The sequence below is a fragment of the Jaculus jaculus genome, chromosome 4 (assembly GCF_020740685.1).
Source record: "Jaculus jaculus isolate mJacJac1 chromosome 4, mJacJac1.mat.Y.cur, whole genome shotgun sequence".
NCBI classification, from domain to species: Eukaryota; Metazoa; Chordata; class Mammalia; order Rodentia; family Dipodidae; genus Jaculus; species Jaculus jaculus.
The window spans coordinates 40,782,037-40,854,125 of record NC_059105.1 but is presented as its reverse complement, the minus strand read 5'-3'; the positions used below and the strand labels follow the sequence as shown (position 1 = coordinate 40,854,125).

At 40.4% G+C, this 72,089-nt stretch overlaps 1 pseudogene; it reads right to left on the bottom strand.

Moving 5' to 3' along the window:
* Nucleotides 1-29,706: 29,706 nt before the first annotated feature.
* On the bottom strand, nucleotides 29,707-29,936 carry LOC101594344 (annotated as a pseudogene).
* Nucleotides 29,937-72,089: the final 42,153 nt, after the last annotated feature.

The window sequence follows — 72,089 nt, the reverse complement described above, 5'->3', positions numbered from 1 at the left end:
GAAAACTCATAACTGGTACTGGGAAACAAGTCAGAGTCCCATGGCCAGGCAATTCAAAACCCCAGTGTGGTGGTTTGATTCAGGTATCCCCCATAAACTTAGTTGTTCTGAATGTTAGGTTCTCAGCTGATGGCAATCGGAAATTAAAGCCTCCTGGAAGGAGTGTATTGTTGGGGTGGGCTTGTGGGTGTTATAGCCAGTTGCCCCATGCCAGTGTTTGGCACACTCTCCTGTTGCTATGGTCCACCTTATGTTGGCCAGGGGGTGATGTCCACCCTCTGCTCATGTCGTCGTTTTCCCTGTGATCATTGAGCTTCCCCTTCAAGCCTGTAAGCTAAAATAAACCTCTTGTTTTCCCACAAGCTGCTCTTGATTGGGTGATTTCTATTAGCAATGGGGACCTGACTGCAACTCCCAATGAGATGCCCCCATTGCTCTCTGGCCAAATGGAGTGGTTATCTGCATAAACATGTCTCTCAAACTTCTATGCATATCCCCCTTAATCAAAGCTGCTTTCACTTTTGGTTGGATAATATGTTTTATTTTATAGAGAGTAGAGGATCCTGGCGAGATCCAAGACCCATCAATATGACCAGAAAAGATAGCCAACTGCTCTCCATGAGATGTGCCACCTCTACCACATTTAGCAGGGCCCAGGAGAAACAGTAGAGGAAGCAGCAAAAAGAGCTTTGCTCCCACTACTAGCTTGGCAACTATCCCCAGGGAAATAGCAACAAACACTGTGGTTAATTGAAACACATTGTAGCAGAAATAGAGGCTACAGAGAACTCAACACTAAAACAAACTGCCAATATATCTGCCAAGGCTCAGGGGTTGTTGCAGAAGATGGGGAGGGAACATTATAAGGGCCATAGGGTGGGTGGATCTATGCTGAGGCACAATCTGCCACCCAGACACTGACTGGGGCCCTAATTAGTCCACAGTGAACACCAATAACCTACTGAGGAGAACCTGCAGGGAAATGGGGACTAGAGGATACAAGACTAGTACCTAAAATAATAAATTAATTAAAAAACAAAGATCTATGTATGGTAATGCATGCCTTTATTTTCAGCATTTGGGAAGCAGAGGTAGGAGGATTGCTATGAATTTGATGACAGCCTGGAACTACATAGTAAATTCCAGGTCAGCTTGGGCTATAGTGAGATCCTACCTTGTAAAAACAAACAAACAAACAAAAAATAAACACTATGTATGTGTAAAGCTACAAATACTATGGCCTTGTCTAAATAAAATGAGTGACCATAAAATGAATGACCCTACATATTAAAATGTCAATCATAATTATTATAGTTAGAAGTCAGGGGATGGAGGGTTATAGTACATTACCTGTTTGAACTAAGTGTGAAAATTTTAAATTAGCTATTAGTGAGTTAAATGACCACATGTTCTTGGACTGCTTCTTGGAAAGCTCTGAGAACAAAAATTCAATTTGCCAATATAAGTACCTTTGGAATTCTTGGCCACTTTCTTCCTTGGTGTGTCTAGGATTAATGTTCATCTTATCACCACTTTCTTCTCTCAAACTTCCCTGACCTCATAAGATATTATTAAGTTAGAAGATTCTTTGTTCCTCCTAAACATTACTTGCAAAGCCAGAACCAAAGAGGGAAAACTATAAGGTCCAAACCAAACCAAACCAAACAATAAGCAAGCAGCAACCCAAAGCAAATAAACTTCCCTATCACCACCAGAGGCACAATAATAACAAAATTTAATGAAACAATGAGAAAGTGTAGCAATATATAACCAATTTTGTTAATAGATGAATATCTTTTAAAAGTCAATTCAAGCCAGGCGTGGTGGTGCATACCTTTAATCCCAGCACTCGGGAGGCAGAGGTAGGAGGATCACTGTAGGTTTGAGGCCACCCTTAGGAAACACAGTGAATTCCAGGTCAGCCTGGACTAGAGTGAGACCCTGCCTGAAACCCCACCCCCCCAAAAATAGTCAATTCAAAAAATCTATATTAAAGGTATATAAATAAGCAGTTGACTAAAAAATACTGTACGACCAAAAACATGAAAAATATTGAATTTTAGTAGGTATTTTAAAATGATAATTAAGACTATGTTAAACTTTAGACCAGGAAGAAATGAGAATTACAAAACTTAATGGGAATGTGATTGGATTTTCCTTGAAAGAAAACTGATAAAAAAGATTAAAAGGCTTTAAAATATGCTCAATTAGGGGTAAGGATTTAGTTCAGTATTACAGTGTTTGCTTAGCATGTAAGAATAGGGAGCTATAGAGTTCCATCTCAGGTAATGTATCTACACAAACACACACACACACACACACACACACACACACGAGAGAGAGAGAGAGAGAGAGAGAGAGAGAGAGAGAGAGAGAGAGGGAGAAAGAGAACACCATAAATAACTCTTAGCATGTCTGGTAACTGTACTTCTGCTAGTATTTATTCCGGGATAATAATAAAAAACCCTGTATTGATTTTTTCCCCTTTTTTCTAAATTTTTTTATCATGTAATATCTTGTGATCGTTTTATCCCATTACCTTCTCTTATCCCACCTCTAATCCTCTGCCACTGGAACCCTTCTTCTTATCAACTAGTCCTACTGTGATGTCTTTTTTGCCCTCCTCCTCCGTCCACAATGGGATGTTGATGGGCTCAATATTGTGCAGCTATTCTGGAGGTAATGATAGCCACCGTGAGCCCATGAATGCAGCAGCTATCTCACACGCAAAGCACAGCCTTTAATAGTCCTCTACACCTTCTAGTTCTGACTTCCCCCCTCCCTCTTCTACAATGTTCCCTGGGGGAGTGATAGAGATGCTGTGGTATGGCACCCTACACTCGTGTTTTGTTAAAACTGAGTTTGCAGCTTCAGGTCACGGGGAACAGATCTGAATTCCAGCCCAAAGGTGTGCAGAGAGGTGTGAGCTCTGGCAGGTCCCTGCTTGCTGCTTTTTGGTGTTTGCTGGTTGTTGGTGGTTTGCCTCTATGCTTGGACTTATGAATGGGAGCCAGAGTCTTCTGCCATTGGTGGAACTTCCCCTGGATCAGTAAGCATGAAATATATCCCTTCTCATAAAACTGTGTTTGGCTGGATGTTCATCCCAGCATTGTAGAACTGTCTACTACAGTACTCCACAGTCATTCACTCTCAGCACTTTGACAAAGTTTGAGTCTCCTCAGTAGTCACTGCCAACTGCAAAACAAAAGAAGCTTCAAGCTGGGCATGGTGGCATACATCTTTAATCCCAGCATTCTGGAGGCAGAGGTAGGAGGATCACTGAGAGTTTGAGGCCACCTGAGACTATATAGTTAATTCCAGGTCAGCCTGGACCAAAGTGAGACCCTACCTCGAAAATTAAAAAAAAGTTTCTCTAACAAAAGGTGAGAGAAACATGAATTTTACGCATAAACATAAATATTTAGAGGACAATTTGATAGGCACAGTATACCCATTTAGGGGCTGGAGAGATGGCTTAGTGGTTAAGCGCTTGCCTGTGAAGCCTAAGGATCCTGGTTCGAGGCTCGATTCCCCAAGACCCACACTAGCCAGATGCACAAGGGTACACACATGTCTGGAGTTCGTTTGCAGTGGCTGGAGGCCCTGGAGCGCCCATTCTCCTTCTCTCTCTCTATCTGCTTCTTTCTGCCTGTTGTTCTCAAATAATTAAATAAACAAAAAAAATTTAAAAATATATACCCATTTAACTAAATAGTAGTAGCTTCTCTCCTGGGGCCAATGACTTTCCCAGGCATAAGCTTTTGACTAGGTCTTTAGTATTGCTTGGAGAATAGTTGGTTACCTCCATAGCAGTCATGCCACTATTGTACCAGAGGGCACATCTTGCTTGGCTAATTGATAGTTGCAGCTCACAGGGAACATGACTGCTGGCTAAGACTGTCGATGACTTTTCTTCCCCAGGAGGTGCATGGCCCCCTCCAGCACTATGGCAGGCAACCAGCATGGAGGAAGCTTCTATGTCAGTTCCAGCTTGATCTCTCAGTCTTTCAAGAGTATTTTTTTTTAAATTTTTATTTATTTATTTATTTATTTATTTGAGAGCGACAGACACAGAGAGAAAGACAGATAGAGGGAGAGAGAGAGAATGGGCACGCCAGGGCTTCCAGCCTCTGCAAACGAACTCCAGACACGTGCGCCCCTTGTGCATCTGGCTAACGTGGGACCTGGGGAACCAAGCCTCGAACCAGGGTCCTTAGGCTTCACAGGCAAGTGCTTAACCGCTAAGCCATCTTTCCAGCCCCAAGAGTATTTTGGTTTTTAAAGACAGAAGTTTTGAAACACAAAAGCATGACATACTCATAAATCATACATGTAAAGCCTATTAATTTTTCATACAATGAACACACTCATGGAACCACATTCCAGACTGAGAGAAATAGAAAATTCTTAAATCCTAGAGTGCTTTGAGTCTCTACCAAGTTATGAGTGGGCCTCATAAAAGCCCACTACTGTTCTGATTTCCTATGCTATCAACTAGCTTTGTCTATTTCTAAACGTTAAGAAAAGGAATCATGCAATGTTTTTCTGTTCCTGCTCCTTGTATCCTTTAGTATGTTTGTGAGATTAGCTCATATTCTTGCCAGAGAAAACATATAAACATTTAAAAAATATATTCATTCATTCTTTTTTTTTTTTTGGTTTTAGAGGTAGGGTCTAACTCTAGCTCAAGCTGACCTGGAATTCATTATGTAGTCTCAGGGTGGCTTCAAACTCATAGCAATCCTCCTACCTTTCCTCCCAAGTGCTGGGATTAAGGGCATGCACCACCACTCCTGGCTTCATTCCATTTTTAAAAATTACTTTATTTATGAGAGGAGGGCTTCTTTTTTTTTTTTAATTTTTTATTTATTTATTTGAGAGCGACAGACACAGAGAGAAAGACAGATAGCGGAAGAGAGAGAGAATGGGCGCGCCAGGGCTTCCAGCCTCTGCAAACGAACTCCAGACGCGTGCGCCCCCTTGTGCATCTGGCTAACGTGGGACCTGGGGAACCGAGCCTCGACCCGGGGTCCTTAGGCTTCACAGGCAAGCACTTAACCGCTAAGCCATCTCTCCAGCCCGAGGAGAGCTTCTTGCTGTTGCAAACAAACTCCAGACACATTTGTTACTTTGTGTATTTGGCTATGTGTGGGTACTATGGTATCAAACTCAAGCATCAGGAGCCTTTAACCACTGGACCATCTCTCCAGCCCTCATTCCACTTTTGATAGTCTGTGACATTGATCTCTGCTTTCTGTTATCATGAATAAGCCTGCTAGGAATATTTTATCATGTCTTTTAGGGCAAATGAATGCTTTAAGCTGGAGAAGAGAAGACCACCCAGGAAAGGGATATTTCAGTCAGAACATTTATACCTTGGGAGATTTTAACGAGCTTTCAACATGATTGTAAATCCCCTCCACTGACAGTGTGCAAGCTGCAGCATCCTGACCAACACGTGAGAATTGCCAGCCTTTTAATTTTACCCACTTGGGTGGATGTATTATTCTCACACTGTTGTTACTGTTTTTATCAGTTTCTTCTTGTTTTCCTTTTAATTCCAGATTGGATTTCATAGGCTTAACACATTCATCACCAACGTTATAGTCCCAAACTTTAGTGTCATTGCCTCCCCACATGTTTATGTGTTTGAATACTTGTTCCCCGGCTGTTAGCACTGTTTGGGAAAGTTGCGGAAGTTTTAGGAGGTAGAGCCTTAGTGTGTCACTGGGAGCAGGACTTGAGGTTTTATAGCCAAGCCCCACTTTCTGTTTTCTTCCTGCTTCCTGCCTGACTGTGATGGGCTGGCTTCCTTCTTCAGCCATGTCCTCCCTCCCTAGCATGATGGACAATACCCCCCATGAGCCAAAATAAACCCTTCCCTTCCTCAAGTTTCTTATGACCAGGTAATTTGCTCACAACAACAAGAAAGTAACTGATACAGAAAATGTGCTTATGGTTCATCCTCCCAAATGCAGATCAACCCTTACATATTACATGTTATGGACCACCTCCTTTGTTTCTGTTGGAGTATAGATGTGTATCTGCAGATATCTAGGGTCCACCATACATGAGATTTATTTCTCTCACTCCATATCTGATATAGGTAACTGGAACTATTTTAACTGGGGTGCTGGAGTGCCTGAGAATAATCCTGGAACTCCCAAGCCCTGAGTTCATGTCTGTTAATTAACCAAAGAATTGGCAATACAGAGTAATGAGAATGATTTTTAACTCACCACATTTTACTCAACTATAACAGAGATGTGAGGGAGCAAAAGGGTCAAGGAAGGGAAGGTAAAGTGGAGAGAGGGGAAGTATACTATGTGGTCCAGGAGCCCAGGTAAATGAACATGGGCCTTGGATAAAAACATGTGAGAAGGGGTTCTAGAAAAATGCTTGCACTGCCAAAGAGCAAAAACAAAAAACAAAAACAAACAAAAAAGCAAATACAGTAGTTAAAAAGTGCCATCTCCCACCCTGGCAGGCTGAAAGAGATAATCTTACTAGTGAGAAGACTCAGACCATGGCATCGTGTACAACTCAAGGGCCAAAGAGGAGAAACAAACAAACAAACAAACTAACTAACTAACATAAAAACAAAACAGTTTTTCCGTGAGTCCAAGTTGAAGTTCTGCACTCAGGAAGTAATTGGCACACCTGCACCAGTTATACAGGCCAATCAGCCTGGGCTCAGAGAAGGAATCCACCCACACCTGGGCATGATACTTGATGGCAATATGATTGGGTGAGCTGAGTCCTGCCCAGTGACTCTTGCATGCTAGGCAGGTACTCTACCCACTGGGCACAGCCCCAGACTCAATATTACTTTTCAATAGACAAAGCTGTATTAGCCTATCAGTATATGTTAACAAAACACTTCTATTTGGACTTCCAGGTAAGATGGCAGCATAGAAGTCACACTAATCCAGCCTAGGGAGGGATTTGAGCAAAACCATAGCAAAATAACTCTTCGTCTGAAAAGTGAAAGTGTACAGAATTTTTTGTGTGTGTGTGTGCCACAGTGGAGAAGCAGGAGACATTAAGATCTATCAGAAAGGAGGAAATCGGCCAGAATCTCACTGAGAAGCTTGCAGACATGAGCCCCAGCACCTGGGCTGGTCTGTGACCAAACAAGACGATTTTCCAACCAAATCAGCATCCTGGAAAAGTCAAGAAATCTGAAGGGGAGACGGTTGGACACAGGCAGGACAAGCTGAGCAGTTCCAGTACAACCCCAGGCTTCCTGCACAGAACCGAGATGCTCTGGAGAAGGCATTCAGCTGTGGTGGCAGGGCATCCAGCACAGCTGATCAGAGCACCAGATTCATAGTACAACATGAAGGGATCAATGTGGATACTCAGCATTGGTGAGACTGGAAGCCACTCCAAAAGGTAATGAGGCCAACTGACAAAAAAGGAGGTACACAGGCCTGTACTGGAAGCGTTAATCTCACTTTCTATGTTAGGGCTGGTTATGGGTTACATATTCTTGGTTGGATTTACCATTCTAAATTAAGCTGTATTTGGCAGTTGCCTATTGTTGCCTTTAATGCTTTGAGACCCTTAGGGCCTTTGTCTTTTTCTTCTGTCGTTACTGGGGACAGGGTCTGATTCAGAGCCAGGCTGAACTGGAACTCATTTCAGAACAGAAATCTCAACCTCCCAGCTGAGAGGATTAAGGGTGTAGAGAAAGATATACCCTTAGGGTTTCTGGATATATAAGGTTATCTGTTTGTTTCAATTCTCACACTTATATACCCTGTGCTTGTTTTTATTGATTTTGTGTATTGCTCAGTTGAATTTTAGAAATTGCTAGTAAAATGCTCTACTCAGCCCACTAGCACCCTTGAATAGCAGGCAAACTCAACACCTAGGATTACTTCTGAGGATGGATTGTAGTACCAGAGCTATACTTGATACCTTAAACTTGTACTCTGAAGGTACATAAAGTCGGACTTCCAAATCTAAAAGCACTGCAGATTATTAGAAAACCCAAGAATCATATCAACTCAGGATGCAAAAATTGATACATTATAATACAAGTAACACAAAGAATCAAGACAATACAATCTCACCAAAAATTACAAATCCATCAGAAATGGCCCCCAATGAGACTGCCTTCGATGAAATATGGGACAAAGATTTAAAAAAAAAAAAATTTAATCTATACTCAAAGAAACCAAAGAAGAAGTCAAAGGAATCAAAGAAGAAAACAAAGGGAATAAAAAATAAAGCAAACTCCTGAAGGAATCTCAAGAGGACATAGGAAATCAGCTTAATGAAATGAGGTCATTACAAGACATGAGTAAGGAAATAGAAATACTGAAGAAAAACCAGACAGAAATTCTAGCTCTGAAAAGAACAGTCAATCAAATAGAAAACTGTGGAAAGTCTCACTAGTAGAATGGATGAAGGAGAGAACAAAATATTTAAACTAGAAGACTAGGTGGCAGATCTAATTCAGTCCAACAAAGAGAAAGACAAATGAATGGGAAGGTATGAATGGAAATGTCAGGATATCCGGGACACAATGAAAAGATCAAACATAAGAATTGAGGGTATAAGCCGGGCATGGTGGCGCACACCTTTAATCCCAGCACTCGGGAGGCAGAGGTAGGAGGATTGCCATGAGTTTAAGGCAACCATGAGATGACAGAGTTAATTCCAGGTCAGTCTGGACCAGAGTGAGACCCTACCTTGAAAAACCAATAAATAAATAAATAAAAATAAAAAGAATTGAGGGTATAGTAGAAGGAGAAGAATTTCAATCCAGAGACTTAGTAGGCATTTTCAACAAAATCATAGAAGAAAATTTCCCCCAAATTTAGAAAGAAATGCCAATATAGATACAAGAAGCTTTTATTTCTTTTTTTTTTGTTTGTTTTTTATTTTTACTTATTTATTTGACAGTGACAAGCAGAGAGAGACAGAGAGAATGAGCATACCAGGGCCTCCAGCCACTGCAAAGGAACTCCAGATGCATGCACCCCCTTGTGCATCTGGCTTATGTGGGCACTGGGGAATTGAGCCTTGAACTGGGGTCCTTAGGCTTCACAGGCAAGCACTTAACCACTAAGCCATGTCTCCATCCCAATACAAGAAGCTTTTGGAGCACCAAACAGAAAAAAACTGGAAATAACCTCTCCTTGCCATATTATAATTAAACTATTAAATATGCAAACCAAAGAAAATATATTGAAAGCAGTTAGAGAGAAAAAGCAAGTCACCTACAAAGGCAAGTCCATCAGGATCACAGCAGATTACTCAACACAAACTTTAAAAGCCAGATGGGCTTCAAGTATGTATTCCAAGTTCTGAAAGATAAAAAGTGTCACCCAAGATTACTTTATCTTGCAAAACTATCTATCCAAATTGATGGAGAAAGAAGGACATTCTACAACAAAAACAGGCTAAAGGAATTTATGACAACTAAACTAGCTCTACAGAAAATACTTGAAGGAATTCTTCATGCTGAAGAGAAAACAAAAAACATGCATGAGGAAATGGGAAAAAATAAACCGTACACAAATAACAGTTAAAACAAGAAAGAAAAGGGAAACAGGAAGCACTACAAAACAAGAAGAATGGAGAGAATAATAGTAACTCTTTTTTTATTTTTATTTTTTATTTTGTTTTAATAGTAACTCAATATCAATAGCCTCAATACCCCAACCAGAAGACACAGGCTTTCAGACTGGATTAAAAGGCAGAATACTGCATTTGTTGCCTTCAGGAAACTCATTTCTCAATAAAAGATAGACACTGTCTTTGCATGAAAGGCTGAAAAACAGTATTTCAAGCAAATGGGTTTAGGAAACAAACAGGGGTTTCTATCCTAATATCTGACAGGATAGACTTCAAACCAACATTAGTGAGGAAAGATAAAGAAGGTCCTATATACTAACAACAAACATGTGGAGGATGCAATCAGGGAATCTCTCCCATTCACAATTGCCTCAAAAAAAAAAAAAAAAAAAGTACTTTGGAATTAACATAACCAAGGAAGTGAAGGATCTCTACAATGGGAACTTTAAAACACTTAAGAGAGAAACTGCAGAAGACACTAGGAAATGGAAAGACATCCCATGTTCTTGGGTTGGAAGTATCAATATTGTAAAATTGTCAATCTTACCAAAAGCAACCTACACATTTAGTGCAATCCCCATTAAAATTCCAATAGAATTCTTCACATAAATAGAAAAAAAATACTAAAATTAATTTGGAAGCACAAAAAACTTGAAGAGCCAAAACAATTTTGAGCAATAAAAATAAGGTTGGTGGTATCAACATACCCAATTTTAAGCTATATTACAAAGTCATAGTATAAAAAACAGCATGCTACTGGCACAAAAGTGGATGCATAGATCAATGGAATAGAATAGAGGACCTAGATGTTAAGCCAGGCAGCTACAGCCATCTGATTTTTGACATAATTGCCAAAAAATTTATTGCAGAAAAGATAGCCTCTTCAACAAACAGTGCTAGGAAAACTGAATATCTATATGTAGAAAGATTAAAATAGATCCTTGTCTTTCTCTATGTATAAAAATCCAGTCCAAATGTACCAGGGACCTTAATATCAGACCTGAAACTCTGACATTACTAGAGGAAAAGGCAGGGGAGACCCTTCAACATATTGGCATAGGTAATGATTTTCTGAATATAACCCCAGTTGCTCAGGAAATAAAACCAGTTATCAACTACTGGTATCACATGGTATTACAAAGCTTTTGTACAGAAAAGGACACTGTGAATAGAGCAAAGAGACAACCTACAGAATGGGTGAAAATCTTTGCCAGGTATACATCTGATAGAGGATTAATTTCCAGAATATACAAAGAACTCAAAAAACAAAATAATAAGAAATGAAACAACCCAGAAAGCCAAACATCACATGTTCTCTCTAACATGTGGATCCTAGCTACAAATGTTTAGACATGTGTGTGAGCTGGAACCAAAAAATTGGTAGCAGAGGCCAGTAATCTGAATAAAGGCTATAAGGAAGGGAGGAGAAGGAAGGGCTTTAGGGGATGGTATTGTACATATGTAAGTAGAAGAATTGATTACAGGGCAGGGAATGGCCTAAGTGAGGAAAGAGGAAGAGACTGAGTAAGAGAAGGTTGGGTGGGGGAGGGTCATTCAAAATTCAAGATATTCTGAATAAGACATATGAAAACCTACTTTTCTTGGATAATGGCACATCCAGAAGCCAAAGATAGCTACTAGAAAATTTTTACTGCCAGGGATGGGATACCTACCAGTGAGTTGTTGGCCAGGGTGGTCCTTGCTGCCTCCAAAACAATACAGGCTTTTGCTAAGGCCCTTGGTTTCCCAGGAGTAACAGATGGTAAGACCCTATTGCAGAAGACTTCATAAGTATGGGCAGCAAGATCACTGAAAAATCAAGCTGGTGCCAAGCTGAACATATTATTCCTATAGACCAGTCAACTGTAAGCTGGGAAAAGCTGTACTGCATGCAGCTCTTCAGGAGACAGAAGTCATCAGTGGTGAAAACAGTAGACACTGGAAGCCTCAAGTTTGGCCAGACAGGCCAAATGTTCAAATGGGTGCAATAGTGGCATGCCTGTGCTGGGGGAAACCAACTGTTCTCTAATTGGTCTGGATGCCTGCTCTATGGGAGGTAATACATGCCTGGTACTGAAAACCTAATCAAAATCCTATGGCAGGGGAGGTCATAAGCCTTCGGGGCATAAATCCTGTTCTTGTCTGGCTAAATGCATATATTATTCTCACCAAACTGCCCTGAAAGCACTACACTTAATGTTTATATTCATTTATTAATGCTACTCTCACTTTTGGTTAGAGAAGCTTTTCTTTTTAGATGGTGGTGACAACTGAGATGACCCAAAAGGCAACGTAGTCCTGAGAAGAAGTGATGGAGGAGTGCTCAGCTCTGAAACATCTCTATCACACCCTCCAAGGCTCAGGGTACATTGTGGAGGAGGTGGCAGAAAGAATGTAAGAGCCAAAGGAAGGGCACCAATCCTTATAATGCAACTGCCCAGACAGAAATTGGCTTCAATATCCATGATCTCGCAGTGCCTAGCAATACCTTCAGAAGACCCTCATAATAGGTGAAAAAAATGATGACATCAAAATAAAAGAGAGACTAATGGAGAGAGGGAAGGGATATGATGGAGAGAGAAATTGTGAAGGGGAAGATGGGGGGGGATATCATGGTTTATTGTCTGTAAGTATAGAAGTGGACAATAAAGAAATTAAAATTGAAACAAGAAAACAGTTCTATCCCAGAAATGAAATTCGATCAGTCAACATAAAGTGTGAAATACTTAGACTGGATTTTTCAGTGTATTCTTTGGCAAGACTTATAAGACTACTTTTCATAGATTTTAAGATCCAAGCTGCAACTGATAGGGACTAAACATTATTCAGAAAACATTGTAGAAAAGTTCAGAAATCACCTTTACATATTATTTAGCTTTACCTGTTTATATTAGAAGAATATAAATAATAAATAAATAAGAATATAAATTAGAAGAATAAATATTAAAAGAAGAAATGGTAGTTACATAAATGAGATAAAGCCATATCCCATAATAGTTATATAAGAATAGTTTCATTCAATCAGATGCATACACTGTAGACTCTCTTGCTATTGATAATCCAGACCTTTCTAAGACTTGAATATTTTAGTTCCTCTTCCATTTTTCTTCCTCTCTTCATGCTTACCTCACCTCCTTTGTCTCAGTGCTTTCCCACATTACGGCTTGATTTGTCTTCCTCTGCACTTCCCTCCTTATGTTCCCCTTCTTACTGTCTCATTTTCCATCCTTCTTTCCTTTGCTTCTTCTGCCTCTTGTTCCACTCGTCTATTCATTTTAAAATTTATTTTATTATTTTTTAACTTTTTAAAATTTATTTATTCATTTGACAGAGAAAGAGGGGGAGAGAGAGTGAGAGAATGGGTGTGCCAGGGCCTCCAGCTGCTGCAAACAAACTCCAGACAGGTGCACTCCCTTGTGCATCTGGCTGATGTGGGTCCTGGGGAATATAAACTGGGTCCTTTGGCTTTGCAGACAAATGCCTTAACCGCTAAGCCATCCCTCCAGCCCCTCCACTTGTTCATTCTTATCTTTGCCTGCTGCGTTCCTCACCTCTCCCTGGCTTCTCTTACCCTTACTTTTGGTTTTTCTTGGAAACCCTGATCTCTAATTGGCTCCAGCTGATCCTGAGCTCCCACTCGACAGTTCTGAGCCCCACCATCCAGAAATTAACTTCCCTTATACACTTAAGGACAAGGCTTTATTCCCTTAGAGGAATTTGGGACACTATAGGACCAAGCCATTGGCAGAGAGGCTTTCTCAGTATTCACAGGGCGTTGTACATACAAAGAAGTCAGCCAGGGTTTTGATATGCAGTCCTCTCTGTGACTAAATGTGGAGCTTTCCCTGTGTCAGTCCTATTTTCTCCACCTGAGCTGATCAGGAACCTCAGGCTGAGATTCATGTTGGGATTTGATTCTCTATGAAAACATGACTTCCTTTACTCAACCACTGAGTAAAAATATATCATGTGGTCACTGTGACCCAAGCAAAAGCTGCTAGGGATCCTACAAGATGACATCAAGTTCCTTTGGGTAGTTCTTGTGCTCTATCCATTAAAGAAAGAGAATGGGACAATGTCTCCCTAAACGCAGTGCAATTTGCTTGTTAGATAAGAATAGAGCCTTTCAACTAGCAATGGTGGAAATACCATTTCCTTGGATGTTCTTCAAGAGAAGACCAAATGCCGACTCTACAAAAGGATTGGACCTAGGTGCTGAGGAACCACCTGTAGAACTGCCTAATTGTTCTTCCCTTGCTCTCTGATGACCCTAACCCCCCAAAAGCTAGGTTTAGCCTTTGAAAAGAAGTACTAATTACCACACCTTATATGAACTCCATATGCACTTCAACTTAAGATGCCTTACAAGAACAATTATACATTCTGTCAAAGTCAGCTTCACATTACTGGAATGAACCTGTAAACCAGACACAGTTCATGGGAGGATGAAGGGGTTTATTTGAAGCTCACAGATCCAGGGGAAGTTCCGTAATGGCAGAAGAAGCTGGCTCCCTTTCACAGGTCCAAGCAGAGGGAGAGAGATATCACCACCAGCACAGTAAGCAAGCACACACCCGGAATCCACGGCAGAGCCCAAGCATTCTGCATATCTTTAGGCTGGAATTCTAGATTCACCCCCACACCTTAGGGGTACTGCCTAAGGTCCACCCACAATGACACCTCCTGGAAACCCAAGTAGCTTTAGTAAAACTGAATCTGTTGGGAGACATCTATTCAAACTACCGTGCATACTATTGAACATGTGTCAGAGCAACAGCACAGGCAAGTTGTGTTTGAACTTTGTTCTCTATCTTCAACTTTTTATGAAAAGTTCTGCTTATGAAGTTCATTAATGTATCCATAATGGGGCATTTGGAAGGGGCAATAGTCTATTGTGCTTTTTGTCAAATAAGACTTCATGAATGGTAATCATGGGATAATGCATTTTATACTCTTGGCTTAGTTTTCTGAAAAGAAACTCTTCCTGGATTTATGCCCAAAGAATAAATGTACACATTATCCCTTCTAGATATAATTTACTTGAGTGGTCATCTAATAGAATAGTTATTCTCAGAGATAAAGAAATAGATTTGAGTACATGCAATTATATAATATACATATACATGGAAGAGAGGAATGCAGAAACCAAGATTTAGTTGCTACCACAACTTTTATTTCTACTCTCTTGCATCTTGGGTATTTTACCCTCAAAACTGGTTTTTGTACTTGAATATATAATTAGTTTCATTTCTTTATGGACTTGGAAGAAGCTAAAATATATTCATTGGAATCTATTACACAGAATTTTTAGATATTGTAAAAAATCCATTTCTCCTTTATATAACAACCTCGAGTTTTGTTTGCTATGATTTAATAAAATGTTGGGAGAGGGGCTGAGGAGATGGCTCAGTGGTTAAAGGCATTTGTTTGCAGAGCCTGCCAACTTAGGTTCAATTCCTTAGTACCCACCTAAAACCAGATGCCCAAAGTGGCATGTGTCTGGAGTTCGTTTGCTGTGGCAAGAGGTTCCAGCATTCCCATCCTCCTCCTCTATCTCTCTCTCTCCCCCTCTCTCTTTCTTTTTTTTTCTCTCCCTCTCTCTCTGTCTTCCTTTCTCTCTCTCTATCTCTCTCACAAATAGATAAATCACATTTAAAATTGTAAGGAAAAATGAATTGAAGACTGAGCATGCTTCTGACAAGTAGCACCATTGATAAAATATTTTGGAATCTGTGTAGTCCTGTGGCTCTAAGACTTCTGGGGTTAGGGATTGGATCCTCAGTGCATAACCATTGCATTTAACATACGAACGTAGTTCAGTAAATATTTATTGAAATGGATGAGTTTGTATAGTGCCATGGAGCTAAGTTACTTATGTGCCTAATCAAATTGACTAGTTTACTTAGTCAATTTCATTGTTTGTTTTGATTATGCAGCCTTATTTAGATGTCTTTATTTTTTTTTTTACAGTGAAGAGTCATAAAGAGGAAGAGATAGAAAAATCCCCATTGTTGAATTGTAGAGAAAAGATGGTACAAGATATTTCATTGAGTTGGGTTGTATATAAAGTAAGATAAAAAAAACTTTCAGTATGATGAAAAAATAAACTTTAGAAAATAAACCAAGCTTTTGAATCCTTGAATAGTAATGGGTGGTGGGTGGAAATTCTGAAGACAATAATTTTAAAACAAAACAAACCAGTCCTTTAATTATAGCATAATTATCCAGATTTTGAACTGTGAATTCACTTTTACTTTGGTCTTTTAAATAAATTATGCATGTTTTCCATATGGGGCCCCACACCAAAACTCTTTTTTTAATCTGGGGAAACATTTCCAAAATCCAAGTCTGTATCCAAGCTCTGGGATATTAATTTGACTTTGGATTCTTCCATAAACTTTCCATGTTTAGAAATCTTTTTGAACTGTCCCTTGGGATACACATGTTTGTATTACACATAGTCTATGTCTTTTAATAGTAACATTTAGGAATTCAGTAGGAAAAAATAATGCCCTTGTAAATTTGATCTCTTTTGCAAACATAAGAACATAAAGTGTTCTTTGCCTAACCCCCTCCCCCCCCAGCAGGTTTACATTAATAAACCATCAATTGTGAGCCTAACCATCCAATTCCAAAGAAACTTCCAGCTCCAATATTATATGCTGCTTTATTCTGTTGTGCATTTAACAAAGGATTAAGGCATAATACATTTTTAATTAACTGAAATATTAATGGCAAAAAGCTTTTAAGAGAAAAATATTTAAAGAATTACTCATCATAAACATGGTTTCAATAGAATTTATTTATAAAGCTGGGTAGGGAACCAGGAATGGATAATTAAAGCTTTAAAAATGTTTTTGCTTTTCTATAAAATGGTTAACTTTAGGAGCTTCATAGATAAGAGCAAAAAAAAGGAGGGGAACACTTTTGGGGTCTATGAACTAATTAACAAAAGCTGAGAGGGTTTTTGGGTTGTTAGTTTTTTTTTGTGTATGTTGTTAAAACTCTTTTTGTTAAATGTATACAGCCTGCAGGGGGACTGTGTTCAGCCACCCAGACTCCTTAACGTGTCCACACTCCATCATCCATAAATGCCTTTCTTAGTAGCCACCACAGCATCCTGGAACTTCAGCTAATGAGAGGAGGAAGAGTAGCAGGAGCCAGGGCACAGCACTGGGCAATCTGGCACTGCCTCCCCGACCGGCAGCTCCACGTCTACACTGCACAAAGCAAAGTGATGAGGTTAGACTTCATCCTCAGTAATATTTCTGTCTGGACAATGGGACAATTTGCATGACCTTGGAATTCTGAAGTCCATTAATTCAATTAGGATTGCTTTTAGTTTCACTTAATAGAAACCCACCAGCAGCGGCTTAAGCAATGAGGTTCTGAGTTTTTCGAACAAACAAAAAAGTGCAAGAGAAAGTGTTGTATTCGGTAAGAGAATAATTAAGGTGTTTTGAATTTTGTGTTCCAGATTCCATGTTGTTTGATTTTCATCGTGGCAAATAGCTGCTCCTTCGAAAGCGCTGTGGCTATATGGTCAGCTGGAAGGAGGAGGGGTGTACAGGGCCAGTGAATAAAGCAGCAGAGTCTGGTCTTGTTTTTATAATAAAAAAAGTCTTTTAACTTTATTCTTTTTTTTCTAGTAGATGTCTGCAAGACCTTCACACATGCCTCTAGTGCCACTAATAAAATCAGGTTCCACTGAAGAAAAAGCAGGAAAGAGAAAAGCATGTTGGGTGAAGCAATGGGAACACACAGATGCCTGTCACAGCCGAGTAGCCACTGGCTGCTTTTGGTGGCTCAAGATATGTCCTGAATTCTATTTTCCTGCTGTATTGATGGAGTCTCAGTTACACCTTCTTCTCATCAGGAAACCTAAAGTTCATAACACACACACACAAAGCCTCATCAAATCTTGTCTTCTTTTTCACAGGCCTATTCAGAACCTTGGGACTTGACAGATGTTTTCCATGGTGTTTTCAGCTTGCAAGAAGACTGTGTTACCAGAATTGCGGGGACACATTTGCTTTAGCTATTATTGTCCCTTATAGGACCTGAGTCCCATTTAATATTGACACAAAGATTTAAAAGCCGATGACCATATATTTCCAATTTCTGTGTCAGCCTATTACCATAACAAAGGTCTGAGAAAATTAACTTCTGTAAGAGAAAATTTATTTTGGCTTGCAGTTTTATAAGCTGTCATCCCTGATTCTTTAGTTTTGTTGCTTTGGACCTGTAGTATTTTATTTTGGTAGAGCATATAGCACAGTGCAGCTGTCTACCTTATGGCCAGAGAGAAAATGCCAGGATCTCACTATCTCCTTCAAGGACATTACTTCACTGATCCAAAGACCTCACATTAGGCCCCTCCTCAAAAGTTCTGCCACCTCCTTTGCTGTGACCAAATACGGGACAAGAAGCAACGTGAAGAAGGATTTATTTTGGCTCACAGCTTCAGGGCACACCTTCACCATGGCAGGGAAGGCAGGGTGACAGGGGCACAAGGCAGCTGATCCCACTGTGGGAACAGGTAGAAAGATGAATGCAGGTACTTGTCTGGCATTCTCAGTTATTCCATTTATGCAATCTGGGCTCTCAGCTCATGGAGTGGTGCTACCTACAACCAGGAAAAGTCTCCATTCCTCACTTAATAACATCTGAAAAGGTCTCATAGCCATGCCCAGAAGTGTTGGTATTAGGCAATTCCATATCTGGTCAAGCTGACAACAAACATCACACCTCCCAATAGAGACAGGTTAGAGACCAAGTATTAACACATGGGCTCATTTTTCAAACCAAAGCTGTAGTACTGAGATAACTGTATTCCTGAATTAAATTACGAAATGCTGTGTTCTTATTCCCCAGTGTTTCTACATCAGGCAAGTCAGCAATATTATTATGAAAATAAATGTGACTTAGATGAGGGGTCACCAAGCAGAGTACGTACTTAAATACACCCAGCTGTACAAAGTTATGTCCATTGTTTTATACACCAGTAGCTTCTTTTTTTTTAACACAAAATTTATTTGAGAGGGAGAGAGAAAGAAAGAGGCAGATAGAGAGAGAGAGAAAGGAGAGAATGGACATGCCAGGGCCTCTAGCCGCTGCAAACAAACTGTAGAAGCTTGCGCCACTTTGTGCATCTGACTTATGTGGGTCCTGGAGAATTGAATCTGGGCCCTTTGGCTTTTCAGGCAAGAACCTTAACTACAAAGCCATCTCTCCCGTCCACTGGTAGCTTCTTATAGAGATTAACAACAGAGTTGGGTAGTTATGAGCAAGATTATCTAACCTGCAAGGCCTAAAATACTAACCATATATACCTTCACAGAAAGAATTAAATATGTGATAGTAGGTATTGTGATGGTTTATATTGATGAGATCAGGTGTGTTCAGGGTGGTGTGGCCATAGACAATGACAGTTTATATTGATTGTCAACTTAACAGAACCTAGAATCACCTGTGAGGGATTACCTAGATTAGGTGAGCCCTCTGGGCATGCCTGTGAGGGCTTTCCTCAATTAGGTTAAATGAGCAGGTGGCACTGTTCCATGGGGCTGGGGTTTGGGACTGTGCAAAAAGGAGAGGCTGGCTGAGCAGCAGTGTTGACCACTCTCTGATTCATCACTATGGACTGAGTGTGACCAGCTGCCCCGAGCTCCTGCACGTCCCCCCCTTCCCCGCCCATGGACTGTAACTTGAAAAAGTAAGCATTTTCCCTTAAACTGATTTTTGTCAGTCATCCCCCCCCCCCCAGCAATGAGGAGGTAACTAATACATGTATTAAGTGAGGATCATTTTCTCCTAAATACATAAGAAACACTTTCTATTTCACTCCTGAGCTACTGCTCAAAAACACCAGCAAAAGATGGTGGTGCACACAACTTTGAAGGAGTCAGAAAAAGTCATGAGAAATGAAGCACAAGGATTAACTCAGTTGGCAGTCCTGAATGGATGGCAACAGGTGAGCTTTGAAAATTTAGGATAACCTTTATCTCATTTTTTAAGGTAGTGTCTCAATCTAGCCCAGGATAACCTGGAACTCACTAGGTAGCCTCAAGGTAGCCTTGGACTCATGGCAATCCTCCTACCTCAGCCTTCCAAGTGATAGGATTAAAGGTGTGTGCCACCATGCTCAGTTCATCTCAAGTTTTGATGATATTTTGATAGTATTGATATTGGTCTTCATTTATAGCTTAGGACTGTAACTCATAGTTAAACTATTCTTTCAAGATATAGATACCTAGTGTTTACTTATTTCTGGTATGTGCATGATGTAGCATGTGTGGGATATGCGTGTATAGAGTATACAGATGTGTGCAGATGCATGCACATGCATACACATGCATGTGGAGGACACCTGAGGTCATCTTCTATCATTCTCCCACTCTGTTTCCGTAAGAAAGAGTCTCTTACTAAGATTTGAGCTCACCATTTTTTTGGTTAGACTGGCTAACCCACTGTCGTAGTCAGTTTCCACATTGCTGGGATGAACATCCAAACCAGACATAGTTTATGGGAGTAACAGGATTTATTTCAGACTTACAGATCCAGGGACAGTTTCATCAATGGCAGAAGAAGGTGCTTACTCCCATACATCCAAGCAAGCAGCTAGTCAGTATATATATATATATCCCTATAGAGATGTTGGAGCTAGAGAGACGGCTCAGGGGTTAATAGCATTTGCTTGCAAAGCCTGACATCCTGGGTTCAATCACCCAGTACCCATGTAAGCCAGATGTGCAAAGTGGTGCATTTGTCTAGAGTTTGTTTGCAATGACATGAATCCCTGGTATGTCTGTTCTCTCTTCCCTTACAAATAAATAAATAAACATATTTTAAAAACAGAAATGTAAATTTATTATTATCTTTAGATTAAAATTTTGAGTTTTCTAATATTTCAGACATAAAGAAATTATTTCTTGGTGCTGAGGACTGAAACCCAGGCCTTGGGCTTACTAGACAAGCATTCATCCACTGAGCTAAATCTCCAGTCCCAAGAAACATCTTAAGATCAAATACCTAGGTAAGCCAGTAGGTCACACATGGTAATGAAGTTGAAAGATGGCTGCTATGTGGGGTAGTGAAAGGGTGCAAGGGATTGGGAGGGAAGAGAGGAGAATGAGCCCCCAAAATCTTGTTTGCATATTTTATAATGAACAATAGAAGAATGGGAACCCCACCAAAGAAACTCAGGACAAAAAGAGGCAAGATAACACCCAATGTATCCTTGTGAGGCAAGAATCAGAATCTGTAAGAAACTTAACCCAGATGAGACATCTGCAGAGAAGCAGGATGGAGCTGCTGCTAATCAGCCTGGTTGAGCTCCTCTCAACCTCTGGGAAGTGCTTCTCCTTGCTCATAAGTGCCCTGTCCTGCTCTGCCCTGCCCTTTGAGGGGAGGAAGATCAATGGGAGAGGAGGAAGCATGACAGAAGGTATTGGGGGAGTGAATATGAGCAAAGTAGAAAATAACCTCTTGGGGCTAGAGAGATTGCTAAGTGGTTAAGGCATTTGCCTACAAAGTCAAAGGACCTTGGTTCGATTCCCCAAGGACTCACATAAGCCAGATGTATAGGGTGGCACATGCGTCTGGAGTTCATTTGCAGTGGCTGGAGGCCTTGGTGTGCCCATTCTCTCTCTCTCTCTCTCTCTCTCTCTCTCTCTCTCTCTCTCTCTCTCTCTCTCTTGCTCTCATTCTCTCCCTGTCTCTGTGTGTCTGCCTCTTTCCCTCTCATGCTCTCTCAAATATATAAATAAGTAAAATTAAAGAAAGAAAATAAGAAAATAACCTCTGCTAGGCATGGTGGCACATGCCTTTAATCCCAGCACCTGGGAAGGCAGAGGTAGGTGGATTGCTGAGAGTTTGAAGCCATCCTATCATAGTGAATTTCAGGTCAGTGTGGGCTACAGTGAGACCCTACCTTGAAAAAAAAAAAAGATAACCTCTTGCCCTGAAGGGGAAAATGGCCATACTAAGAGGCCTCTGCCTAACTGAAACAGAAAAACTTCACTACATTCAACCATGGTTGAATATGTAAGCTAAGCCTTTTACAATGGTACTCATTCAGATGTCCTGACATAGGACCACAAAAGTGGTCCCACAAACAGAACTACACCAATTAAATGTGGTTGAAGATCATATACTATTCCAGCAACCTGTCCAATGAACACTATCACTTGACCAATTCAACCCTGCAAATGCTGTAAGTACTCATCATGAACACTCTGCTCTTGACATGTTCCAGGGACTTTGTACAATGCCACTTTCCTTATGATCCAAGCTAAACAAGGGACTTCAGGTGTGTTCCTGGTGGTCTTTTCTTGGTATGTCCCAAACTCTTATGGAATTAGGATTAGTAGTATTCCCATGGTGGCAGGTTGAATGTATGTCACCCATAGACTCAGGTGTTTCATTAATGTTTGTAACTTGGGTTTCCAGCAACCTGGCTGGAGGAGGTATCACTGGAGGTGGATCCTAAGGTGTGTTTGGGGCCAGATATGAATTCCAGCCCAAAATATATGCAGAGAAGTCCAAACTTTGGCAGGGGAGAGGGGAAGCAGGAGGGGCGACCTGCTTGCTGCCAAGTTGTGCTTGCTGATTTTGATGTTTGCTTCTGCCACCATAAATGGATCCCCCCAGATCTGTAAGCTTGAAATAAACCCCTCCCTCCCATTAACTGTGTCTGTTTTGCATGCTCATCCCAGCAATGTGAAGCTGTCTAAAATACCCACATTTCAGATTTATTGAATATTGTGCCTTATAGCAGAGATGTCCAATGAAACTTCCTCTGATAATGAAAATGGTCCACAGTTTATCGTATCCATCATAGTAGCTACTTGCCACATGTGACAAATATGGCTGGTATGACGGGAACTGAAGTTCTCATTCTGTTCAATTTTAATTAATTTAAATCTAATTGTTACACATGACTAGAGAATATAATATGAAACAGTACAGGCTTAACACACAGACCATTCCTCACCCTGCTAGTAGATTTGAATCAAAAAAAAATATTCTCAAGGAATATTGTATTTACTGGCTTTACAAAGCCATGCAATGAGGGAAGGTAAAGCTTAACTCTTGTCTTTTTTTCTTCTCATGATCAATATCTATTAGTAAGTTCTCCCAAAACAGGCCAGCCCAGACCTGGTGTGGCTACTCCAATACATCCATGTGTCAGTCTTTCTGCAATGCTTTCAAACCCAGAAGTCCCCATGGAGTCTGGTGATATCAGATTCAAAAGAGCCACCTTTGTAGAGGGTCAGGCCTTGTGGAGAGAAATGGGGAGGTCATGTGCAGCCTCAGAACCTGTGAAGTCCAACACCAGCACATGGCAGGAGGGAAACTGAGACAAGAGAGAAGAACCTAGAAGAACAATTGGCAGGAGCCTGATGGTGAGGTGGTCAAGACCAGCCCTGGGTTCAGGCTCTGAGATAAAAGAGGGTGAGAGGGAGACTTCCGGTTAAGATGGCGGCATAGGTACCACGCCAAAGCAGCCTAGGGGGGAAAAAGACCAAAAAAACTCAGCAAAATACACACTTTTACTAAAAAGTGAGGTGTATAGGAAATTGAGGCGGCAACAGAAAAGTAGAAGAGTTATAGAGCATCCAGAGCCTGCACAGGCGGAAAAGCGGCTCCGGCAGCTCAGCCGCGGCGCAGCAGAAAGCCGCCAGACTCTCGGCTCGAGCCGCAGGAAAAGCCAGGTGCGGGATTTTTCCCTCACACCGCGCTCTCCGCAACTCGGGAAACGTGAGGGGAGAGCGGCAGCGAGCAGCGGAGGAGAAGACCGCAAGGTAGAAGAACACGTGGAGCAGTGAGAGATCCAGAGAAGCCGGGGCTCCCTCCCCTCCCCCACCGCCTGAGCCCAGCTCCAGCGAACACAGCAGCGGCCCGGGACCCGGCCACGCCAACTTGGGCTGACAGCGGGACCCAAGCAGGAGCAGTGTTCGGCAGCAACTTCAGCGGCTCCAGCACCGGTACCAGCGGCCCCAGCAGCAGCGGACCCAGGAGCGGCAGCGGCGGCAGATCCCGCAGCAGCGGCTTCGGGGGGAGCAGCGGCGGTGGACACGGCAGCAGCAGCTTCAGCAGCGGTGGTGGCTCCAGTGGTGGCAGCTATGGCAGCAGCAGAGGCAGCAGCAGCGACTCGGTTTGCCCCATAGGAAAAGCAAGTGCCCAGCTCCAGAAATCAGAACAGCAGCCCGACGACCCAGGCAGCAACTTGACTGAGACCAAAATCATCCAAGGTAACTGGGATTGCACCAGGGAAGGGTCTCACTTGGTCACAAGCTGACTTGGACCCCTCAACAGACCAGAAATCTAAACCTCTTTGTTGATAGAGGATCTGGACATTATAATAACTACTCTTGCATACATTCTCGGGGCTGTTTTTGATTGATTGTGTACAGTGTTTAGTTAAATTTTAGAATCTACCTGTATTTTATTCCACTCAGCCTGCTTGAATACTCCTAAAGCAGGGAAACTCAACCCCTAAGAACATCTTTGTAGATACTCTGAGAGTCTTAAGAGCCACACCTAATACCTTAAGGTCCTACCCTGAAAATATATTACATCAAATCAATTGATACAGCTAAGAATACACAGCTAGCTAGAAAATCCAAGCATTAACTTAATCCAAGATGCAAAAATATATACATTATAACACAAGAAACACTAAAAAGCAAGACGATATAAATCCACCTAAAAGTATTAATGCATCAGAAATGTCCTCCAGTGAGAAAGAGTTAGAGGAAATGCCTGAGAAGAGTTCAAAAGAATAATTATAAATATGTTCAAAGAGGTCAAAGAACACATGAAAACAATCAAAGAAGAAATCAAAGAGGAAATCAAAGAAAGGAATCAAAGAAGAGGCAGGACACCAATTTAATGAAATAAAGAAGGCAATACAAGACATAAATAGGGAAATAGAAATAATAAAAAAAAAACAGTCAGAATTACTAGCAATGAAGAACACAGTTAATGAAATAAAAAACTCTGTAGAAAATCTCACCAGTAGGATGGATGAGGGAGAGGACAGAATATCTAAGCTAGAAGACCAGGTGGCAGACCTAATGCAGTCCAACAAAGAGAAAGACAAACTTATAGAACAGTATGAGTGGGAATTTCAAGATATTCGGGACACTATGAAAAGATCCAATATAAGAATTCAGGGCATAGTAGAAGGAGAAGAACTCCACTCCAGAGGCACAGTAGGCATCTTCAACAAAATCATAGAGGAAAATTTCCCCCAAATTGGGAAAGAGGTGCCAATACAGATACAGGAAGCCTTTAGAACCCCAGCCAGACAAAACCCAGAAAGAACCTCTCCTCGCCATATTATAATCAAACTTCCAAACACACAAACCAAAGAAAAAATATTGAAAGCAGTTAGAGAGAAGAATCAAGTTACCTACAAAAGCAAGCCCATCAGGATTACAGCAGATTATTCAACACAAACTTTTAAAGCCAGAAGGGCTTGGAGTGATATATTCCAAGTTCTGAAAGATAACAACTGTCAACCAAGGTTACTTTATCCTGCAAAGTTATCCATTCAAACAGATGGAGAAATAAAGACATTCTATGACAAAAGCAGGTTAAAGGAGTATTTGAAGACAAAACCAGCTCTACAGAAAATACTTGATAGAATCCTCCATGCTGAACAAAAGGAAAAGCACACATATAAGGAACCTAGAAAAAACAAGCTATACTCAAATACCAGTTAACAAAAGAGAGCACAGGTAGAACCAGTAACACACACACACATACACACAAAAATGGCAAACATAAATACACACCTTTCAATATCTCTTAATATCAACGGTCTCAATGCCCCAACGAAAAGACATAGATTTGCAGACTGGGTTAAAAAGCAGGATCCTACAATTTGTTGTCTCCAAGAAACTCACCTTTCTACAAAGGATAGACATTATCTTAGGGTGAAAGGTTGGAAGACGGTGTTTCAAGCAAATGGGCCTAGAAAACAAGCAGGGGTTGCTATCCTAATATCAGACAGGGTAGACTTTAGTCCGACGTTAGTCAAGAAAGATAAGGAAGGTCACTTTATATTGATTAAGGGCACACTCCAACAGGAGGACATTACAATCCTAAACATATATGCACCTAACATGGGGGCTCCCAAATTCGTCAAACAAACACTATTAGAACTAAGGTCACAGATAACACCAAACACAGTGGTGGTGGGTGACTTTAACACCCCACTCTCATCAATTGACAGGTCATCCAGGGAAAGAATAAACAGAGAGGCATCTGGACTAAATGAGGTCATAGAAGGAATGGACCTAACAGATATATACAGGACATTTCATCCAAAGGCTGCAGAATATACATTCTTTTCAGCAGCACATGGAACATTCTCTAAAATAGACCATATATTAGGACACAAAGCAAATCTTAACAAATTCAGGAAAATTGAAATAATTCCTTGCATTCTATCTGACCACAATGGAATTAAACTACAAATCAGTAGCAAGAAAGGCTATAGAGCATACACAAAATCATGGAAACTAAACAATACACTACTAAATGATGAGTGGGTCAATGAAGAAATCAAAAAGGAAATCAAAAAATTTATAGAGTCAAATGATAATGAGAACACAACATACCAAAATCTCTGGGACACAATGAAGGCAGTTCTAAGAGGTAAATTTATAGCCTTAAGTGCCTATATTAAGAAATTAGAAAGGTCGCAAGTAAACGACCTAATGCTTCGCCTTAAAGCCTTGGAAAAAGAAGAACAAGGCAAACCAAAAATTAGTAGACGGGAAGAAATAATAAAGATTAGGGCAGAAATTAATGAGATAGAAACAAAAAGAACAATCCAAAGAATTAATGAAACAAAGAGTTGGTTCTTTGAAAGGATAAACAAGATTGATAAACCCTTAGCAAATCTGACCAAAAGAAAGAGAGAAGAGACACAAATTAATAAAATCAGAGATGAACAAGGTAACATCACAACAGATTCCAGAGAAATTCAAAAAATCATAGGGACATACTATAAAAGCATATACTCCACAAAGTATGAAAATCTGAAAGAAATGGATGATTTCCTTGATCTATATGACCTACCTAAATTAAATCAAAATGAGATTAATCACTTAAATAGACCTATAACAAACATGGAGATCCGAACAGTTATCAATAATCTCCCAACTAAAAAAAGCCCAGGCCCGGATGGATTCACTGCTGAATTTTACCAGACTTTTAAGGAAGAGCTAACACCATTGCTTCTTAAGCTTTTCCAGGAAATAGAAAAAGAAGGAATTCTACCAAACTCCTTCTATGAGGCCAGCATCACCCTGATACCAAAACCAGGCAAAGATAGAACAAAAAAAGAAAATTACAGACCAATCTCCCTCATGAACATAGATGCAAAAATTCTCAACAAAATATTGGCAAACAGAATACAAGAGTATATCAAAAAGATCATTCACCCTGACCAAGTAGGCTTTATCCCAGAGATGCAGGGATGGTTCAACATACGCAAATCTATAAATGTAATACATTACATAAACGGGTTGAAGGACAAAAATCACATGATCATCTCATTAGATGCAGAGAAAGCATTTGACAAAATCCAACATCCCTTCATGATATAAGTCCTACAGAGACTGGGAATAGAAGGAACATATCTTAATATAATAAAGGCTATTTATGACAAGCCTACAGCCAACATATTACTAAATGGGGAAAAACTGGAAGCTTTTCCACTAAAATCAGGAACAAGACAAGGGTGTCCACTGTCCCCACTTCTATTTAATATAGTTTTGGAAGTCTTGGCCATAGCAATAAGGCAAGAGACACACATAAAAGGGATACAAATTGGTAAGGAAGAAGTCAAGTTATCATTATTTGCAGATGACATGATTCTATACATAAACGACCCTAAAGAGTCTACTAGCAAGCTGTTAGAGCTGATCAAAACCTACAGCAATGTAGCAGGATACAAAATAAATACACAGAAATCAGTAGCCTTCATATATGCTAACAACAAACACACAGAGGATGAAATCAGAGAATCACTCCCATTCACAATTGCATCAAAAAAAAAAAATACCTTGGAATAAACCTAACCAAGGAAGTAAAGAATCTATACAATGAGAACTTTAAAACACTCAAGCGAGAAATTGCAGAAGACACTAGAAAGTGGAGAAACATCCCTTGTTCCTGGATTGGAAGAATCAATATCGTGAAAATGGCAATCTTACCTAAAGCAATCTACACATTTAATGCAATCCCTATCAAAATTCCAAAGGCTTTCTTCATGGAAATAGAAAAAACAATCCAAAACTTCATTTGGAATCACAAAAAACCTCGAATATCTAAAATAATACTGAGCAACAAAAAAGAGGCTGGTGGTATCACCATACCTGATTTTACCCTATACTACAGAGCCATAGTAACAAAAACAGCATGGTACTGGCACAAAAACAGACATGTAGATCAGTGGAACAGAATAGAGGACCCAGATGTAAGCCCAAGTAGCTATAGCCACCTGATATTCGATAAAAATGCCAAAAATACTCATTGGAGAAGAGACAGCCTCTTCAGCAAATGGTGTTTTGAAAACTGGATAAATATCTGCAGAAGGATGAAAATAGATTCTTCTCTCTCGCCATGCACAAGAATTAAGTCCAAATGGATTAAAGACCTTAACATCAGACCGGAAACTTTGAAACTGCTAGAGGAAAAAGTAGGGGAAACCCTTCAACATATTGGTCTTGGCAAAGACTTTCTGAATACAACCCCAATTGCTCAGGCAATAAAACCACAGATTAACCACTGTGACCTAATGAAATTACAAAGATTTTGCACCGCAAAGGACACAGTGAAAAAAGCAAAGAGGCAACCTACAGAATGGGAAAAAATCTTCGCCAGCTATATATCTGATAGAGGATTAATATCTAGGATATACAAAGAACTCAAAAAGTTAAATAATAAGGAATCAAACAAGCCAATCAAAAAATGGGCTATGGAGCTAAATAGAGAGTTCTCAAAGGAAGAAATAAAATGGCATATAAGCATCTTAAAAAATGTTCTACGTCACTAGTCATCAGGGAAATGCAGATTAAAACTACATTGAGATTCCATCTCACTCCTGTCAGATTGGCCACCATCATGAAAACAAATGATCATAAATGTTGGCAGGGATGTGGAAAAAAAGGAACCCTTCTGCACTGCTGGTGGGAATGCAATCTGGTCCAGCCATTGTGGAAAACAGTGTGGAAGTTCCTAAAGCAGCTAGAGATTGATCTACCATATGACCCAGCTATAGCGCTCCTAGGCATATATCCAAAGGACTCATCTCATTTCCTTAGAAGTACATGCTCAACCATGTTTATTGCTGCTCAATTTATAATAGCTGGGAAATGGAACCAGCCTAGATGTCCCTCAACAGATGAGTGGATAATGAAGATGTGGTACATTTATACAATGGAGTTCTACTCAGCAGTAAAGAAAAATGAAGTTATGAAATTTGCAGAAAAATGGATGGACCTGGAAAGTATTATACTAAGTCAGGTAACCCAGGCCCAGAAAGCCAAGCGCCACATGTTCTCTCTCATATGTGGATCCTAGCTACAGATGACTGGGCTTCTGCGTGAGAATGAAAATGCTTAGTAGCAGAGGCCAGTAAGTTGAAAAGGAGACATAAAGGGTGGAGAAAGGAAGGGAGGAGGCTACTTAATAGGTTGATATTGTATATATGTAATTACAATGATTGTAATGGGGAGGTAATATGATGGAGAATGGAATTTCAAACGGGAAAGTGTGGGGGTGGGGAGGGAGGGAATTACCATGGGATATATTTTATAATCATGGAAAATGTTAATAAAAATTAAAAAAAAAAAAAAAAGAGGGTGAGAGGGAGGCTTCCCAGTCCTCCGCCTCCTGGCTTCTGGAAGGGTGGGCAAGAAAAGGGGTCTCTAGGCTGTCAGAACTGAGCCTAGAGCAGCTCCATCTCCCAGAGAGGGCTGTAGGACAGCCAGGCTGGGGAAGATACAGGCCTTGACTGTCTTGCATGTTGAAAACTTGGTCACAGCCCTGGAGGGGGATGTGTAGAAGGTACTGCCAAGTTTCATCCCTGCTGGCCCTTCACTGAGCCTTCTCGGCCACCCTCCGGCTCTTCAACAACATGTAGGCGATGAACCCACAGACAGGAGCGGCAGAGGAACGATGATGACATAGGCTCGGGGCAGAAAGTACTTGTGGATGGCATGCTGGCTGTCAATGAGGAGCAAGAGAATCACTCAGGCAGTGTAGTCAGTGAAGATGATCAGGTTAATGGTGACGGGGCCAAATCCCACCACCTGGCCTGTCCCCATGGCCGTTTCCCCAGCACTGTACATGAGCAACAGGCCATATCCACTTCCTGGTCTGGGAGCTCTTTTCTTTTGAGGAAACACTTTTGGTTGTATGAAAGTGATTTGGGATTTTCCCCCCTTCATTTTCTGATTGACATAGCTTCTGCATCATTGAACAGAGATTAACAGTAGTATCACTCTACATTTCAGTTGAAGATCTTATTCTTTGTGTGTGGTGTGTTCATATATGTGTGTAAGCAGGTTCCTATGTGTGCACAAGCATGAGGAGACTGAAGTACAACCTTAGGTGTCCTTCTTCAGCTACGTCTTCCAACTCATTGAAACAAGATTCCTGAATGGCCTGGAACTCACCAGTTAGGCTAGCCCAGCTGACTAGCAAGCTTCAGGGATCCACCTGTCTGCCTCTCCACTACTGGTGTTACAAGCACATCGCCAAGCCTGAGCCACCTCTCCAGCCTCAAGGAAATTTCAGCTTAAGCATGTGTATGAGAGACTGGAGAAATGGTACTGCAGTTAAAGGTACTTGCTTGCCGTGCCTGATGGCCCAGGTTCAATTCCCCAGTACCCATGTAAAGCCAGATGCACAAAGTGGCGCATGTACCTGGAGTTCATTTGAGGTGGCTAGAAGCCCTGACACGCCCATTATCGCTGTCTGCCTCTCTTCTCTGTATCTCTCTCTGCTTGCAAATCAATAAATAAAAAGTATTTAAGAAGAGGGGGCTGGTAAGATTGTAAGAGCCAGAAAGTGGAAGGGAATGTCCAGAGGCATTGTCCCTCCCTTACAACGAGTGGCTGATGCTCTGACATCTCATAACCCACACCCCAGGGTGAACACCAGCAGTCCCACTGAGGAGGACCCCCAGTGGAATGGGGGCAGGGCAGAGGGAAATGTTGGTACCATCACATGGTGTGTCCATACTAAGTTCCTACTTTACAAAAAAGGAGGAAGAAGGGACAGAAGAGAATAATAGGGAGTAAACATGGTTAAAATACATGATATACTTGAATAAAACGTCATTATGAAACCTGCTACTTTGTACAATAAATATACATATTCAATTTTTTATGAATTGTATTTTAAGTAAAAAGAAAGACATCATATGGATTCTGTGAAGCTGATGGCCCTTTACATACCATTTGTCATCGGTTTCATTGGGGTCAACTTTATGGTACTTTAATAATATTTCTGAAGAAAAATTTAAAAAATTTAGAATCTATTAGATCTCCCTGTGTATATTTTCAATGAAGAGTGAGCCAGCGACTGTTTATGTTGGTGCCATGTGGCATCTTCCTGGCCCAGTATCAGTAGGATACTGGGTGTCATGTTTGGTGATACAGCAAGAATGCCTTCTGCCGACACTGGTTGTTTTATGGCATTGATTCTCAATCTTGTTCTGTATTTCCTTGTTTTATTGATTTTCATACATGTGTATAATACATAATAAACAATGTATTTTGAGCATAATCACCTCACATTATTTTCCTTTGTGCCCCTTTCACCTAGGCCTTCCACTGAACCCCTTCTTTGCCAACTAATTGTTCTTCTAGTTTAATGCCTTTGGTCTCAACTCCCTCTACCATCCATAATGACATGTTTATGCAGAATTATGCACATAACAACAGCCACTTTGAGACCATGAATGCAATGGCCATTTCATGTCCAGAAGACAGTTTTTCAAAACACTCCTCCTCATCCTCTGGCTCTTACATTTTTTCTGCCACCTCTTCTGCAAAATTCCATGAGCTTTGGTAGGTGTGATAAACATGTCTCATTTAGTGATGAATCTTTAGCTGTCACTTCTTCTCAGCACTTTGATGAGTCTTGTGATTCTCAATCTTGATCACACATTCAAATCACTTGAAGGGTTTTTCAAAGCTCCAAATGCCAGACCATATAATTCATAATTTTGAGGGTGGAATCCTGGCACAGATATGTTTTAAAGTTCCCGGGATAATTCCAGTGAACATCAAAGACAGAACACTCACTTTATCAAGTGGTTTGACACAACTAATGATTTCATGCTAAAACTAGCATGGAACACTTAGCAGAGAAGTCAGAAGGAAAATGGTGATACTAATGAGCCCTGCTGGCATATTGCAGTGTTTTCTTCAGTCCCACCACATTTTTATGAGGTTAATATTTTTATTTGGGTTTGTCCTGTGAATTTAGTAATGATTAGTAATCTCAATTTCAAGACTGTCTTTTCAATATACATTATTGCTCCCACAAAGTCAGCTGAACAACTAATAAAGCCTTAATACCAGTTAAGAATTAATATTTAAGCTGGGCGTGGTGGCGCACGCCTTTAATCCCAGCACTCGGGAGGCAGAGGTAGGAGGATCGCCATGAACTCAAGGCCACCCTGAGACTACAGAGTTAATTCCAGGTCAGCCTGGACCAGAGTGAGACCCTGCCTCAAAACACCAAAAAAAAAAAAAAAAAAAAGAATTAATATTTGGCCCCAGGCATGATGATGTATGTCTGTAATCTGAGTACTAGGGAGGCAGAGGCAGAGGAATAACAAGGTTAAGAAAGCCTGAGCTAGATAGTGAGACATCATTTAAAAATGGGAGGATAGAGAGATTACTCAGGGGATAAAGTGCTTGCCATGCAGAGACCTGAGTTCTGATTACTAGCACTCATATAAATATTGGGCAGGCATGTTAGCCTGCCTATAATCACAGTACTTGGGAGGTGGAAATGGGATCTGTAGCACAAATTGGCAGGCCAGTCTAGCCAAATTGCTAAGCTCTGGGTTCAAGTAAGAGACCCTGCTACAGTAAATATAGGGGAGAATGATAGAAGAGCTGACATCAATCTCTGGCCTCTTCATGCACATAGGCACATGTACACACTAATACACAGACATGTGCCCACACACATAAGCACATACATACATACTTGCATGTACACCATCCATACATGCCAAAAAAGAAAGAAAATATTAAGAATTTATATATTTCATTCAAAACTTCTCTGAAGAAACTTTCTTCATTTTGATGTGTATTGGCATATATTATCAATTATCAAGGCTAAACATATATAAATTATTTATTTTTCATTAATGAGTGATAATTATAGCATGTATTAATCAATCTATTTATTTGAGACAGAGAGTATTATAGCATGTATTCATTAAAAGTCAGATGATTACCTGATGTGATGCTCATACAAGTGCAATAGTGGCACACAGCCATGGTGGGAAACCAACTGCTCTTGATTTGGCTAACTGATCTGCTCAGTGGAGTGGAACCCACAGTGGAGCTGGGAAACAAGTCAGAATCATATCAAAAAATGAGCCTGCTCTCCATTATCAAGCTCCCACCAATCATGGGCTACAAGAGGGCCTACACCTATTAAATTCACTCTAAAATAACAATGGTTATCCCATTTATCTGATTATAACCTCACTCTCTATTGGAGAATTTGCTTATCTTTCTCAGATAGATGCAGATCCTAAGGAGAGAACCACTCCATCATACCTCAAATGGGCCCCAGTGGAAACTAATTGGGCAAAAAAGCAAGAGTGCTATTTTCTTGGTGAACCTGGTACCAGCACAATGGTGAAGGAGATAGACACAGAGAACAATCAACTCCTACCAAACCAGATATCCAGAGACACAGAGTCTCTCAAGACCTCATCACTGAAGCAGACCTAAAATGATCCCAACATGGCTTAGAGAAATTTATGGAAGAGGGGTGGAAAGAATGTCAGAGCCACATTCTGGGTCATGATACACAAAGACATTGCCTCCCACCCATAACTAATGGCTAACCCCACAATGCATGACACATAGTCCCCTACGAGGAGGGACCCTGTGGAGGGGGGAGGACAGGGAGGAGGCTAACAATGGTACCAAGTTGACTGCATTCACTGAACACAAAAGTAATTTTTTAAAAGTCAGTTGATTATTTTGGGTAAATTTTATTTTTAATTTATTTACCAATGTTGTCTTTTGTTACCTTAGATCAGAAAGAAAGTATTTTAAGTGAATAAAACTAAATATTTACATTTTAAGATATAGATAGATTTAATAATACATAATCTATAATACATGATTTGGGAAATAAATTAACACATATACTTTATTTTATTTATTTATTTGAGACAGAGAGAAAGAGACGGATAGAGAGAAAGAGTGATTGAGTACGGGCACACCAGGGCTTCTTGCCATTGTAAACAAGTTTCAGATGCATGTGTCATTTTGGGATCTGTCTTTATAAGGCTACTGGGGAATTGAACCTAGGCTATCAAACATTGCAAGCAAGTACCTTTAACTGCAGAACTATCTCTCCAGCCTTTAATACATATACTTAAGCTAAGTATACCATCAAGTTTCAAAGTACTAGAGTGCTACGCAAAGCCAGGTTTCAGGTTGCGATGGCCTCTTCCATTTTCTGACTATGAATTAAATTTAGCAAATAGCTATTGTCTACTTATTTCCGCCAAGATAGAAGAGACTGTTATTATGTATGTCTGTCAGTTTTCTGTTGCTCTAACTGAATTCCTCAGATTAGATAACTTGTAAAGAACAGAGTTACATTTACCTCATGGTTGCGGAGACTAGAAAGCTAACAACACAGTGAGGACTTTCTTGTGACATCATAACCTGGGAAGACATTACATGGTGAGCAGACAGCTAGCTAGATAACTCATCAGCCCATGAATGTGGTAGTCCACTGTGAAGATAGAGCCTTGATAATCCAATCACCTCCTAAAGGACCTATTTCTCAAACTGCAGGAACTTATGGCCTTAAGAATTCAGCTTCCCAAGTGCAATCAAATTCTATTCATGAACTTGAGTAGGAACATTCAACCCATAAAAATTACCTTTTAAAAAATACTTCATTTTTATTTATCTATTTGACAGAGGGAGGGGGAGGAATGGGTGCGCCAGGGCCTCTAGCCACTGCAAACGAACTCCAGACACAAGTACCACCATATGCATCTGGCTTATGTAGATTCTGGGGACTTGAACCTGGGTCTTTAGGCTTTGCAGGCAAGCACCTTTACTGCTAAGCCATCTCTCCAGCACCAAATCGTCTTTCACAGTAAGTAAAATTAATTGCAAAGCTCTTTCCCATTGTACTAGATGTTAGCAATACTAGATGAATTTTCAGAGAATTTTAAAAATCTTTTTTTTTACGTTTTAATACCAAAGAAATTTTTTAATTTTTTTGTTCATTCTTATTTATTTATTTGAGAGTGATAGAGAGAGAGAAAGAGGCAGAGAGAGGGAGAGAGAATGGGCGTGTCAGGGCTTCCAGCCACTGCAAACAAACTCCAGATGCCTGTGCCCCTTGTGCATCTGGCTAACGTGGGTCCTGGGGAACCAAGCCTCAAACCAGGGTCCTTAGGCTTCACAGGCAAGTGCTTAACTGCTAAGCCATCTCCCCAGCCCTACCAAAGAATTTTAATGATTATCCTAATATATTTATAGATGACATAATAGGTCTACAATAAAACATCAAAATCTTAACTAAATTAGAAAATGTTCAAAAATAGCATAGGTGAAAGTGATAATATATTTTGTGACTTTAAATTCTGATGATATGCATTTACAAATTTTATTCCAACTTTCTTAAAGATTAATTTTCAAAGACAAATCACTAAAAAATAAGGTATTATTATTATTTTTTTTTTTTTTTGGTTTTTTGAGGTAGGGTCTCACTCTAGCCCAGGCTGACCTGGAATTCACTATGGAGTCTCAGAGTGGCTTTAGAACCATGGAGATCCTCCTACCTCTGCCTCCTGAGTGCTGGTATTAAAGGCATGCGCCACCATGCCAGGCCAGAGTAACACACACACACACACACACACACACACACACACACACACACACACACAATTTATTTTAAAGGAGAGAAAGAGAGCAAAAGAGAAAGAATGAGAGAGAGGAAATGGGCATGCCCAAGCCTCTTGCAACACAAACAAACTCATGATACATGTGTCACTTTGTGCATCTGGCTTTTTTGTCTACTGGGGAATTGAACCTGGGCCATCAGGCTTACTAGAGAGTACCTTGAACCACTGAGTTATGTCTGCAGCCCAAGGTAATCTTTTAAGTGATGAGATGGTTGAAGCAACAGATAGGGTACTGAAAAGGTTTGTAAGACAAGTTTTTTTAAAAAAAACCCATAAATTTCAAATAGAAATGAGGTAAGAAAACTGGAACTTCCAGTTAAGATGGCAGCTTAGGAACCACACCAAAGCAGCCTGGGGGAGAAAAAGTCAAAAACTACCCTGCAAAATACACACTTTTACTAAAAAGTGAGGTGTATAAGAAATTAAAATGGGAGCAGAGAAGTAGAAGAGATCCAGAGCCCACAGAGGCAGGCCGAAGCAGCTCCGGCAGTGGCAGCGGCAGCAGCGGCTCTGGCAGCAGCAGATCCAGCTGCAACAGTGGTGGCAGCGGCAGCTCCTGCAGCAGCAGTGCCAGGTCTATGAGGCCACAGCTGCCAGGCTCAGCTTGCCCCACAGGAAAACCCAGTGCCCAGCTCCAGAAAATAGAACAGTGGTCCAATGATCCAGCAAGCCTACTTGAAGCCACAGGGCACCAAAGAGGGACGCGAGCAGAGAGCAGCATAACTGAGACCAAAATCATCCAAAAAGGTAACTGGGATTGCACCAGGGAAGGGTCTCACTTGGTCACAAGCTGACTTGGAACCATCAACAGACCAGAAATCTTAACCTCTTTGTTGCTAGAGGATCTGGTTGTTATAATAACTACTCTTGCATAAATACTCGGTGCTGTCTTACATTGATTGTGTATATTGTTTGGTTAAATTTTAGAATCTATCTGTATTTTGTTTCACTTAGCCTATTTGAATACTCCCATAGCAGGCAAACCCAATCCCTAGGAACACGCTTGTAGATACTCTGAGAGTCTTAAGAGCCACACCTAACACCTTAAGCTCCTACCTTGAAGATATATAACATCACATCAACTGATACAGCTAAGAATACCCAGCTAACTAGAAAATTCAAGCATTAACTTAATCCGAGATGCAAATATATATATATTGTAACACAAGAAACACTAAAAATCAAGACAATATAAATCCACCCAAAAGTATTAATGCATCATAAATGACCTCCATTGAGAATGAGTTAGAGGAAATGCCTGAGAAAGATTTCAAAAAAATGATTGTAAATATGTTCAAAGAAGTCAAAGAAGAAATCAAAGGACTCAAAGAGGAAATCAAAGGAATCAAAGAAGACACAGGACACCAATTCAATGAAATAACGAAGTCAATACAAGGCATAAATAAGGAAATAGAAATAATACAGAAAAACAAGTCAGAATTACTAGCAATGAAGAACACAGTTAATGAAATAAAAAAAATTCTGTAGAAAATCTCACCAGTAGAATGGATGAAGGAGAGGACAGCATATCTAAGCTAGAAGACCAGGTGGCAGATCTAATACAGTCCAACAAAGAGAAAGACAATTTAATAGAAAAATGTGAATGGGAATTTCAAGATATTCGTGACACTATGAAAAAAATCAAACATAAGAATTCAGGGCATAGTAGAAGGAGAAGAATTCCACTCCAAAGGCATAGTAGGTGTCTTCAACAAAATTATAGAAGAAAACTTCCCCCAAATTGGGGAAGAGGTGCCAATGCAGATACAGGAATCCTTTAGAACCCCAGCAGACAAAACCTGGAAAGAACCTCTCCTCACCATATTATAATCAAACTATCAAACACACAATCAAATAGAAATGAAACAATGAAAAATGTTATAAACTGAAATCTTAAAAATAAATTGTTAAAACTGATAGCCAATGGCCAAGACATCAAATAAGACAGGATAAATAGCTTTTATACATAAGGATGCACATTGATTAATATTCAAAACATTACTTTAGAAATGTGAGAAAAACCTAATAAAAGATAACATAAAGTCTGAAAGAAAAAATGTTAGTATATGAAAAACTTATGCCACTAATAATAAGGTGTTTAGCCACCAATCAGAAAATAATCTGAAATTTCACTGTAGTGGCATGCCAGCAGATAGCCCACCATAATGTCAGTTTCATATTTGTGATAAAATATCCTGTGGATATGAGATAAAATTTATTATTCACAACAAAATGATTTGTCAGCACAACATCTCATGCCCCTAGGTTGTCCTATGGCACAGTGATAATGACAAGTGGACTTTGGGTATAAAGTGGAAATGTATTACAGGATGTTAATCCTATGCTTAAGATGCTCCAATGTTAAAGAGCTGGCATGTCTATCCATCATCTTCTCTTCAGGCAGACAGTACAAACAGCTAGCCAGACAAGATGTGCCTACGGGTGCAATAATGGCATCACTGTTATGGGAATGTCATGGTGAGCTTGACATTGCCAGGATGAATTTCCAGGCTAGTCACAGTTTATGGGAGGGAAGTGATTTATTTCAGGCTTACAGATCCAGGGGAAGAACCATAATGGCAGAAGAAGTTGGCCCCCTTTCACAGGACCACACAGAAAGAGAAACCACCAGCAGCACCCTCAAAAGCAAGCACACTCCAAGAGCCCCAAGAAAAGCTCAAACTCTCTGCATTACCTTAGGCTGGGATTCCATATCTGGCCCCAAACACACTTTAGGGCTGGACCCTAGGATCTGCCCACAGTGACAACTCCAACAGCCAAGCCTCCAACAGGTGGCTGGAAATCCAAGTTATAAATGTTAATAAAACTTCTTGGGCTGAAGAGATGGTTTAGCAATTAAGGCACTTGCCTGTAAAGCCAAAGAACTCATGCTTGAATCTCCAGGTCCCATGTAGCCAGACACACAGTGACACAAGCCCTCAGTATTGCACATGTACTACAAGGGTTCATTCATGGCTAGAGTTTGTTCACAGCAAGCTGAAGGTCCTGGTGTGCCCATTCTCTCTGCTTCCCTCTCTCTCAAAAAAAAAAAAAATCTCTTGTATCTATTATGGGACATCCATTCATACTACCACATTCAGTAACACTAACTGCAAAGCTTTCTCTCATTGTCCTAGATGCAGCAATGCCAGATATATTTTGGGAGCATGAAAAAACATCTTTTAAAACAATCACCTAGCCAGACAAGGTGTTCCCAATGGTGCAATAATGGCATGACTGTTATGGGAGTTACTCACTGCTTTCTGATAGCATCTGAAGTCTTTCCGATATGAGGAATTCATGCCTCATACTAAAAACCTAGTCAGAGACGTATGGCTGGGAAGGTCGTAGGCCCTGGTAGGAGAAGCTATTACTATTATTTGGCTACATGGTTATGTTGTGCCCATAAAATAGCCCTCTAATATTTATGTTTATGGCTGGGCATGGTGGCACATGCCTTTAATCCCAGCACTTGAGAGGCAGAGGTAGGAGGATCACTGTGAGTTCGAGGCCACCCTGAGATGACATAGTGAATTCTAGGTCAGCTTGAGCTAGAGTAAGACCCTACCTCAAAAAAAAAAAAAAAAAAAAGAAAGAAAGAAAGAAAGAAAAGAAAAGTATATTATGTTTATGGTCATGGATTGGTGTTTGTGGTGGTTTGATTCAGATGTCCCCCATAAACTTATGTGTTCTCCAGCTGTTGGAGATTTGGGAATTATTGCCTGCTGGAGGCAGTTTATTGCTGGGGGTGAGCTTATGGGTATTATAGCCAATGTCCCCTTGCCAGTGTTTGGCACAGTCTCCTATTGCTGTTGTCCACCTGATGTTGGTGAGGGGGTGATGTCCACCCTCTGCCCATGTCATCATCTTCCCTGCCATCATGGAGCTTCCCCTCCAGCCTGTAAGCCAAAATAAACCTTTTTTTTCCCACCAGCTGCTCTTGGCTGGGTGATTTCTACCAGCAACATGAACCTGACTGCAACAGTGTCCCACCACCTGCTCTCGGTTGGGTGTTTTCTACCAGCAGTGCGAACCTGACTGCAACAGCGTTGCTCCCATTTTTATTCAGAGAAGCTACCTTTTGCAGATGTGGTGACTACCAGAGATAGTCACAACTCATCAAAGTGCTGTGAATAAGTCTCAACAATAAATGAGACATCTTTATCATGCCCTCCAAGGCTCTGGTAACAATGAGGAAGAAGTGGTAGAAAGAATTTGAGACCAAGGATGGGGAACAGTGCTTTGGGACACTTTCTTCTGGATGCCAAGTGGCCATCACATTCATGACCTCAGAATGGCTATTGTTATCTGTACCAGACCTGCACAATATTGGGCCCTTGAGCATTATGGGTCATCATGAATAACAGAGAAGAGCAAGAATTGAAAAAAAAAAAAAAAAGACACCAAAATAGAAAGCGGACTAAGTTGTAAAGAAGGGGTTCTGTGGAAGGGACATGGGGAGGGGTTAAAAAGAAGGTATTGGGAGGGGATTATGATAAAAACACAATGTGTTCCTTCATGAAAATAGTCAATAAAAAGTTAACAAAATCTTTCGAATTTTATGAGAAGTGTTATTGTGTCTTACATCTTAGTTATGGAAAGTATTATGGAGGCTCTGGATTAAATAGAACGGAGAGGCAGCGAGGCTTGACTAGAGCTTGCATTGGTGCACAATCAGTTTCTGTGAATGTTTAAGCAGGCACACTTGCATAGTATAGAGTAAGATACAGGGCGGAGTCCAGACGTTTGTGCCAAAGCAGGGAATCAAACCCAAGCTTCCTCAGCAAAGACTTTGGGAAAATTCATTAAGAATGCTGGGTTTCAGTTTTCTTATCTACCAAAGGGAGATGCTGCTAATAGCACTCACTGGCAGAGCTGTGAGGTTGTGTAATTAATACATGCACATTGCTTAAATCACCGTTGATACAAAGCAAACATTGGCTGTTACTGTGCTCTAGGTTTCTACAATGTAAAACTTGGTATCATTGCTTTTCACACAAAAGTTTAGAAAAACAGTAAGTTCACTAATTTGCAATGTGTTCTAATGGTCATCATGTCCATCCAGGGCTGTTGATGTGATACCAATTTGGTAATCAAAGACTCTAAATCTTAAATTATCCAAGTTAAAGAACATGGTGTTAACAATGTTGAAGGAGACTTAGAAGGTATGTCTTCTTCTCTACTCTGCCCTCATGGGGCTTCCCACTCGAGCCCGAAAGGCAAAATAAACCTTTTATCCTACAAGCTGCTCTTGGTTGGGTGAGTTCTACCAACAATGTGAACCTGACTGCAACAGTGTCCTAAGACCTCACTCATTCTCAGTGGGCAGACATACCTGTATAGAAGTTAAGTCATCTGTTTGTACACCACAGTACCAATCCTTGACAGGAGACTCAGAAAGCAAGTTACAGGCTATGAGAAGGCCATGCATGCTCAGCAGAAAAGACAATTTGGGGGCTTAGGCATTTATGAACAGCTTTATTTGACAATGAACCTTTTAGAATATATACATTAAGGATGTGAAGAACTCTTACTACAAGAAATGACTTCAGCAAACTGTTTTGTTTTAGTGTGTGTGTGTGTGTGTGTGTGTCTGTGTGTGTGTACATGTGTGTGCCTGTACAGAGGTAGATGTTGGGTGATTTCCTCACTCACTCTCCACCTTACTTTGGAGACAAGGTTTCACTGTCCTAGAGGTCGCTGATTCAGCTAGACTAGCTAAACTGCAAGACCCAAGACTCCCATCTCTGCCTGCTCGGTGCTGGGACTACAGGCATGTTCTACTGTGCCTGGCTTTTAACATGACTGCTGGAGATCGGAACTCAGGCCTTATGCATGTACAGTAAGCGCCTTGCTGGCTAAGCCATCCCCCCCCAGGAACACAACTGTACACATGTAAAATTTTACATCTTGAAGAATAGGAAGCTCTTTTGCATCAAAATCTGCCCTAGTTCTTTCCTTAGCCCGTCACTTTCCCTACCTTAGAGAAGTCCAAGAAAAATAATAAGGAGAAAGAAAAACCCAAAGTCACAGATTAAGAATAAGCTTGTGGGCTGGAGAGATGGCTTAGTGGTTAAGGCACTTGCTTGCAAAACCCAAGAACTTATATTTGACTCTCCAGGTCCCATGTCAGCCAGATGCACAACGTCACCCAAGTGTACAAGGTCACACATGTGCACAAGGTGGCACATGTTTCTGGAGTCTTATGGTGACTGGAGGCCCTGGTGCACCAATTCTCTTTCTTTCTATCTATGTCTCACTCTCACTCTTTTTTTTCTTTTTCTTTTTTTCCCTGAGGTAGGGTTTCAGTTTAGTCCAGGCTGACCTGGAATTCATTATGTAGTTTCAGGGTGGCCTCAAAGTCATGGAGATCCTCCTACCTCTACCTCTCGAGTGCTGGGATTAAAGGCATGCACCACCACATTCGGCTTGCTCTCACTCTTGCATACACACACACACACACACACACACACACACACACACACACACACACACATATGCTGTTCTATTGGGCTTGCCTCAAAAAAAAAAAAAAGAATAAACTTGTACATGGTTTGCTGGGATTTCAATGTAGTTACTTGTGCCCTGAAAAGTTTCTAAGGTGAGCAGAATCTTGGCTTTTAAAAATTCACTAATTTTAGGAGGAGTATATAGTCCCAGTGACGGAAACCTAGAACAAGAACACGGAGTGTGTCTCTTATTTTTCCAGTTTTCTTTTGCAATTGGGTCAACTTGGTCTGTATATTAGTACTTCCATAGAGATCTAGGTTACAAACTGATAGGAACAGACTCATGGGCTGCACAAGAAGGGCCAGTGAGGCCAAGCTCAAGAACTATAGTTTAGCAATTTCTACTTAACAGAAAGCTACAAAGGGTAGCTTTTATATACTGTCTTAACCTTGGTGAATAATTGTTTCCCCATTTCTCCCCATCCTTCCCTCCATCCTTTTACTTCCCTTCCCTCCCATTTGACTCCATTCTATGACTTCCTATACACATTCAAAATGTTCAAGTAAGCATTGTACTGTGCAGTCTTATGAAATCTCTCCTTGGTAGAAGCTCTGATGATACAAGGTTGGATGACACCCTTCTCCACCTGCCACTTAGCATCCTGATGTGATCAACTGGTTTGGATTTCTCAAGTTCTCATGGCTATTTGCTTATTTGCATGCTCAAGAATCTTCCATTTCAATTCATCTTCCACTCTGTTGTCAGATCTCTGAAGGACAGATTTAATCATATCACAGCCTTAAGAATATTTATCATCTCCCTGTAAGCCCATAGGATGGAGGCAACATTCCTTAAGAAGGTTCCCAAAGCTCCTCTTCCATATCAGCTCAAACTCCATTTAAATCTAAGCTTCTCACACTTTTCCCCCCTGGGAAATCTACTTGGTGTACAAAAAGAAGAATCCAGGTAGATTTGTCTAACGTTCTACCCCAAGAGCCAACAGGCCCAGAGATGGCCAAGGCTGTTCCAGGCAAGGAGAAGACAGCAGGGTGGGGAAGGGGTGAACTGGCAAACACAGGCTTCTTCAAAGAGGGAGGGGCCTGGGAACTGCTACTTAGCTCCAGTCATTTGTTGCCATGTGGGGATATGGGCCCAGTGTTGCCAGATCTTCTGATTTTTTTTTTTCAAGAGAAGCCAGAAATCTGGAATTTTATGAGAAATCTTCCAATTTTTAAATCTTGGCAACTAATTCAAAATATTTTTAAAACACTCCATGGGCCAAAAAATAAAAATAAAAAAAAAAAGAAAGAAAAGAAATCAAGTCTGCCAACTGAATCAAATGGGACACCAGACTGTGACCTCTTTGGTAAGAGGCAAAAGTGCCTGTGATCTATCTACTGCCTTGTGTTCCGCACACACCATCACTTCCTGTTCTACCCACATCAGACTCCCCACATATGCCATGAACTTAGCACACTCTCCAGCATTAGTCTTTCTGCTACCCTCATTTTCCACTTGGAAACTCCTACTCATCCTATAGGACGCAGCCCAATGCCACCTTCCTTATTAAAGTCCACCTTCTCTGAGTTGTAAGCAGGGCTCTGCTCAGACTTTGCTGTTATAGGCACCATGTACACGACAGCCCTAGCAACCTGGAGGGCTCTGACGAATCTTCTCTGGCAGCCGACACCAGGTCTGGCACATAGTAGGCTCTCACTAGATGTTTGTTGAATGGATGTGTTCCCATCAGAATGAATATATGAGATTTCCCAAGGAAATAAACACTTTTCAGTTCCTCCCATCTTTGCCATGTTGATTTCAATGTGGTAGGCAAGCCCATCTGTGGATGTGGGTGTCCTTTTTCAGTTCTACACTGCGTGCAAACTGTACTCTTTTTGGAGCGCCCCACTGTTACCACACTCATTGGCTTAGGGTTAAGCGTATCTCGACAGATGGCAATGTAACTACACGTCTTCAGTGGCTAAATTATTCACACTGGTTTTCAAGAACTTAAGGTGTAGAAGAATTGTTTCCTCAATGACCTTGGAGTCAGTTTCACAGAAATAAAATTGTTACATGCTGGGTCAGGTACTTCTCATTAAAAAAATATGCCCACTAGTTTTGTCAAATTCATTTCTTCAAACTGTTGTAGATTCATGTTTGATGTATGTTATGAGAATAATGCCAGTTTAAATGATTTCATATGAAAAATGAAAGCCACTCAAATCCATACTTACCTCTGTTAAAGTAAAACCATAAGGATTTCTAATTCCTAATTTCCTGTATACATCTCATACTTCCTAACAAACAAGCCCATCCCATAATTTGACCACATATACACTGCCACAAAAAAGCCCACAGATTCCATACACATACATGCATATAAACAGAGAAATATAGTAGGCAATTTGCATAATCATCCCATCTATACAATAATATTCAAAGTAGACTTTCCTCTCTGGAATGTGATACACACATATGTTAATTAAGAAATTGCATTTTTCCTGCCTCCATAAATCTGCACCTTTCTCTATTTTATTTCCCAAAGAATTTCTACATTTTCCAGGATTCAGATAAAACTTGTTTGAAAATGTGAACGGGTGCTGAACGGGGAAAGGTGTTTTCTTACCATTATCAGCAGAAGAGGACTCTTCAGTTCAGGAACTTATTATCTCAATAAGTAAGACCTGCCAGAAAACCCCACTTCCCTCTGACCACTATCATTCCTACAAGATTAAAGAGGAAACTTCTTTCTTTTATAAGACAGTTCAAATTTTATATGACTAAAGTTTTTTAAGTAGGAAATTCCAAACAGCCAAAAGAACAAAGCATTCAAATGATTTTTCTTCCAAGCCAATCAAACTTATCAGTTTTTCAGGGTGATTGACAGTAAGTTTAGTAACAGGAAGCTTACTCTGCATGATCATGGAACAGTGTTTGTTCTTTTCCTTACAATGTTTTCTCCTAAAATATACCGCTAATAGGATTTCTTAATTAGGGTCTTGAGAACTCCAGGAAAAGGTCAGGGCAACATACAGTGCTATGCTTGGCAGTGAAATCCAACCACAGCCCAGATCTCCTGCCTCTGCCCTCACACACAAGGCTCCAGAGTCAAAAAAATATGCCAACTCATCAAACTGCTCCTGATGAGTAGAGTGGCCTCCCCAGCACTGGGAATGGACGAGGAGCTGAAGGCACTGGGCAATGAGCTTCAAGGTCAGAACACTGAGTCCTAAAGAATTTCTTGGTCACCGGGGAGCACTAAACACTCATAGAATTTGGCACATGATCCCAAAATATGCCATCTAAGGACATTCAATAAAACAAAGAAAAATGAAGATTTCTCTCTGTTCTTTTTCTACCCTCTTCCTTGAAGCAGATCATAGAAATCTAATAAGGATTTTTCTTTTCTTTTTTTTTTCCTCACTTTTTTCTTTGTGGTGTGTGTGTGTTTGTGTATGTGTGCATTGTACAATGTGGTATACTTGTAGGGTGTATGTAGAATGTGTGATGTGTTTGTAGTGTGTGTGTGTGTGTGTGTGTGTGTGTGTGTGTGTGTGTGTGTGGTGTATATTCTGGCATGTACTTAAACACACACCTGAGTACATGCAGAATCCAGAGGAAGACACTGCACATCTTCCACCATCACTCTTCCATCTTATTTCCCTGAGACAGGCTCTCTCACTGAGCCTGGAGTACTCAATTTTGGTTGGACTGGCTAACCAGGGAGCTCTAGTAATCCTCCCATCGTGATTTTTGTCCTCATGGGTTGGGCTTAGAGGCATGTACAACCATGCCCTCCTTTATCCATGGGTGCTGGGGATTGAACCCAAGTCTTTAGGCATGGATAGCAAGCAATCTTACCAGCTGAGCCATCTCTCCAGGCTTTTTACTTTAGTTTCCTCCCTCCCTCCCTCCCTCCCTCCCTCCCTCTCTCTCTCTCTCTCTCTCTCTCTCTCTCTCTCTCTCTCTTTCTTTTTTTTGTTTCTGAGATAAATTGGCCTTACACTCAAGAACCTTCTGCTTTGGCCTCCTGGGCTAGAATTATAAACATGTGCCAATCGTACCTGGCTTCCAAGAAGTATTATCTGCTAGTCTCTGATGTCATGAGACCTTCATTAGAAAGGTGCCATTCCCATACCTGGAACAAGTGAACAACCTTATCTTTGAAGACACAATGTATCAGATAAGACCTTTCCATGGTTTGAATTAGGTGTCTCCCATAAACTCATGTGTTCTGAATGCCAGGTCCACAGCTGATGGCCACTTGGGAATTGGAGCCTTGCTGGAGGAGGTGTGTTTTTTGGGAGTGGGCTTATGGGAGTTATAGCCAGCTTCCCCTTGCCATGTTTGGCACACTCTTCTTCTGCTGTTGTCCACCTGATGTTGGCCAGGAAGTCCAGCCTCTGCTCATGTCATATTTCCCCTGCCATTATGGTATATCCCCTTGAGTCTGTAAGCCAAATTAAACTCTTTTCTCCAACCAGCTGCTTTTGCTCAGGTGCTTTCTGCCAGCAATGTGAAGCTGACTGTAACAGACCTGAACAAGCAGGCTTTTATTACTGGTACATCTCATTTCAGCCTTCATATATCTCTAGGACTAGCTCTTCTTCATCAATCCCAGCCTAAAAAGCACACAGGTTTACCTATTCATTGGGTTTTCATTTCATTATGAAGGCTCTTGTGTCATATAAAACATTAAATAAATTTGTACATTCTTATCTTTGCCCATCTGTCTTTGTGATAGGGTCCTCAGCCATGGTGATGGATGGTGGGTGATAAAAAGGTATTTCTCCTCTGTTGTAGCATTAGTCCCTATGTCCTTTGGTTCATGTTCTCTCACAGAGGCTGTGTGGGATGGTAATTTAAGCTTTCAGAGCATGGGATTCCCAATCTGAAGGCAGAGAGATCTAGCCCACTGCTTGGACTTAATAGATTCCAGACTGCCCCGTGTTGCTCTATCTTTCCTTAATCTTCTCTCTTCTCCTGGTCCTTAGGCACTGTGTCCCATGCTTTTTTTTTTTTTTTTTGGGTGGGGAGGTGGTATATATGACTTCTGCCCTTTCATTATAAAGTGTTTGCAGAAGTTGTTCACAGGCCTCTTTTATAAGGGCACTGTTGCAGTCTGGTTCGCATTGCTGGTAGAAATCACCCAACCAGGAGCAGCTTCTGGGAAAAACAGTTTTATTTTGGCTTACAGGCTCAAGGGGAAGCTCCACGATGGCAGGGGAAAACGATGACATAAGCAGAGGGTGGACATCACCCCCTGGCCAACATAAGGTGGACCATAGCAACAGGAGAGTGTGCCAAATATTGGCATGGGAAAACTGGCTATAAAAGCCCATAAGCCGTCCCCCAACAATACACTCCCTCCAGGAGGCATTAATTCCCAAATATCCATCAGCTGGGAACCTATCATTCAGAACACCTAAGTTTATGGGGACACCTGAATCAAACCACCACAGGCAGTAATCATATCACAAGGGCCCCATGATCACAATCTCATCACCGTCCCAAATCCTCAGCTCATGTCACCATGTTCATGGGAGTTAGGTCTACACATGTGGATTTGGGTGAGGGCAGGGCACAAGCATTCAGACCACAGCAGATGTGAACTACAAAAAAAAAAAAAAAAAAAAAAAAAAAAAAGAACAGGGACAAGGCAAGAATGACCATAGGATAAAGCTAGCTATTTAGCTATTTGTAAGGAAAGAAATCACTTTCTCTACAGTTTCAGTTTTCAGAGACTGTACCAGGGAAACGCCAGACAATTAAGGGTCTTAGAATTTCCAGATGGGAAACTACAGCAGTCCCTATTTAGACCCAAACAGTCCTGTATCTTTCCTTTTAAGGAGAAAAAAAATCCCTCAGTATGATGCCCTGATAGACATGCTTGTTATTAGGTTATAAATTTTACAAACCCTTATTAAGATCCCCAAATCAGGGATATAAAAGTGTCATTTCCCTCCCCCCTAAAAACACATTTATTGACATCTATGGTGAAAAAAAGATCGTGAGATTCCCAAATGTACCCAAATAAGCAGTTAAGAATACACAACGTGCACATGCCACATCAAAAGAAGTACTGCAATTTAAGGACTATGGGGTAAAAATAAAACCCAAATCTGCCACAGTTGCATAGACATGTGTTTAATCCTCTGTCTGGGTTATTCAGTATGAAACGTTACCCCACCCCCACAAACCTTGACACAAATATTAAGGGAAAGTCAGCCAGGCCACTGGGCTCCTACAGGCCCTGTGGAAGGGTTGGCTCGCCTCCTCCACTCTGGGGGCTACCACGCTTTAAATAAACTCATCTGACTTGAAAAGAATGTGATGCAGACAGACAGACAGATTGTTTGTATTCAAGTTTCTTAAATGGAGATGCTCCTGCTTGTGTTCAAGATGCATCAGAAAGCTTTGCTGGCAAAGACTGGCTAGAGCATCTCACTGCTGGGAAAGGGGCTCCTGTGAGTGTAACAGAGTCCCCTTTCTTTGGGCACACAGCAGTGCTTCAGGCCATGAGGACTCCACATGGTGCCTGAGAGAAAGGAGGAGCATTCCCCCTCTCCAAAATTATATTTGTCATGCTCCAGTACTAAATGAGAAAAAACTTTGAGTTCCAAGTGCACATGCATGTAATGATCATAGAGCTCAGAAGAAACTATTGACATAGTAATAGAGCTGAAATTGGTCTATGCTGTTACATGCTCATGAGTCATCTACTTGGGTCAGATCTTGGGCTGATTCAAACACAAATACACAAAGGAATGTGCCGGTGAAGCATTAGAAGAAGCCACTGAGGCTGGACGAGGGGCATCTCTCCAGGTGGACTCGAGCTCTGCAATGGAATTCACTTGACAATCAGGGAGCAAAGTTCATCTTCCCTGTTGTAGTCAGCTCTACATTGCTGGGATGTACTTCCAAACAGACAGATCCAAGAGAAGTTCAACTGATGGCAGAATAAGCTGGCCTCCTTTCACAGGCCCAAGCAGAGAGACATCATCAAACATCCAGCACCGAAAGCAAGCACAACATCAGCAGCAAACAGCAGGGAACAGCAGTCAGACTGCTCTGTACACCTTTGGGCTAGAAATCAGATTGGCCAGTGACAGCTTAGTGCTGGACTCCAGGATCTGCCCATAGTGACATCTCCTCTAGCAGGGTAGCTGGAAACCCAAGTTTTAATAAAACACCTGAGTCTATTGGGGAACATACTTCAAACTACCACATTCCTCATTCTGAAAAATCCTTATGAAGGCACCATGTTAGCACCACATGCCTTTTCTCAGTAAACCCATCTCCCACACACTGTCCTTCCAACTTAAGAGAAGACTGATTCTCCCCTTGAGAACCCAGTGGGGAGAAACAATACAAAACAGGTAGCTGTTTTAAACTCATGTTGTTCAAAAACAAATACATATCGTAAAATGCTTGCATCCTGTTCAGGATAGTGAGATGTCCACCCATGGGTCTTAAGAGACTGTTGAGCGTAAGAAGAGCAAGTTATAGCTCACTTCACTTGAAGATAGGTCCTCCTTTAGTGACATGGAATGTAAGTATCTAAATTGCTATTTGTGGGCTGGAGAGATGGCTTAGCAGTTAAAGTGTTTGCCTGGGAAGCCAAAGGACCCATGGTCAATTCCTCAGGACCCACATAAGCCAGATGCACAAGGTGGCATATGTGTCTGGAGTTTGTTTACATCAGCTGAAGGCCCTGGTGTGCCCATTTTCTCTCTCTCTCTCCAGCTCTCTCAAATAAATAAAATAATTAAAAATTAAAAAAAAATAAATTGCTATTTGTCACTCAACTCTTTCACCAGAAACCCATAAGTGACTTTTAGAAAATTAAAGGTGAGCATGTGACTGTTATTACTTGGCTCAAAACAATGAATGTGCTCAGAGATGCTATAGCAGAGAGCAAGGAGAATGGGGTTCACTTCTGTCATAGGGGTCTGGAATAAAGCTAAGATTGGAGGTATAAAGGAGAGGTTTCAGGGAGATGATAACTATGCAGAACTGACTGGATTTAATGATAATGAGATAAAATGACAAGGGATGGGAAAAGAGGCATTATAATAAGATTGTTTTCTGATGGCATATGAAAAGCTTGAGTATGAAAGTTGGTAACTTGAACTGGTAGCCCAGGAGCACAAAGGGGAGCCTTACATTTGCATCACAGATGCCATCACACTATCTCCACCAGCATTTCCACAACGAAGGACACATAAGTTACAATCTGTGATTTGTTCATCATTTTTTTTTCTGTTGTTATTACTTAAAGCAATGCAGTGATATATTTTAAACTTATCTTAACTTTGATATCAAGGATGCTGAATGGGCACATGGAGTATAGTTCCAGTGGCTGGCAGTCATTAGACCTTGTTTTTTATGGACAGATTGACAGCCTATGGATTGCCTCAGGTACAAGAGAACACTGTTGTCATGAGCATGAAGTAATTAGGATCAAAAGTCTTAGTCATGGTAAGTACTATAGCACTTTCCAGAACACAAGGCTGTCAATTGTGACTCAGATTTAAGGATACATGCCACAGTGAGGTTTGCCCTTCACTGTGGTTTATTTCTAGCATAATACTGATTCCCTTAGGACTTGTCATTGTGATGTGCAGAAACAAAAAGATCAATGAAATTCTATCTCAACATTTTAATTGATTAAATGTTTTTTTATTGACAGCTTCCATACTTATAGACAGTAAACCATAACAATTCCCTCCCCTCCCTCACTTTCCCGGGCACAAATCCACACTCCATCATATTCCCTCCCTCTCTGCATTAGTATCTCTTTAATTTTGATGTCTTCATCTTTTCCTCCTATTCTGAGGGTCATGTGAAGGTAGGGTTAGTCACTTCAAGGTCGTGGATTTCAAGGCCAGTTTCTGTCCGGAAGGTTGCATTGTAATCAGTGGTTAAACTTAATATTACCTGCAGTACATCTATTTAGACTGTATCTGAATTCCAACTAGATTTGAGACCATGTAGAAGGGATTGTGTGTGTTTGTGACACTTTACATTATAGTCAAAGTGAAATTAATTATGTTTGCTCAGCTTATTTCTTCTAGTGATTATAGCCAAAGATACAAAATAACTATACCTTATATTAGACAATAAAGGAATGTGGTGATGCTGAAATATTATAGTTCTTGTAAGATTTCCTCTAATAAAATTTTGTCCAGGCATTGAAATATTACATATTTTTTGTAAAGTAAAACTTGGCATGTATTCATTCTTCTGGTTATTTCAATACTAAGCTAAATCTTAGGTTTAAATTCCAAGATATATGCTTTTAGAATTATCATCACTATCAAACTATGTTATAAAAACTTTTAAAAAAATAGATAATTCACATAAAAGTTGGTTATAAGCATTTTACTTTCTAAATTAATGAAATATGACTAAAATTTAGGAACAAAACAATTCCTTTACCATTGAGAATTATTGAAAATTGAAGTAAAGTGAATCTATAATTTTAATATACCAAGTTATTCTTAAAATATTTCCTCAAATTTATTTATTTGCAAGCCGAGAGGTAGAAAGAGAGAATGGGCATGCTAGGGCCTTCAGCCACTGCAAAGGGAGTCCAGATGCATGCTTCGCTCTGCACCTGGCTTTACATGATCACTGGGGAATCAAACTAGGTTGTTAGGCTTTGCAGGCAAGCACCTTAACCACTGAGCCATTTCTTCAGCCTCAGTTATTTTGTTTTTTGTTTGTTTTTCTTGAGGTAGGATCTCGCTCTAGCCCAGCCAAATTGTTGTTGTTTTTTTTTTAATGGGCTCATCATATTGAGCTCTATTTAAAACAAGGAAAAAAAATTCACAATGTGGATATCATAACTATAGTTCATTCAGTAAATAATTATTTAAATAATCAAAATGACATCTTTTTGTGTGTATACATGTGGAATGCATGCATGTTCACATGCGTATGGTTGCAAGTGTGAGTGTCATGTGTGGAAGACAGAGGTCAAAGTCAGATGTCTTCCTCTATCACTCTCCTCTTTATTTTTATGAGACAGAGGTGTCTCTCACTGAACTTAAAAGTCAATAATTCTGCTTGATAAGCTTGCCAAAACATTCCAGAGATCCTCCTACCTCTACCTGCTCAACATTGGTATTACAGGCACTTGCTGTCAGGTCTGGCATTTTATGGGTGTGAGGGATCCAAATTCAGGTCTTTGTGCTAGTGTGGCAAGAATATCACCCACTGAACCATCTACCCAGCCCCTGTGACATTTCATTTTTATAATAATAGTGAATAAACTATATGTACAGTATGTTTAAAGTATAACCAACTTTTAAAAATATTGGAGCCGGTCATAATGGTGCACACCTTTTCATGCCAGCACTCTGGAGGCAGAGGTAGGAGGACTGCCATGAGTTCAAGGCCACCCTGAGAATACAGAGTAAATTCTAGGTCAGCCTGAGCTAGAGGGAAACCCTACCTCAATCCCCTCCTCAAAAATATTTATTTATTTGTGAGCAGAGAGAGGGAGAGAGAAGAGAGATGGATAGAGAGAATGGACATGCCAGGGCCTTCAGCTGCTGCAAAGAAACTCCAGGTATATGTGCCACTTTGTGCATCTGGATTTACTTGGGTACTGGGGAATCAAACCTGGGTCATTAGGCTTTGCAAGCAAAGCACCTTAACCTCTGAGCTATTTCTCCAGCCTCATAGCCAAGTTTTATTTCCAGAATTTAGAAAGCATATATCCCAGGTCTCCATACAATTCAAGTTCAGTGGGTCAGCTGGAGAAATGCCTAGTCTCTGTTCAATAACTGCACACCCAACAGAAGGTTCTTAGCTTTGGTCAAACCCTGTAAGGAAATACACAGCTGGGAGTCTATGAATACAAGGGACCACTTTTCACAGAGCAGCTGGCCCTTGGCCATGGGACCATGGAGGCCACTGGGAAGGGAGCAGAGAAGCCTCCCTGCGACAGCATACAAGGCTGTATTTCTCCTCCACTCAGTCAAGTCATGTATTTTCCCTGAAAATTTGGGCCCCACTCTTGGTTTCTTCCTCCTAGGATTCCATACCCAAGGTTTTCTGTGTAACGCTAGAAGCTGGCCTGGATTCCCAACATTTTAACGTTCCTAATTAAAGGAGGAGTGTCTTTCTCAAGCTGGCAGATGGTGCTGCAGCAGACTGTGCTGCAAACTGAAGCATGTTTGTGAGGCCTTCCCTGTCAGAGTCTACCCAGAGCAGCAACACTCTGGTACACCTTCCAAATAGGAACCCGAAACTGGTGAGTGACAGACTTCAAAATGTGTGTGTGTGTATGGGGGGGTGAAGTGAGGAGGTGATAAAGACAGATGGAGAAGGAGGTAGAAAGAGCACAGGACTAAGATCATAAGTTAAACTTCTTTTCATCTTGAAGCCTTGCTGCAAGTTTCCCACAAAAGCCATCAAAGGTTCACATCAGAGACCTGATGTCCAGAAGGCTTGACCAGGAATCCTTGCTCTACCATTTACAGCCAGGCATGGTCCTTAACTTCTCTGTATTTTCAGTTTCCTGATGCATAAATCAGAGACAACTTTCCCAGAGGTCATGTTCCTCTGATATTAATGCAGTGTATGCTTTCTATAGATGATATTATTAAATATAAATTAATTTGATAACTTATATCTGTTCCAGGTATTGCAGACATACATTGTTTTTATACAGTTGTGTCCCCAAACAGTACTGATTGGGATGGTCTCAGAGATGTTGCTCACCAGATTATGCTCTTTATGTACCAGAGAAAATGCTAGACTGATTTTTTTGTACTTGGGGTTTAATCTTAGTTTTGAACTTAGTAACAGCTCAAGATTTTGATTTAATAATTTACTCTTCTGAGGAGGGCTCCCAGTGGAATGGGGGCAAGGACGAGGGAAAGGATGGTATCAACACATGATGTATCCATACCAAGTATGTCTATAATTAATAAATAAAAATATACAGATAATCGACATGAAAAAAATTACTCTGAGTTTTACATATGACATCATAGCTAGGTCTTTAACATTTTCCCTTCTTTCTGATTTCACTGTCTCTATAGGCTCAGCAAACACTCTAAAAGGTGAGTTCAAAAACTATGTGGGGGCTGGAGAGATGGCTTAGTGGTTAAGCGCTTGCCTGTGAAGACTAAGGACCCCGGTTTGAGGCGCGGTTCCCCAGGTCCCACGTTAGCCAGATGCACAAGGGGGCACACGCGTCTGGAGTTCATTTGCAGAGGCTGGAAGCCCTGGCGCGCCCATTCTCTCTCTCCCTCTATCTGTCCTTCTCTCTGTGTCTGTCGCTCTCAAATAAATAAATTAAAAAAAATTAAAAAAAAAACTATGTGGACTAGCATTTAGCCTGTGGGTGGGGTGGTGATGTCCTTCTTTGCCTCCTCCTTCGCTCTTTTTTAAAATGTAACCTTCATTCTTAATAGCAATGTCTTTTCTGCATTCCTCTCTGGAATTAAGATCAGGCTGTAGGCCATCAAGTAGGTCTAGAACATTCCATTATGATGTTAGCTGATTGGGAATCTTTGTTTCTTACTAAAGCACGCCTAGAGAGCCCAAGATTTTAGGAGCCATGGAAACTGCCATTAATTGCAGTATTTTAGTGAAGTGTATGTCTAGGAGTCTTTTAGAAGTTGTCTTGCTAGAACCCCAACATATGTTCTTTTAATCATTTACCAAAGGCTTTAGTACTAGAGTAAGCAGCATCTTTAAGAGTTGGGGGCTTGATACATCTCAGAAGTGATGTTAAAACATTTTAAAAGATGTGGAAGGGACAAAAATACAAATGGAAAAGAGATAACCAAGTTATTTTCAAAAGTATTTATCTGTTAGAGAGACAGAGAGAGGAGAAAGAGAAAGAATGTATGGTCTAGAGCTCCTTGCTACTGTGAACAAACCCTAGATGAATGTGCCACTTTGTACATCCAGTTCTACATGGATCCTGGGGAATCAAACCTGGGCCAGAAGGCTTTGCAAGAAAGCACCTTTAACCTCTGAGCCATCTCCCTAGCCCCCAAATTCACTTTTCAAATTTATTTATTTATTTATTTATTTGACAGAGAAAGAGAGTAACACAGAGAGAGAAACACAGAGAGAGAATGGGCGTTCCAGAGCCTCCAGCCGCTGCAAATGAGCTCCAGACACATGTACCACTTTGTGCATCTGGCTTATTTGGGTCCTAGGGAAATGAATCTGGGCCCTTTGGCTTTGCAAGCAAACACCTTAACTGCTATGCCATCCATCCAGCCCCTCAAATTCATTTTAAAAGAAAGGCTTAGGGACAAATTTTGTCAAGGCTATAGAGCACTGGGAATCATCATGCACTTGTGGTAAAAGTGTATATTGGTACAATCCTTTTGGAAAATTCTTGAACCATTTCTGCTAAGAATTAGATGTGAAATAAGCAACTTAAAGATATGAGGGACTTAAGTAAGCTGGATAGAGGAGTCTTGTGATCTTGAAGGTGCCAAGAGGACCGTGTGGATTTTTAAAATATATATTTTATTTTTATTTGTTTAATTGAGAGTGACAGAGAGAGAGAATGGGTGCATCAGGGCCTCTAGCATGTGCCACCATGTACACCTAGCCTACGTGGGTCCTGATGAATCAAACCTGGGTCTTTTGTCTTTGCAGGCAAGTGCCTCAACTGCTAAGCCATCTCTCCAGCCCATGGCTTTGTTTGTTTGTTTGTTTGTTTGTTTGTTTTTCGAGGTAGGGTCTCTTTCTGGCACAGGCTGTCCTGGAATTCACTATGTAGTCTCAGGGTGGCCTTGAACTCATGGTGATCCTCCTACCTCTGCCTCTTGAGTGCTGTGATTAAAGGATTGTGCCACCACATCCAGCTCATGGCTTTTCTTTCATGAGAGAAAGAAAGAGTGAGAGTGAGAGAGAGAATTGGTGCATCAGGGCCTCCAGCCACTGAAATCAACACCAGACACATGCATCACCTTGTGCATACACGTGACATTGTGCACATGTGTGACATTGTGCGTCTGGCTTAGTACATCTGGTTTAGGTGGGTACTGAGGAGTCAAACCTAGGTCCTTAGGCTTTGCAGGCAAGTGCCTTAACCTCTAAGCCATCTCTCCAGCCTATGTGTGGATTTATTTTCTTTTATTTTTATTTGAGAGAGGAGAGAGAGTAGAGAGTGAGAGAGAAAGAGAAAGAGAGGGAGAATAGGCATGTTAAGTCCTCTAGCCACTGCAAGTGAACTCCAGGTGCATGTATACCGTGTGCATCTGGCTTATGTGGGTTCTGGGGAATCAAACCTGGGTCCTTATGCTTTATACAAAGCAATCTCTCCAGCCCAAATTTTATTTTATTTTTTGTTGCTTTTAGGTTTTTTTTTCCCCTTTGGTTTTTTGAGGTAGGGTCTCACTCTAGCCCAGACTGACTTGGAATTCACTATGTAGTCTCAGGTGGCCTTGAATTCACAGTGACCCTACCACCTCTCCACATGTGGAGTATTGATTACCCTTTGATTGCCCTTACCTCATACACTAGGCTACATCCCCTCATTCAGTGGATCCTGATGAGAGTGCTCAGCTGATAGTTGAAATGAGAGTTTCTGTATTATGTTAACTGTGTCCTTCTTTGGGCCTAACGCTTCCCTAAATTGGGATTCGTGTTCAAAGATGACATTGCCATGCAGCTGTGCAGAGGAGAGGGGAGGGCCCTACTTTATCAGACCCTGCCTTCCCTTGGCCCCAATTTTTCTCACTTTGGGACACTCTACAAAAGTTATTAGGATGGAAAATGTTTTGCTGAAATTTTTGTGCATATCATTTACAAGAATTTTCCAAAATAGCAAAGGGATACTGACTTCCCACCAGGACTCCACAGAGTAAAGCAAATCAAACAATTTTCAAAAAAAAAAACCATTTTCCCACCACTCATCAGACCACATTTCTCATCCCACAGAGAGAGAAGTGTTGTGGTTGCAAGTGGAATTGTATTTTCGACTCTCAGTTTGAAGTAGGTACTGCTTTCAAATTTTGGAAGGATAAAGGAACAGAAAAAAAAAAAAGTGAGCAGATTTGTGAGTGGGGAAGGAATGCCAGTAGATGACAAAGGGTAGACACATAATCATGAGAGAAGCAGGATAAATTCCCTTTCTGTAACTGAGCAGCGGTTGGGTGACATTGGCTCCAATGAATGTGGGGTGAGTCGTGAGTGACTTCTTTAGCGAGAGAGGTTTCAGAGTCTACAGCCAGATATCTGCAGGTCTTCTCTAATAAGGGAAGCTTTATTTTTCATCATTCCCCTGCTGAGCCGTGACACATGAAAATAATTACTGAGGTTAGAGATGGAAAATATTTATTAGGTCAGCTCAACCACCCTCTGGCTCCCGGCTGGGTCTGGAAGACTGAGAAGTGTCAACAATCTGCCATGTCTCCATCCACCCACACCTGGAAAGCAGGTTATCCATCCTTGTCTGATCTCTATAGTATCTGTGAGTGTCCTGAAGGAGGGAGAAGAGAGCCTCCCAGCTACTGGCCAACTTTAAAAATGGGTAGCTGCTGGATTTGGCTTCTGTAGACTGAGATGGGTTGTGGTTTAGATATCAAGTGTCTCTCAACAGACTGTAGATGAAAGGCAGTTGATGATGCTGGCAAGAGGTGATTGGCTCATGGGGTTGCTAATTGCATCGAGGAATTAAACCATTTATGAACTAATAGTTCAGGGGCCTATTAGGAGACAGGCCCAGTTGGAGGAAATGGGTCTCTGGGGATATGTTTGGAGGGACAGACCTTGTCTATGTCCTTCCCTGTCTCTGCTTCCTGTCAACCATGAGGTAGACAGCTTTGCTCTGCCACATGATCCCCACCACAAGCCTCTGCCGCGAAGCAACAGAGTCAAGTGATGATGGACTGACATCTCTGAAATGGCCCAGCACAAGACCTTTCCCTTAAGTTGTTCTTTTGAGTATTCGGTCAGCTATGAAAAGTCTGGCTAATGGAAGATCCCTTCTTCTAAAGCCTCCATTGCCAATTGGTTAGTAGGGATTCTGGAGGCCACATTTACAGGTGGGAAGTCTCTGTTGGGCTGTATCCCATGTTCATCCTGTTTTCTTGGGCAAAGCCTCACTGCTCAGAGCTGCTGCTCTACAGAAATTGCCAAGGAGCCTGATGATTCATTATTCAGCCAAGAAAGAGAATCTGGTCGTTCTGGGTTGCCTGGTCCTGTCTCCTTCTCCAAACCTTCCCCTCTCTGCTATTTCCCTTCCTCCTAGCTTCCAGTAAACTCTTGTTAAAGAGACTAGAGTAGTACTTATCAGTCCAAATGTGGTCCCTTTAGAGTCATAGAGACAGGGCTGCCCCCTGTGCTAAGCCTTCCAAACATATGGCTTTCCTCAAACAGACTTTGTTTCATAGGGATGTCTAGCTGCTCCTCTATGGGATCCAGTGCTCAAAGGACGCTTAATATGTATAAAATAAGGCTGCCTGCCATCCCATGGCCCCTCAAGATCTGGGAGTGTGAGGGGCTTCCATCTCCTCAGAATTGCCTCACACATCGACAAGCACCTTTAGGACCCCACACAGAATGGATCTGAGGAAAATAGCTCCAAGAACTGACTCACATTCCTACCCAAGCTCCAGAATATCTAAGGGGAAAAGGGACCAAAAGTTGCTATAAAATTAAGGAAGTGACTGAGGAGAAGGTTATAATGATTGAAGATATTCACTTTGACTGTTAGCGTTGCTTGTACAGGTGGTGTAGGGTGGGAATAAGCATTACACAGAACGACAAATGATCCATACAGTCTGCTTGTCCATGTACAAGTAGGGCCTATATGGGATGTTTTTAAGGTAACTGAAAACCATCCACAATTCTCTTGGGCCATTTCATAGGTCGGTGGGGAGGGAGCTCTTTTACTGGCACTAGTTTGGGCCCTAATATTACCCCAAGCTGTTTACATCCTTCAGGCCTACGGGGTAGGAGCAGTGATAATTGAGCTCTCGGCCCTGCACTGAGCTTCTGTGTTCACAGGGGAGGGAATTTTACTGAACAAACCTTCTCACAGGACTTTGAGTATGCTGATTTTAACTGGCCCATGTTACTAGTCTCCTCACATGCTTGTCTACTTCCGCTGCCCGTCACGGCACACACAAAAGCCTTTATTAAAGTCCTTCTTATGCTTTGGTAAGGAACTCAGCAACCTGAAGAGGAATGCCCTAACCAGGAAGTGTGGCACAAAGGCTGTCCCAACAGTTTGATCAGCTTCATTTTTACAAGTGATATTATAAAATTATAAAATATTATAAAATTACTTATTGTTTTGAGTTTATTTTTAAAAACATTTTTTATTTGCAAGCAGAGAGAGGTAGGGGAGAGAGAGAGAGAGGGAGAGAGAGAGAGAGAGAGAGAGAGAGAGAGAGAGAGAGAGAGAGAGAGAGAGAGAAAGAAAGAAAGAATGGGCGTTTCAGAACCTCCAGCAACTACAAATGAACTCCAGATGTATGTGCCACTGGCTGTACATAAGTACTGGGGAATCGAACCGCATCTCTCCAGTCCTCTTGTTTTTGAGACAGGCGGTTACTGTGAATGCCAAGTTGGCCTCACATCCCAGGTGCTGGGAATATGGGCTGCACCACCATGCCCTGCTATAGCTTTTCTTTCAGATGAATTACTAGCAGTTATTATGATGGCATAGTGAGCCGTCTTTTGGGGAATGATGACCAGATAAGTGTATTAAAGGTAATAATTTTTAAATGAGTCCTTCATATCCAAATCATTAAAATAATTTTATTTCAAGACTCTTTGCTAACAAAACTGAATAGAACATCTTTTGGTTTCTTACGTCTAATAACTTTTTTTTAAAAAAAAAAAACTTATTTCATATCTGCTGAGGAAACTGTGATGGGGGACCTGCTATCTTTTAAAGGCACTTTTCTTATTCATTTTAATATCCATAAACACTTCAATTTTCTTCTCTTTTCTGCTGGAAAAGATTCTTGCTTTTCACTTTTCTCTTTGGGAAAATAAATTAACCAAAATGTAATATGATATTTAAGTGAAGAGTGCCACTGACATTAAATGGTCTATGTGGTGTTGCATTATGTTTTCCATTTTAGTTATGCATCTCCCTAATACAAGCCAAAGCTGCTGTTCATGTAAATTGCTCTGGCTTTATAGAACAGGATGCTGCATTCTTCAGGAAACCCTGGGCTCTGGTGCAGTAATAGAAAAAAAAAGATAGCAAAAAATAATGGGCACTGGCAATCAAACGATCATTATAGGTACATTATGTACAGGGTACTAAATTGGTAGAAGGCCTTTATTTTTAATTTCTGCTCATCTGTTCACCATTATTAAGCGAGCTTAGACACCAGAGGAGATTTAAGAGTGACAGAGGGTAATTATACACTTTAGGAAAAGATATTTTTCATCATAGGGTTAGAACCACACCAAGAGAAAAGCTGTTCAGAATTTTATACAGCGCCTCCATAGACATTCTTGTTTGGACATGTACATAATTTTCATTTTATATTCCAGTTTGAGTTTATATAATGCTATGCCTGTTAGATTTTTATAGTCTGGTGGGAAATCACTTCAAAGTATTTTAAAAAGGCATTGTTTTAATAATTGTTCATTTTGCACTCTAGACTTAAAATAATTCATAAGGCAGTTGATGAATTTTTAATTTTAAAATTATGGCTTGTGTCATTTGGGCTGACACAGTGAACATTTTAAACATAACTGGGGACTTTAGTCAGTTCTTGAATGATTAAGAGCATAGAAGTGAAGGACCCATAATAGTTTTTAACAGTTTTATTAATATGTAATTGATATATAATAAGGCATATATATATATATATATATATATGAAGTATATGTATACCTTTGATAAATATGGCATGTATTTTGGTTTTTACATCCAAATCAATGCACACACAAGCACTTACTGGTGGAACCATTACCCGAATCAAGATAGTGAATATAGTCTAACTCCCCTGGATTTTCTAGTACCTCACTTGTAATCCCTCCTTTATGAATCATCTCCCCAACCCTGCCCCCGGCAACAATTGGTCAGCTGTCGCTTGGGGTATTTATGTTTCTCCACTTGTACCTCAATGGAATCTTACAGCACATACTCTAATTTTCTGACTCTATTCATTTTTAATGTATTTATTTACTTATTTATTTATTTTAGAGTAGAGAGAGATAAGAGAGGGAGAAAGAAGGAATGGGAACTCCAGGGTCTCTATCCACTGCCAATGAACTTCAGATGCATGCATCATCATGTGCATCTGGACTTATGTGGGTACTGGGGAATCAAAGCTGGGTCCTCTGGCTTTACTGGCAAGTGACTTAACCACTAAGCTATCTCTCCAGCCCTCTACTCATTTTAGTATAGTTATTTTGAGATAAGTCTACATCGTTCTATGTATAAACAGCTTATTCCTTTCGTTGATAAGTATCATTTTTTTATTTATGTGTGCACGTGTGTGTCTGTGAGTGCATGTGGAGGTCGGAAGACAACCTTGGAGCTTAGTCCTCACCTTCCACCTTGTTTGAGGCAGGGCATCTTGTTTTGCTTTTGTTTTCTGCCTTCAAGCCTTTGGTATGCAAGCATGAAAATAGTCAGGGGAGAAAGAGAAGGGGTTGAAAGTCAGAAGTATGGGCAGTGGGTCCTTAGGAAGGCTCTCACAACTACAGACTCAGGTCAGCTGAGTGTGTAGTTCAATTGCATGTAGATAGCCTAAATCTGGTTTGTTGTATTCCTATTCATCCTTGAGAAGTAACAGTGAAGAGCTGATATTTTAAAATTCTTCTCTTCCTAGGTGCTGAATAGGATTAGAGGAGTCCAGTAGAGTTGGGATACCTAATATACTGTGCACTCCCACTTGCATAGAGTTACATTACTTCTGTTCTTGTGTTCCTGTACTTAGATGGGTAGGCTTGTTGTTTGTGGTTATTTATGGCATTGGGGGGTGTACTCAGGTCCTTCCATACGCTAGGCACATGCTCTAATACCGAGCCACATCCCCAACTATACGTTGTAGTACTCTATTGTTTGTAGTTTGAGATAGGGTCTTACTCTGTTGTCCAGATAAGACTTAAACTTAGGAACTTGTCTCCTACCCAGTAATCCACTCATGAAGTGGGAAAACAGAAATAAAGGCTGGAGGCGCATAATATAAATACCAACATGATTAAATACCTATCATGAATAATTTTTTTCCTACGATTTTAATTTTCTACAATAAATATCTCTATCTCTTACAAACAAAAGTGTTTATAAATCTGGTTAAACATTGCTAGTGGCTATGGTGTTATCTATATCAATAATTTCTTTCTTATATTGCTCAGTTTGAGTTCCAGAAATCTGTAATGAATAACATTTTGCCTCATCTATAGGTGGAGTAAAATAGTGATCTTGTGTATGTTATTAGAATTTATCAAATGTTCTTCCCAGAGCAAAATAAGGGTTCATTAAAAAAAAAATAGGGTTAGTTGCCAAGAATATAAAGATCTCAAGTGAAAAGATAAGAATCAGAATCTGGGCATTTTGGAAGAAGGGGCAGGGGCACTGCCTTTGATCAGAAGCCCAGCAGTCACAGCAGCAGTGACTGAAGTTGAGGAACATCACAGTATAGGTTCTAGGACTCCAAAACTATCAGTTAGGAATGGTCAGGTTTGCCATCATTGAGAAGTGCTGCAATGAACAAATCTATGTCCAAAATCCCTCTGAAGGCTGCAGAATTTCTGCCACTTCTCAGTCAGTGCTTCTATCCAGTGGTAGAAGGGAATGGGGGCAGTGGTGAGTCACATACAGCTGCCAATAGTCACTGTGTGTTTATATCAATAAATAAATTTTCAAGAATGTGAATATAATCTTCATTGTGTCATATTAGACATGAATTAATCATTCTTTTGCCAAGTCAAAAATTTGCCAGAATTTTAGGCGGGGGGCGGGTGGAGTAATGGTTTTGCAGTTAAAGTGCTGTCTGTATAGCCCAAGGATCCAGGTTCGATTTCCCAGTGCCCACATATGCCAGATGCACAAGTGTCTGGAGTTCGTTTGCAGTGGCTAGGGGCTCCGGCATATCCATTCACTCCCTCCCTCTCTCCCTCCCTCCCTCTCTCTCTCTGTCTCTCTCTCTCTCTAATAAATAAATAAATAAAATATTTTTTAACACAATTTTATTTTTGGACAGGTGGTCACTGTGTTGCCCCAGCTGGTCTCTAATTCATGATTCTCCTGCTTCAGCTCCCAAGTGCTCTCAATTCATGTGCCACCAACCCTAGCATATGTCAGGTCATATAATAACTAAAATCCCATGGGACTGTGGAGAAATTCACATTAGAGAAGGATTAGATGTTAGATGGAAACCTTTCTGCAACTTACATTGTTGCAAAAATATTTCCTTGCATTTTTAAAATTCTATTTCCTTAAAAATATCCAATTATGAAACATCAGAGCATAAAAACACATGATATGTATGGATGGTCAAAATAATAACAACACTTGTGTTTCTACTACAAATATTTTCAGCCACCTGTCTAGCTTTTCCAAATAAACCCCACCCTCCCAAGATAATTCAATTCTGAATGACATGCATAGTATTCCCTCAGTGTGATCATGCCCATAAACATTATACATGCTATATATGCATGTGTTGGAGATTTATATGAATGATTTCAATGATTTCATGTTTGTTTTGTTTTTTCTACTTCACATTACGTATGTATGTGACAGTCACCTATCCTGATTATTTAGCTATAGTTCATTTTGCACTATAAAGTAATTCATTGTTGAATATACAACACTGGGCTTCAGAAACAAAGATATATATATTTTTAAGTATTTTGATTACTATTTCTACAATGCATCCTCTTTTTAATGCTATAAAAGAAACTCGTCCATCTCCATGTAGGATATGTAGCTAAGAGCCACTAGTAGGGCTTCAAAGTATGCTTCACAAACGTGCCTTTGTACAGGTCCCTGAATTCCTCCAACCCTCAGTGATCTCACCTATGTTGTGGAAATAACAATAGTATCTAAGAGAGTTGCTACAATGATTGAGATAATGCATGGGAGGCATTTGAAATAGCTCCTGGTTTGTATTTAGGTGTTCATTATGGATAATTCACCATAAGTGACAGAGGTTTGGAACAAACTACACATGTTTATGCAGATTTCAGTATATATTGGAAGTCTTTCAAGAATTTTCAACTAATGAAGCAAAAAGCAACATTGTTAATATTTTGGGGAGGAGTTGGAAAAATGCATCTCTTTCTTTTTAAAAATATTTTTATTTATTAGCAAACAGAGAGAAAGAGGGAGAGAGAACCAGAAAATGGGTGTGCCAGGGTCTCTTGCCACTGCAAATGAACCCCAGGAGCATGCACCATTCTGTGCATCTGGCTTTATGTGGGCACTGGGGAGTTGAACCCTTACCATCAGGCTTTGCAAGCAAGCACCTTTAATTGCCAAGCCATCTCTACAGCTTGTATATTTCTTGTACTGCCTGTAACATTAAGTTTAACTCTAAATATGCTCCACGGGAAAAAATAAAAAAGGATTATTTAGCAACAACCCAGCAAATGCTTCTATTCAGTAGGGATAACTGTGTTTTATTAAATATGTGACTTTTCCTATTATAAGACTCCAGGGCCCAGCTTTTAGCCAGGAGTTGTGACAATCTTGCAGGAATATTGTCCATGTAGACTTCACATGCCATGTCCAGTAAGATATAAATTTATGATGCTCTTTAAAGAAAATGAATCATCATGAAGACCTATAAATAAATTGACAGATTGAGCCATCTTTTTTAAGGACTAATGAGTTAATCTACAAAGACCACAACTTTACTCAGGAATAAAACAAACATTTTACATCAATCCCCTCAGTACTATATTGTTTTTTATATAGTGCATAAAATAAAATATATTTGAAGGTCCCTCAAAATACTCAAGTGGAAAAACCATTTGCTACTCTTCTTATATGATTGGAAACTAAACACCAGAAATCAAAATTCTCCGGTCTTTTCCTGTTTTCTTGTTTTAAACTGAAGTAGAAAATGATTGCTCTATGTCCGCTACATGGAAATCTGTCAAATGGTGGCCAATTACTTCATCAGCCATTCTTAAGTATTTTTACACTTTAGCAAAAACCCTTTAATCTTACTTCCAATCCTTGTTTTTGGAGCACTTTTATTTTTCATAGTCTTTTCTGAACCTTCTCCAGCGTTTCCACATTTTCAAGTTGTAGAAGCCACAAGTGGTCAGCATTCCGGTAGCACTCATTAAACAAGTATCACAGGGAGACAGGCTTCCTAAGGACATGCAGTTTTACACATATGAACAGTTAATAAAAATCCAAATAAAATTCATTAAAAAATATGGGCCTATAATGTCTGATGAAAAGGATATCACAACATAATACAAAAGTTGCTGTGTGTCTTGGACCTTATCTCTCCCACACTAGTGTTGCTCTGCTGTGTAATGGGATACACAGCTCATGTCTCTAGCCCATAAAAATGCAAGAATGAGTCCCATATGTACCTTGGCCTATTCTTTATGATGTAGTCCCTGATTAGCCCCTTGGCCACACAAGTTGAGTTCACATGTCTTTCCAAACATGTCTGTTAGGTTTCATTGCCTGGACTCCCGTTGGCACAATGCTGAAATGAAACTGTTGTTCTCTCTCGTTCATCAATCTAACTACAGTATCTTGGAGTGTGTTCCTGGGAATTAAATGAACACTTCCTTGTTCTGCCTTTTCCAGCATTAATGAAGCACAAATCACATCATTTCTATCAGGATAGGTGTGAATTATGAGCTGTCTAGAGATTTTCCAAGATCTCCAGTTTGCTGCAAGTTGATACAGTAGTTTATCTAAACCCTTAGGGCCACTGTAGTGTGCAAGAAATGAGGGATGTGTGTTCTTGAGTTTTATTCAAGTTAGAGTTTGGGAGTCCCAGAAGACAGACATGGTAATCATGAATGAGCAGCTTTCTTAATCTGATTTTCTTTCCACCAACACTTTCTGTGACTAAACCAGACTTTCACAGAAGGAGCAACAAACTTGAATCGCAAGAGACATTCATTCCTGTCTTTCCCCCTTATCATCTGCCCACCTCTCTCAGCTTGTTTTCTCATTTCCAATATGGGAATAATGATGACTGCCATATGTGTTATTTTGAGGATTAAGTGGGACAATGATCAAAGATGTCCTGTGTAAACTCAAGGGAAAAATCCAAATGTAAAGTAGAAATATAATTATTATAGTAGCATCTTGCAGTCTAGTGACTTACATTTGACTTTTTCTTCCAATGAGAGCCAATTAAGGGGCTGAAAAATGGAGCCCATGAGTCCAGTCCCATCTAGGGTATGAGTTTGAATAGTTTGTGAGCTAAGAATGTTTTTTTTTTGTTTGTTTGTTTTAATCTAGTTATTACAATTTTAAATAGCTGTAAAAACAAATGTAAAACAAGCAAATAAGGAAATAATGAGAATATACAACTGAGACCATGTCATCCATGGTCTATAAAGTAACTTGCTCCCTATCCTCTTAGAAAAGAAGATTGCAATAGCCTGAAACAATAGAAAAAAGTCACTAGAGTTGATATTTATTATTTCCATGCCACCTTCTACATATGTCACCCTGTTCTGATGCTTAGTCTCCTCTAAAGCTCTCCTAATGCCACACAGAAGGCGAAGGATGCAAATAGGCCATCCATTTGTTATCAACCAGGAGACACAAAGATCCAATTGCTTGCAAAGATCCAAACAGTTCTCAGATAGTGTGGCTTAGAGAGTTAGCCAATCCATGAATTCAAATTAAGCTGCAGGCATAAATAAGTTTAGAAAAGACCAAATGATTTCACATTTTGTATTTTTGTTTCCCCTCTAATAGCCTGCTACAAATAGAATTATCTCAATTCTCTTTCTACTATCACCACCACAATCTTCAAAACCACTCCATCTAAACTGATACTGGTGGCAAAGAGCCTCTGACATAATTAAATTGAACCATACGAATACTGGATCAAGATTAAGCAAAAAAAAAAAAATTAAAGCATTTATTATGTTGAAATTTCTTATGCCAATTTTCTGCTAAAAGGGGGTACTCAAAAGGTCAAGGGTTTTCAGCACAGACTTGGTGGTGTATTAGTTACAGTAATTCAGCCTGAAAATTCCAGCAGAAATAAATACAATGGAATGTCATGAATTACAAGAGACCACAACTTTAATCAGCTCCATGGGAAAAGAAAAACATGCGTTTTCATATTGACAGTTGATAAACTGGATTCTAAAGCTTGTTTGGAGCCAGTGGCTCACCATCATCACTGTTCTGTTGAAGAAAACATTTTTGAGCTCCCATTTTCTCCCTCCTGCCCACTGCTACACGAAGCCACATGAAACTGAATACTATCTGCATCATCCTCATAGATATCCATTACATTCATTTCGTGGGTGTTCTCTGAGTCAGACAATACCCCGGTGCATGGGAACCAATATGTTTAGCTGATAAGTAACAGAATGACACAAACCTTATGAATTACTTTGCTCTAATTTCAGATACAATGCTATAAACCCCAACACAAACTTGAATATTCTTGTGTTGCAGACTTTATTTTTACTGGTACATGGCAGAAAATTCACCATCAGTCATGATACCTGATATATGTAAATATTTGTTGACAAGTTTTTTTCTCAAGAACCTTATAGAGTAACTGGCCTTTAACTGAAGTACCAAATTCAGACTTTATATGAGTTTTGATGCATAAGAATAATGTCTGAATTTATAAACTTTTTTGTTTCTTCTAATTAGTTACCAGTGCCAGAGAAAATCGGGGCAGGGTGTCTTTAATGCATTGATTCTCAAATTTATATAGAATACAAATACATGCCAAGAAAAAATTTGAGAGGAAAATAGTAAGGTAAGAATTCTCTTTCACATGTGGTAATGACCATGATGAGGAAACTTCAGGAACAATAGGCAACTCACTGAAATAGAATGACCTAGAAATATATCACAGAGCTTGTAAGAATTTACTGCATGGAAAACATGGCACTCCATGTGGTATTTCAACTTGGTAAATTATTTGGGGATAAATGAAAGAGTGAAAAGATTGTTTTCTTTTTCCCAAGTCACATGTAAAAGTAAATACCTTCAAGTTACACATTTAAAAAATTGTAATGGAGGGGTGGCTTAGCAGTTAAGGCATTTGCCTACAAAGCCAAAGGACCCAGGTTCAACTCCCCAAGACCCATTGTAAGCCAGATGCACAAGAGGGCGCATATGTCTGGAGTTCATTTGCAGTGGCTGGAGGCATGATGCACCCATTCTGTCGTTCTCTCTTCCCCCTCTTTCTCTCTGTCAAACAAATAAAAAATAAAATAAAAATAAATCATGAGTGTGAAAAATTAGGGCATATAAAATATTTTATGATACTTGAATGGTATCATTAATGCCATACATATGAAAGAGATGATGGAATATTTGATAAAATAAAATTTCTAAATGATTGTGATAAAAGCACTATGAACAAGTAAGAAAAACTTCAGCACATACAAAAAAAGAAATATCTGGGCTGGAGAGATGGCTTAGCGGTTAAGCACTTGCCTGTGAAGCCTAAGGACTCTGGTTCGAGGCTCGATTCTCTGTTAGCCAGATGTACAAGGGGGCGCACGCGTCTGGAGTTCGTTTGCAGTGGCCAGAGGCCCTGGCATGCCCATTCTGTCTCTCTCTCTATCTTCCTCTTTCTCTCTCTCTCTCTGTGTCCGTCGCTTTCAAATAAATAAAAATAAACAAATTTTTTTTAAAAAAGAAATATTTTTCTAAATATGCAAAGACCTCTCATAGACAGGTAAAAAATGAAAAGATGGACAATATTGTCGACAGAATAAAATAAGCTAAAAGATAAGATAAATCATGAAAAAGTTCAAATAACCTACAAATAGGGCTGGAGAGAAGGCTTAGCTGGTTAAGTGATTGCCTGTGAAGCCTAAGGATCCCGGTTCTAGGCTTGAATCCTCAGGTCCCACTTAAGCGAGATGCACAAGGTGGCACATGTGTCTGGAGTTCATTTGCAGTGGCTGGAGGCCCCGGCGCTCCCATTCATTCTCTCTCTCTCTCTCGCTCTCTCTCTCTCTGCCTTCTTCTCTCTCTGTATCTTTGTCGCTCTCAAATAATTTAAAAAGTAACCTACAAATATATGAAAAGCCCCTCAGATTTAACGATAGAGATAAGTCAACAACCACATATAAAATTTTGCCTTTCATTTTTTTCTTGCATCTGTCCCCCTCTCTCTGTCTCTGTGTGTGCGCGTGTGTGTAATGTGATATGTACGGTGTGTGAACATGTATGCATGAGTATGTGTTCTTGCAGCAGCCCTGCAGAGGACGGCGCTCACTGGCAGTAGCCAGAGCTAAAGGTCTGGTGTCCTGTCCCATCACTCTTCTGCCCACTCCTGCTTGTCTCTCACTGAAACCGAGCTGCTTGTTTCTCTGCAAGCCCCTGGGAGGGGCAGGGGCAGTGCTTCTCTGGTCTTCTTGCTGCCCTGTGCAGGACTGGGATCAGAGGCACTTGCAGGGCCACACTCATGTGTTTACATGTAATCTGGAGATTCAAATTTAGGGAGTTTCAGGAACCCCTCAGGCCACCATGCTTGCACAAGAAGGATATTTAACCACAATGTCATTTCTCCAGCCCTAAAATTTTGCCTTTTTGGTGCCAATGTGATAGTATGTATAAAATCCCGCTTCCAGGGCTGGAGGGATGGCTTAGCAATTAAGGCGTTTGCCTGGAAGCCAAAGGACCCAGGTTTGATTCCCCAGGACCCACGTTAGCCAGATGCACAAGAGGGCGCAAGTGCCTGAAGTTTGTTTGCAGTGACGGGAGGCCCTGGCGCGCCCACTCTCTATCTATAATCTCTCTCCTTCTTTCTCTGTCAAATAAGTAAAATAAAATAAAATAAAATCAGCCTCCAAAGTGTACATCTGAAGGGAAATGATTAGACAAATGCATAAAAATATACAAGGAAATATATTTGTTTGTAATAACAAAGACTGGGATAAACCTATATAAAAAACAGTTAGGGGGTGGAGAGATGGCTTAGCAGTTAGGTGCTTGCCTGTAAAGCCTAAGGATCCAGGTTCAAGGCTCAATTCTCCAGGACTCACTTTAGCCAGATGCACAAGTGGGCCCACGCCTCTGGAGTTCGTTTGCAGTCGCTGGAGGCCCTGGCATGCCCATTCTCTCTCTCTCTCTCTCTCTCTCTCTCTCTCTCTCTCTGCCTCTTTCTCTCTCTCTGCCGCTCTCAAATAAATAAATAAATAAATAAATAAAAATGAACAAAAAATAAATAAAAAAGAGGTGGTTACTTAAAGTGCATAATATGATAACATGTGTAACCATCTGGAAGAACAAGAGATTATAAAGATATAGACATAAACAGACTATTAAGAATCATCTTTTGCCGGGCATGGTGGCGCACGCCTTTAATCCCAGCACTCGGAAGGCAGAGGTAGGAGGATCGCCAAGAGTTCGAGGCCACCCTGAGACTACATAGTGAATTCCAGGTCAGCCTGAGCCAGAGTGAGACCCTACCTCAAAAAAAAAAAAAAGAATCATCTTTTAACATCAACACTGGCTATTTATGTGATGCCACTTTTTAACATTCTTTGCCTTACTTGATTAAAATAATGATGTTCATGAGTCACTGAAAAATAAAATAAAACCTGCATTACTTTAATGGAAATATATTTATGACTTTTAAGTGTACAGAATAGATTAAAGAACAGTTTGTAATGTCATTCATGTAGAAGTATGACTTGACAGACAACAAAAAGAAAAGAAAGGGTCACGAGGAGAAATGTACTGAGAGGTTTACTGTGGTTTCCTTGAATAGGGATAATTAAAATTTGATGGTGAATGCTCTCCTTTTTTAAAATTTGAAAACTGTATTGTTCTTATAATACTAAGATACTTTTTAATTTAAACAGATTGAACTCAAAATGAAGTATCTAGAACAGGCTTATAGTAGGTCCTCATTAACTGATTTGTTTATTAATTTGTCAAGATAAGAGAACTTTAGACACAGCAGAAGCCTCAGTCTTCCCTTCTGCTTCTCTTTTTTCTATTTCTAATATCACCAGCTAGCTACTGAGTTGTTGAAAAGAGTGAGAAAATGTTTCCTTAAGTATAAAGTCTTACTTCATTCCTTCCTTAAATGAGTAACAATTGTGAAATTAATAAATGACAAATTTTCTGATCATGTACTACTGCTGTCCAGGGCTTTCTGGTAACTCAACTCACGTTTCCATTAGTCTAAATGTGAGACATCTTCAGAAAAGACTGCAATTCTGGCAGGAAGGTCTTTTTTTTTTAAAGACATATTCTTTCCTGGGTAAATTACTTTTGTGTAAGGATTAACAATGGATTACATGTTTGGAGTCCTAAGAGAAGGGCTGGGTAAAGTCCACAGTGAGACCTGTGATGATCATGCTTATTTAGGCCATTAAAAAAACACATATGCCATCACGCAAATGTCTCATTAGACCTCCATCCAAGACATCATCAATGCTGTAAGATGTCTGCATCATGTGTGTGCATTGTTTGCCTAGAAAAGAGAATGTGTTCTGAATTGCTACAAAGCACCATGTAAGTTCCTACCCAGGCTATTTAAAAAATGGAAATAGGTATCTGGTGGAAAAGAGCAGAGTTGCTCTGCTCTATGATATAAAGATAGATATTGATACTTCTCTGATGGCATATCTTGAGTCAAACTCCACAGTAGATGGCACTACAGAGATGAGATAATGAAAATGAGTCCAGGTGATGCTTGGTGTACATGGCTATCAAATAGTAACT